Source organism: Stylophora pistillata, chromosome 11 (assembly GCF_964205215.1).
Source record: "Stylophora pistillata chromosome 11, jaStyPist1.2, whole genome shotgun sequence".
Taxonomy (NCBI): Eukaryota; Metazoa; Cnidaria; class Anthozoa; order Scleractinia; family Pocilloporidae; genus Stylophora; species Stylophora pistillata.
In genome coordinates this window covers 27,781,708-27,853,796 of record NC_142529.1, presented here as the reverse complement: position 1 = coordinate 27,853,796, position 72,089 = coordinate 27,781,708, and the positions used below count along the sequence as shown (strand labels likewise).

The window sequence follows — 72,089 nt, the reverse complement described above, 5'->3', positions numbered from 1 at the left end:
ATGCATAAAAACGCTGAATCTGTTGACTCCTTTAAACGCTTCTTGAAAAATTATCTTTTCAAAAATTAAGCCACCAGATTTTTTTATATCGTACGTTGTCAAATATATGTATAACACATAATACTTCGTTAGTTTAGATAGAGTAGCGATAATTGCATGTATAGGATTTTTATTAAATGGTAATTGTAAAGCGGATAGAGTTCAATTTTAATGCGCTGTATAAGAACTTATTATTAAATTAAAATAAATTGAATTTCCATTGATCAGCAGATGGTCAATTTGATTTCTATCCCTGCCATTCGGGGAGCACCATGTGCTTTTATGGATCTCTCGGTGTGAAAAAAGGCTGCCCCCTATCACCAAATTATTAGTTGTGCAAAACTCAACAAGCCGTTTTCCATTTTCATTGATGATACCACTCTCGTGTCTTCCTATCACTCTGTGCCTGGCTGAGTTATCGGCACCAACTTTGACATTTAGATCCCCCATGATGATGATAAGATCTTGCATTGGGACCTGCTCAATCTCTGCCTGGAGCCTGAGATAGAAATTGTCTTTCAGATCATCTTCACTATCATTGGTCGGAGCGTAACACTGAATCAGGGTCAAGTTGTTTTGGTTTCCTCTCAGCTTGGCCTTTATGAGACGACTATCAATAGGTTTCCATTCCAATACCGATCTATCTGCTCCTTTCTTCAGAATAATTTCCACACCTTCACGATGTAGCTCATCGTCCCGCCCAGAACACAATACTGTCTCGCATGACACCGTCTTTAATCTCCCTGTCCCAATCCATCAGCTTTCACTTACGCCCAATAAATGCAAGTTATACCATCTCATTTCTGTTGTAGCTTGTGCAAGCTTCCCAGTTACGCACATAATAAGTACATTCCAAAAACCAATCCTGGTCATGATTTTTGCACTCTTCACTTCCAACTTCATGCCAGTAGTTTCTTTCTGGCTTTCACCACTGGCAGTCATACGGTTCGAAGACCTTGGAAGGTCTGCTTGCAGGATATTGGTTGTCTTCGTTGCTGTTTCCGTAACACGTTCTTTTACAGGATAAGGTTGTTAGCCTTTAGTGTTCCTGTCTGAGAAAGTGTTCCAAGAGCCAAAAGTGGTGCTCAACCGATTTGGCTAAAACTTGGCACAAAAGTTGAGTGTGATAAGATATTTCACAAGCCACTTTGGCTCACTTCTCTGACTGTTCGTTCTGGAGTTTCCGGGGGGGTTCCATTCGTGGCCTATGGAGCACCAAAATTTCATCCATCTAAGGGGCACTTGAAAGTGCTATAAAACTCCATTGGTAAATTTTGCTGCCAAATGAATTTGACCATGGACTCTACTATAATGGAGCTTTTACTTCATAAATGTAACTTTGTTTTTAAGCAATTAGACAGAGAGGGGCCTGGGGCTAAAGTTAGGTCAAATTTTAGGTCAAAATCACCACCCAAAACTGCCATTTTTCAAAGAACCATAACATTCACCTGCTTTCTTGCATAGCTTTCATACCAAATCCAGTATGTACTTTAGTGACCCATTTATCAAAATCAGTTGAGAAAAATTTGGCTTATTAGGTTTGTTAAGTTTTTGGCACAAACTCTTCATGCCCCTCTAAGGCCAAGCGTAAATCATGCTATAAACCGACCAAAGTCTCGACATAAAGCCTTTATTTTGTATTTGGTGAGTGAAAGTGAAACATTAAAGCCAAATCAATGTCATTATCTAGAAATACCTCGTCTCATAACTTACTATTACTCTAAGAAGGCCTGTGATTAGCACTGCAAACACCCAGCGGTTTAGCAAAATAAAGGTAATTTTTTTTTCTTTGAAAACCTAGTACCCATCATAGAGCACAAATGATGATGTTCTGACCTAGATATGGCAATATTTGTTAAAGATGCTTGAATTTCCTTTGATTCATATTTTTCAGGTCATATCTCCCTACATACTACAGTAAAAAACCCGCAAGTAACAACCTAAATTTTTAGGACTTAGCCTAAACAGGTTCTTATATAAATGGTACTTAACAAAATTTTAGGCTATTTAGTTTCTTAAAACAGGTTCTTATTCTTGGAGAGAAACACACCTGCATAACAAGTTGGTAATTATCCTATATTTTGTAACTACATATTTTGCACTTATTTTTCTTAAGAAAATCATGTTTTACAGCAATGGCAATCTGGTTTTTCTTCGATTATGATTACGGTAAATAATATCAGTGTACCTGTAATGTACTATATGATTTTAAAATATAAGAACCTATTTTAATTTTCTTAGGCTAAATAGGTTCTTGTTTATAGGGGGTATAAATGGAAAATTTTCGGCTAACAGGTTCTTAACTTTTAGGTTCTTACTTGCGGGTTTTTACTGTATACTCAAAAGCATGCCAAGTCTCTATATTTGTCAGGCCCATTTTTTGATGCAATATTAAGAGAGCTTAATGAAAACGACCTTTAACAGAAGATCTTTGGTTAAACTTTCGATAACCTTGCTAGCTCTTGTAAATACGCATGATGACATCAGAAACAGAGCAGGATGGTTGTAGTGAGTATCGTCCAGGTGACCCGCCGGAGGCTGATATCCATCCCATTTCCCTACTACGTTAGAGCTGAATAAATCAAATCATCCGGAAGTAAATAAGAAATCCATAGTTAGGAGAGCTGGATAACAAATATTTTCTGTTGCAGTTCATATGAAACAGGCCCTGCCACACCTCAAGATGCGATTGTTGTATCGACCGACCCACCATATTGGACGTGAGAGTGAGAGGACTGGACCAAGTCAAGGAGTCACGTAACCTTCACTGAGGTTTGAGTAACGCGGGTCTGTTGATTATCACTTGCAGTAATCACAGAAATTTGCTTACTGTAGAAAAGGTTCACAATACGATGCCTTACGATTAGCACTACCTATTTTTTCAACGTCGAAAAATCTCGCACAATGACTGTAGTTGACTGAGTTTTTGCTTTTGCAACACCTTAGTTAATCTTCCCTTGGCAGAGAGTTCGCGAAAGTTGAAATCTTCAAACAAAAGAAAATTGGAAAACCATCGAACTATTTTGAAACATGTGTCCTAAACCCTTTTCATTGGAACAAAATTAAGGAAAATTTTTTTTTGACGGGAAGTTGAGAGGACCGCTCTTAGCGAGAGTGGCACTAGAAAAGCCATTCGCTACATTTATGCGCGTGTATGAGCCCTTTCGTATATTTTTAATTATCTGTACTTGAAACTTTCGTATCACCCGATCTTCCTCCCGCCCCGGACTCACCTGAACCCTTGTACTTGTGTTTTAATCAAATAGTCATGTCATTATCGCAAGACAACACAGGAGTCATTTCTGTTTCGGGCAGCGGAGCCCATGACGCGGCACCGCATTGATCATTTAATCCTGAAACTTCTTATTGCTATACTTTCAATACTTAATAAGGACACAAACATTTACACTTGAATAGTGGGGGGGATGGAAACTCGATCCAGTCTTAACACTCTCACGTCCAAAATGGCGGGCCCTATTGGCATCATCCCATGTCTCGTGTGGAATACTTCATTTAAACAGCAACATTAATTTTTGTCATCCAGCTCTTCTGACTGTGGATTCCATCTTTTTGGGATGGTTCCATTTATTCAGTTCTAAAGTACCAAAGATCTCTGATGGATCACAAGTCACCTGGACAGTGCTCACTGCGGAACGTAAGCTTATGGTCATGCTCGCTATAAGTGATGGGTATTTGCAAGAGCTATTCACAGACTATTCAAAGGTCAGGCGTAGATCATCTTTTAACGATCGTTTTATTCTGAGCTTAATGGTTAAGGCCGGCCGGGTTAAGGTCACCTTATTTTCAATTTAAAAAACGGCCTGACAAAATATGGAGACTTTGCACGCTTGGAGTATAATATGTATGGATATATGGCCTCACAAACATAGATCAGAGGAAATTCAATCATCTTTAGAAATATCGCCATATCTGAATCAAAACATCATCATTTGTAATCTATGATTGGAACAAGGTTTTCATGGGAAAAAAATTACCTTTATTTTGCTAAACCGCTGGGTGTTTGCAGTGCTAATCAGAGGCCTTCTTAGAGTAATTATAAGCTATGAGTCGAGGTATTTCAGGATAATGACATTTATTTGGCTTAAATATTTCATTTCCACTCACCAAATACAAAATAAAGGCTATATGTCAAGACTTTGGTCTGTTTATAGCATGAATTATGCTCAAAATTCCATTTTGCTTGGCCTTAGAGGGGCATGGAGAGTTTGTGCTAAAAACTTAACAGACCTTAATAAGCCCAGTTTTTCTCAACTGATTTTGATAAACTAAAGTACATACTGGATTTGGTATGAAAGTTATGCAAGAAGGCAGGTGAATGTTATGGTTTTTTGAAAAGTGGCAATTTTGGGTAGTGATTTTGACCTCAACTTTGACTTAACTTTAGCCCCAGGCCCCTCTCTGTCTAATTGCTTGAAAACAAAGTTACATTTATGAAGTAAAAGCTCCACCATAGTAAGGTCCATGGTCAAATTCATTTGGAGGCACAATTTACCAATAGAGTTTTATAGCACTTTCAAAGTGTCACTTAGGAGGATGAACTTTTAGTGCTCCATAGGCCACTAATGGGACCCCCCCTAAAACTGCAGAACGAAGAATCAGAGAAGTGAGCCAAAGTGGCTTGTGAAATATCTTATCACACTCAACTTTTGTGCCAAGTTTTAGCCAAATCGGTTGACCACCACTTTTGGCTCCTGGAACACTTTCTCAGACAGGGACACATAAGCCTAATCCCCAGGTCTGGAGGGCTGTGGGACTGTCTTTAGTCTGCACCCTACTCCTTGACCTGTCTGGCTTGGGAGGCCCTGTCAGGGGTGTAAACACCCCCGTCGGCATAGCTCCTGGAGTCACTGGGACGCACAAGCCACTCAGCCACGACAAGGCAACAGTCCTAGTGAGTGGACTAAAGTAATATACAGAATAGAAAATACCTCTTGGTTTGTAGATCCAAGCGTTCTGTAAACAATGCCTAAGATTTTATTAGCCTTGCTCACAGCACCATCAACTTGAACACTTCACGACAGGTCATAGGAATTCAGAACTTCTAGGTCTTTCACATGGTTTACTGGTTTGATTGCAACTCCCATAATATACTAAGGAAACGAGCTGTCGCGGTTATGGGTAATGCGCATTGTTTCGCACTTCTCCGGGTTAAATCTCAACTGTTATAAAGTTTCCCAGTTTGCTAAGTGATCAATGTCGGTTTGAAGGGCTTGAGTATCACTTATGCTGTCAGTGATCTCTCTGTACACTTTCGTGTCATTTGCAAAGAGTTTGATAGTTGACGATATGCTATAGGATATATCGTAAGCAACTGCCATCCTCCCCTTATTTGCTTGGAGGGCTTCATTAAGAATCAATTCCTTTCTTCGCAGTCCACATTCTCCTCTCCATCACAGCATTTATTGACTATTCTCTTATCCTCGTTGCCCTTCACAAAGAGTCTTCCTTACATCCACCGTCCAAACTCTTGTATCGTTGTCTGGCAACAACTGATCTGTTGGTTGGTCTTGTGGCCCAGACTTTCCGTGCAACTTCTTGGATGTTCAAGGTCCAAGAACAATGGAATCTCTGTCGATACGCATTTGAATCAGCCTACATCACAGCCCATGAAATATGTGGAGTGTCTTTGATGACGATAATACCCATTTACGTGGACAGACTTCTCTCCCTGATGTTGTGGCTAAGATACAGACAAATTGTAACTTTGAAGCGCATGCTACCAAACTTTGTCATGAATACATCAATTCACTCTTTTTCACAAATGAGTTTTATTAAAGCGTAAGTTCTGCCTTACTTATCGTCCAGACCTCGCTCTTCTTGTCACAAACTTCCCCACCCCACTCCCTTTAGATGTGTCTGGGCTGCAACAATCATTACCACACCCTCCCCAAAAAAGGCTGTGTTTGTAACACTAGTCACTTCCGAAGATATTTGAATTTCGCGCTCGGTGAGCTGGCTGCGCGCCGGTGCTTACTAACCTTTGTCTTGCGAATAATAGAAACCCTATCCTTCGAACAATAGATAAGGACAGATAAGGAGCGGAAGCTTGACTTACTGTCGGGCCAAAATCCTAAGCAAAAGTTTGATACGCACTCGTTGGGTTTGTCTCTCCGCTATTTCCGCGTTGGTGAATAAAAGAATAGATTAGTATAGGTAATCGTCTGGGGCCGAGTAAAATTAAGGATTAATATCACTTGTGTTTTCGGAAGTTGCTGAAACTGCCCGAGTCACTGCGCGACTCGGGTAATTTCTGCAACTTCCGAAAACACAAGTGATATTAATCCTTAATTTTACGAGGAACCATGTGATTACTTGGATATAATATAAGGGGCAAAATGTTTTCTTACTGATCTCGCGCAAAACGGGACGCCATTGTTACAAAACAAACAGAAATTTCTTTACCTTGGCAGCCGTTGCTAAGCGATTTTCAGCCAGTCATTTTCAAGTAATTTTGCCCGGGGCAATTACAAAAATTAAGAAAAAATCCCATCTGTCTTGACCAATCACAATTCAGTAATTTTGCCCCTTATATGATAAAAAGTTGAAATGAATGTAGAGTCGAAAGAAAAGTAGTTTGTATGTAACAAAGATGAAATTAATTATTTGGTACTTGATAAAACCTCGTACTCAAAACAAAGCCGAGTGTATCGTGGCTAGGTCAGTATGTGTTCATTAAAATATAAAGCACGCAGGAAGTCTGGAGAAAGAGAAAGGTGCGCAAGAGTTGCCAAAGACGTAACCAAGAGCCATCATAGTTTTATAAATGATAAACTTATCCCCTCCTTCATTTTCCTTCTCGATCGATAGAATATCATGTTCCCTTCAGCACTGTCATAAAGTTTTCATCATCGGAGGACAATTGCTAATCGCTCGAGGGACTTAGAACATAAAGAATTAAGTCACCTGCCGGGAAAATAAAAGCTTGTCTGATAACGTAACATTTACTTAGAATTTGTTGGTGAGAGGAGGAGAACAAATTAAGAATGTAAGAGAAACGACAGTAAACTGCTTTTTCCCCTAATATTTTGCTCTTCTCTTATTTTGTTCTACTCTTGGAGAAGAAACGGAGGTAAAAGAGCCCCAAAATGTTGCTAATCACGCGGTTGAATTCGAATATTTTAAAATAAGGTTGCATCAGTGGCCATACATCAATTTTAATCTATATATTTATTCGAATTCTTTGATTGATTGACATGGGTTTGATATCCCTAGCTTAGACCCTCTATATTTTAATGTTACTGAGGTTGATAATGAGCCAAAAATTAACTTTACATAAATGACATGGACATTTGATTGACACTCTATCGATGGAGCAAGGTCAGCTTGCGAGCTGGGTCCTCGTTAACAGCACTGCGGGAAGTTGCTCCTTCGCTCACCAGTTGTGTTGCTCGAGGCCTCAAACTTATTCGCCAGCAAGGTACAAAAAACTCATACTGAAGCGTTTATAATGAGTGCCTTTCCGTCGGCTAAGTAAGGAGGGATTGTTTATCTCACAGAGAAAACAATATTAATGTTACAGGTGTTTTTATATATTTGGCAAATTAAAGTGACGATTTCTCTGAAGTTTTCCAAACGATTAAACAATGATGAGGAAGTCTCTATATGATCATTAAGTGGGAAGTAAGGTTTTAATGATCGTCGTCGTTGTGAAGCTGTTTAGATGAAATATTTCTCGTTGCAATCACAGATAACTTCAATCTAAGAAAAAAGGAAACTAATACAGAATAATGTCGACAACAAATTTTTCACTGGAGGTGGAACACAGACCAAGATATTTCAAGATCTGTACTGTTCCCCCCCTCTGGTTGGTGGGCTTCCGCAAAAATTTAAAATTTCTTTTCTACCAATCTACATTCTCCTCTCCATCACAGCATTTCTTGGCAATTCTCTTATCCTCGTTGCCCTTCACATAGAATCTTCCCTGCATCCTCCGTCCAAACTCTTGTATCGCTGTTTGGCAACAACTGATCTGTTGGTTGGTCTTGTTTGCCAGCCTCTCAGTGCTACTTATTGGATGTCCGTGGCTGACGAGCAATGGAATCTTTGTCGATACGTATTTGTCGCCGCTTTCCTTACAGACATTGCATTATGTGGAGTGTCACTGCTGACGATGACGGCCATAAGCGTGGACAGACTTCTCGCACTGATGTTGGGGTTAAGATACAGACAAATTGCAACTTTGAAGCGCACATACATCACTGTAGCTACCTTTTGGATTTTATCTAGTGTTGCTGCTTTACGCTACATATTAGATTACCGTATACTCATTTTATATGATAGTATAATTACACCATCTTGCCTTGTTATTTCAGTCGCCTCGTGTACGAAAATTTTTCGGGTTCTGAGTCATCATCAGGCTCAAGTACAAGATCATCTCCAACAACAGCCGGGCCAACCAAATGCACCGAACGTGGCGCGGTACAAAAAGGCTGTGAACAGTGCACTGTGGGTGCAGTTAGCGTTAGTAGTTTGTTATGCATCATTCTTCATAGTAACAATTGTAATCGCTGACAGTAAAACATATTCATCACACTTAGTAGTATTAAGGGAAGTAGCAGCTGTCTTAGTTTACTTTAACTCGACGTTAAACCCGTTTTCTTTACTGCTGGAAGATTGGTGAAGTAAGACAAGCAGTAAAGCAAACCATCAGAAAAGCACTTTGCTGTCCATGGAGCTAGATCCTCATCAAATTGATACTTATATTATTTTAAATTTCAAAGCTGAGTCATTAAGTCACGATTTTTCTTTGAGAACGTTCGTAAGATCTGTCCTTGGATAAGCAAGAAATAAGAACTTCAGCAAAGTGTAAGGGAAAACTGGACTGTCTGATTTATGAAATGTTATTCATAACAAAGAAAAGGCCATGCTTGAACACACAATCAGACTCCATACGCGCAAAACTATTTATTTAATTTTATTTAAATTTGTCACTTTTTACACGCATATTTTACGTTTTATCGCCTTGCGCGGTATATATTAAGTTGTCAAATGTTATTCTCTTCTCACTTGAAAATGATGACATGGTGTCATCGAAACGTAGTGTAAAACTTCTTTCACTTATTTTTATCATTAGATCATGTTCGATTAATTCTAATCCTATTCGAATTCTAACTTTGTCATGAAAACAGAGTTATATGCATTTTACTCTCATGTTTAATTCCTTTAACAAAATGTAACGGAATTGGGTTAAACTTTAAAGAGTAGTTACAGCGGAGAGTTCTCGATATATTTTTATCTTAGGTTAAACAATTTCCACCTTTGTTTGCTTCCCTAGGGAAATTGCTTGATTTTGACGCTTTATTGCTCAACGCACTGGTTAATATTTACTCTCGTCGTCTTGGGGTAAATGAAATTCAATAATCGTGTGGCGCTTTAACAATTCGTAATTCAAACCGTCGTGATCAAAGGAGAATTTAGAGAAATGCACCATTAAAATATTATAAACGACGTTCATTTTGAATATTCTAACCAAGATTGTAAAATTGCAAAAAGTATATGGTTTGGTAGGTTAACATCCTGTCGCGGTTTTGTTTAAGATTTTAGTCAGGGGATACAAAAAGGAGAAAAATAGGCTCCAAAACTTTGTTTATTGCAAATTTAATTCAAAGTTGACATCTGTGACAAAAATTTGAATTTCAGTTATTTGATGCAGTTATTTGATGTTTCGAACTGAAAATAAAAAGTAGGGTGACAAGAAAGAGTTCCCTTATGGTATTGTCAAACAGAAATATAGCCGATGTCTTCGTTTTTGCCAACGATAATTATTTTTAGCTAAACTCTACTAATTGAAAAGAAAAAGCTGGTCGCGGCCCACTCGTAACTGTTTAGAAGTTCAGCTGCAGTTGCTATTCGGAATAATCAAAGAGAATTTAAAAGAAGTTAAAATTTCCTGGATAAACTCCTAAACCGTATTGAAGAATTGCATGATATACTGCACCTTTTAAGCAACAGATTCACGCACTCGTTTGGTTTGTCCATCAGCTAGTTCCCCGTCGATTAATATAATAACAGATTTAAAGTAAAAAAAAAATTATAGGCTTGAAAGAAAAGTAACTATAGAACGAGTACAAAATGAATAAATTGGTATTCGATAAAGCCTAGACTCAAAACGAGGTCGGGTCTGTCATGACTGATGTCTCCTAAATTTTGAGTTTACAAGAATTATTCATTGGTCTGTGTGCGATATGAAGCATGCGGTAATTTTACAGTCGAGCTTGAAAGACTGGTAAGAGTTGGTAATAGGCGGATTAGTGCGCAACTTTTATTCACAAGTGATGATAAAATTAAAAAAACTAGAATGAAAAAAATTGTTTATCGAGTCTTGATAGGTTATGACCACACATCCCTTTATTTCCATCTCCATCAATAAACTACCATGTTTAATTCAATATTGGATAACAACTTTTACTACGAAAAGAGAATTGTCAATCGCTCAAGAGAATCGCAACAAGACTTCAATCTCTTGCCACATAAAAGAAAACTTGCTTCATACCAAAATATTCGCTTCAAATTATCCGGATGAAATGATCCAGGTAAAGAAAGACTCTAGGGAGAATACTTTCAAAAGTAATTGGTGTCATCCTCTTAAAATAAAGGTTATTATTATTATTATTATTATTATTATTATTATCTGTTCAGTGCATTGTAAAAACTGAAGCAGGTGTCTATAATCTCCTTTTATTGCTATTTCATACGTGAGGCACCTGATGGGTTCCGGAAAAAAAATAATCAGTTTTTGAAAGAAAATTTCCGAACACATTTTGCATGAATAAAGGCTGGTGAAGTGGTCTTTATGTGGCTAAATTTAAAGAAGTGAGGTTTAAGCGATCGCGGCTTGGTGTCTGCAGTTTACACAAATATTTCTCCTTGCAATCACAAATACACGACAAGAAAAAGAAAACAGATAATGTTGACAACAAATTTCACTAGAGGTGGAAAGTAGACGAAAACAACACAAGAACTCCTATGCTGCCCCCCCCCCCCCCCCTTTAGAAGCTGGACTTAAACAAGAATCAGTTTTTATCACAGCAGTTAACATTCTCCTCTTCCCAACAGCATTTCTTGGAAATTCTCTTATCATTGTTGCCGTTCACAAGGTATCTTCCCTCCATTAGCCGTCCAAACTCTTAGCGACGAGACAGTAGTTAGAACGTACCGGTTCTAGGACAATAGCGTATCCACACTTGAAAATTAGAAGGAAATGTATGGGAAAATGTGCAAAACTGTGTTCACTAGAAATTGAAATGAAGTATTTTAAATATAAGCTGGCATCTCTGATTACAATTTCAATAGTGTGATGCTTTCGAGTTTCCAGTTTTTTTCTCAGACCAAGTGAAATCGTCAGCTTTTATTTTTCTTTATTTCTATTTTACCGAGGTTGATAATGATCAGTCAAGTTTAAAGTTCATGCAGATGATATGGACATTTCAAAAGCACCCTATCAAATTAAGAGAGATGGTTTGTGGCTCTTCTAAATATGATACGATAGATGTCTCTATATCTGGCTTGCCTTTTATTGCTAATTCATACCATTTAGGGTATGAAAAAAGTAACTTTTTTAACACGGTACACAGTTTCCAAAGACATTTTAAATGCCAATTTTACAATCGAGCTCGAAAGACAAAAAAAAAAATGATAATAAACTAGTAAAAAAAAATTGTTCATTGAGTCAGCGATACGATTGGAAAACGCATCCCTTTATTTTCCATCTCTATCAATTAATTGTCATGTTTACCTCCATATTGGGAAATAACTGTCAGCATTACCCAGCGAGAATCATTTATCGCTGAAGGCAATCAAAGGAAGAAAAGTTCAGTAAATTTCCTTTTGCATGGAAGTTTACCTGATACGAAAGTATTTTCTTGGTCTTATATATTGTGTTCAAGACATTGGAACTGAGAAAACAAATTTGATCTAGGGTCTAGTTGGCTACCTTAGGCTTGTCATTATCAGGGATAATCACTATGAGTTCACTGGCAAAAGGAGGAGGATAAACAAAGAATGACAAAATAATTGTAGAAAATGGTTTGCTGGCGTAATATTTTGCTTTTGTGGCAATTTCGTCTAAGGTACTGGTCGGATAGGTAAAGATGACTGAAAAGCTGCAAAGCGCAATTAACTACACGGGTAAATTCGAATATTTTAATTAAATTCGCAGCTACGACCACAATTTGAATTAAAACATTTTGATCCATTCGTGAAACTCAATTTATTATAAAACCGCGAAAAATCGCTAGTTTAAGTTATCTGTCAAACTTGCCGAGGCTGATAATGATTAAAGTTTCAATTCCGAAAAAATAATATGAACATTTGATTAGCATCCTGTCCGTGGAGGTTAATAACAGATGTCTCCATATTTTAGTATTTTTTCTCAAATGAGGTACCTCGCATGTTCCGGGCATTATTTAACACAACAGAGAATTTTCTGACGCATGTTAAATGCTTAAACGCAGGTGAGGATTTTAATTGTGGACATTGTTTAGGAAGTAGGGTTTCAGTGATCGTTGGTAGGCGTGTGCTGTTTGGACCTCATTTCTCGTTGCAATCATAGATAACTTGCCAGAAAAAACGAATCGAACACAGAGCAATGTCCCCAACGAATTTCACAAGAGGTGGAACACTGACCAAAACATTTGGAGAACTGCGATGCTCCCTTTTATTGGTTAGTGGGCCTAAGAAAGAATCAGTTTTTTTCGCAGCAGTTCACATTCTCCTCTCCATCTCAGCATTTCTTGGCAATTCCCTTATCCTTGTTGCCCTTCACAAAGAATCTTCCCTTCATCCGCCGTCTAAACTCTTGTATCGTTGTCTGGCAACAACTGATCTGTTGGTTGGTCTTGTTACCCAGCCTCTCGTTGTTGCGACTTGGATTTCCGTGGTCCACGAACAATGGAATCTTTGTCGATACGCACATGACGCCGCCTCCCTCACAACCGCAGCATTATGTGGAGTGTCGTTGTTGACGATAACGGCCATAAGCGTGGACAGACTTCTCGCCCTGTTGTTGGGGCTGAGATACAGACAAATTGTAACTTTGAAGCGCACATACATCATCTTAGCTACCTTTTGGATTGTTTCTAGCGTCGCTGCTTTATGCTCCATATTAGATTACCGAATAACCATTTGGTTTGGCTATATAACTATACCATCTTGTCTTGTTATTTCATTCCTCTCGTATTTAAACATTTTTCGGGGTCTCAGTCATCATCAGGCTCAAGAACAAGATCATGGCCCACAACAGCCGAGCCAACCAAATGCACTGAACATGGCGCTATACAAAAAGGCAGTGTACAGTTCACTGTTGGTGCAGTTAGCACTAGTAGTTTGCTACGCACCATACTTAATCATAGTGGCAGTAGTAATCGGTGACGGTAAAACGTATTCATTAGACTCAGTAGGCATAATGGGAGTAGCAGGTGTCTTGCTTTACTTTAACTCGACGTTAAACCCGTTTATTTACTGCTGGAAGATAAGTGAAGTGAGACAAGTAGTGAAACAGACAATCAGAGTAGCGCTTTGCTGTCCATGGTTTTAGAGTTAGATCCCAGGTTTGTTAGGGTACACTCTAATGGACAGTTTTCATAGCTTTGTAAAAACGTCACGATCAGTACCACCCAGAGAGAACTCTCGTCAGATATGTTGTATGTTGGATATATAGGAAGAAATTAGAAACTTATCATTAAATTGGAAGTCTGTACATAGTGCATAATGCTTATGAATTTTAGAGATGTATAATATTGCTTGACTAATGCTAGCAATGTGTAAATTAACATATGGAATAAAATTGAAGTTACTGGTTCTTAGAGTTCTTTTCACCGGATTTTTCTTTTTTTTCCCCACACTGATGATATTCATTAATCCTCCTTACTCAGCTCTGCATGAATTTCTACATAAGAAGACTGAGCTTTTAATAAGTTGTAGAATAATAATACTATCACATTTGTCCATGTGTTTGACTCTTGATACTAATTCATTCCTAGCTTAAGGTGGCTGAACACAGTTTTTGATACCTTTGTTTCTTTCACCATTTTCTCTAAAAGCCTTGATCTCTCGGTCACCAAAATTGGCAGCAAGCAAGTTAACAACACAAACTTTGTTTTTTCGATCAAATTTATCCCAATTCGTTCATTTTACTTCTCGATCAATGGATTATCATGTTAACTTTAGCATTATAATAAAAACTTCATTATCAGAGGACAATTGCTAATATAATCGCTTGAGAGAATTACGACATGAAGAATTCAGTGACCTGCCTTATACGTCAAAGCTTGTTTGATGCCAAAATAATTTACTTGTCTTTTCGCGAACAAGACGTTGGAAGCGAAGAAATTGTATAACTACGATATAATAGGCAAACTTTGGCTTATCAATATCCAGGAAAATCACTAAGAATATTAATTTGTTGGCGAAAGGAGGAAAACAAATAAATAATGCAAACGAAAGCGGCAGAAAATTGTATGTTCGCGTCATTTTTTAGCTCTTCTTTTGTTTTGTTCTAGTTTTGTCGGAGACGAAACGGAGGTAAAAGAGCCACAAAATGTTACTAATTACACTGTTGAATTCGAATATGTTAAAGTAAATTTGCATGTGTCCTTGTTATTAGTTTTGCGTCGCTCTTTTGTCCACGAGTCGTGTTGCTCAAAGCCTCTAACTTATCATTCACGAGCGAAGTAACTCTTACTGAAGCCTCGATAATGGGCCCGTAGGCTAACTTAAGAGGGATTTTAGGTCGTACAGAGAAAACAGTAATTATGTTACAGGTGTTTTTATGTATTTGCTTCCTTTTCCAATTTTATACGGGGTGTACCTGACAAGTTAAAGCGACAATTTCTCTGACATTTTTCAAACGAATAAGCAATGATGGGGAAGTTATATGACTCAGTACGTAGGGAGCTCCTTTTTTTAGTCGTCGTCGTTGTGTAGCTGTTTAGATCGAATATTTCTCAAAAAAGGAAAAAAAAAAAAGAGGAATACAGAATAATGTCGATGGCAAATTTTACTGGGGTGGAACACAGACCAAGACATTTCAAGAACTGTATTGTTCCCCCTCTCTGGTTGGTGGGCTTCGACAAGAATTTTTTTAAATTCCTTCTTGACAGTCAACATTCTCCTCTCCATCACAGCATTTCTTGGCAATTCTCTTATTCTTGTTGCCCTTCACAAAGAATCTTCCCGTCATCCGCCGTCCAAACTCTTATATCGTTATCTAGCAACAACTGATCTGTTGGTTGGTCTTGTTAACAGCATATCAAAGAAAGTTCCCTTATTCATATTGTATTTTCAAACAGTATTAGAGCTGACGTGTTTTGTGCTTACCAAGGGATTTGACTGAAGTGCTAATTCGTATTTAAATTCAGCTTTGGTAATTGATTGATATAAACAGTTGAGAGCCGTCCACATATAATTGCTTAGTAGTTTAGCTGAGGTCGCTATTTGGAATAAAGAATTAAACAAATTTCGATTCCACGTTGGTTTAACATGAAGTTGAGAACTTTTTCCATTTTCAGCTTGCCGAGTCTGATAATTATTAGTGTCAACTTACCACACAAACGATATGGCACTTAATAAGATTCCTATCAACTTAAGTTGATCCAAGTAAAGAGGGTTTGTTTGTCGCACTGTGCAATGGGAGGAGAAATATTAAAAGATGTCTCTACAATTGCCCCTTATTGTTATTCCATACCTGGTGTAATTGACAAGTTCAATAGGCTAAATTTATATCTCATATCTAAGATAATCACTTACAATTTGTTGGCGAAAGGAGAAGAACAAATAGAAAATGTAAAAGAATGAAACGGCAGCAATTCTTTGTTCTTTTGTTTTCACGCAACGTGCGAAATTTCCAAGAAGGTATCGCGCTTCATACATTCCTCATACAACACACCTAGTCGGCATATTTCGAACAATATCGACGACAACCTTCCCAAACAAGTGAAAATGTGTCAAATGCAGACTTTCGTGTTCTCGATTTGACGCCACATTACCCGCTAGAGCCATTCCTCTTTAAACTCGGCCGTAGGGCAAGATGGCGGCCGATTTTCCGTATTTTGACTGGGCACAGAAAATTAAAGATTTGAGCAAATTAAAAAATTTTTGCACAGAAATACTCCAAAAAATACGCTTATTTCGTTAAGCGAAAAACAAATTTCTGAGTTTAGGTGCACTTTAAAGTACCGGTGGGTATATACACAAGCAACGAAACCACTCTGCATATTCAAAAGCATTACGGACATTTTTCTGATGACAAAACAAGCTCGAGACTAAAGGTGAACCAATACAACTCGATAAGAAGTACCTCGAAACACTCTCACAAACTACTCTTCGAAGTTTTATCCAATACTTTTATATTGCTAAAAGAAGATTAATTAAACATGTATGCTTATCTTTCTTCAAATATGCCTTGTCGTATTCTTGATCATTGGTAGCTAATTCTCTTTAAATTCTACCTTACTTTTAGTTTTCTTCGTTAAAAAAGGCTTTCTAGTTTACACAACAAGCCATTTTGTGTTAATGATTACCCGATTAGAAGCGAGAGTCTCAGAGGGCCTGATTGTCTGCCTCACTGCTTGTCTTACTTCACTGATCTTTCAGCAGTAAAGAAATGGATTTAACGTCGAGTTAATGTAAACGAAGAAAACTGCTACTTCCCTAATGACCACGCCCACCAACGACTACTGAAGCCCTACTTCCTTAGGAAAGTTCACGATTAGAATTCCCCACCAGCGTTTACGCAGTTAAAATGCGTCGGAAGTTCTTTTTTGTGTCAGAAAACGCCCTCAACCTGCGAGATACCTTAGTTACGAAATAAACTATAGGGTAGATATGGAGACATCTGTCATTAAAATTTCATTGGCTGGATGCTTATCGAGTGTTAATATCATTTTTTAGGAGTCAGTTGAAATTTGAATCATTGCGGCCTTAGCAAGCAAAATAAATTATTTAAGCTGGCGATTGCACTCAGTCTCGGAAAAGTTGAACTTTTTGACAATTTCCGAACTCATCAAACTATTTAAATTCAAATTTTCGTAACAGCTACGAACTTGTTTTAAAATATTTGAATTTACCTGATTATTTAATTTACGCTTTCGAGCTTTTCTCTCTCGGCTATGTTTCTGACTAGTACTTGAAACGAAATAGTTAACAAAAACATCGATTACGCCAGTAAACCATTTTCTGTTTCTACAATTTGTTTTTTCATTCTCTGGTTTTTCTCCTCCTTTCGCCGGCGAACTCACCAGTAGTGATTACCCCGGATAATGACAAGCCAAAGGTAGCCTAGTAGACCCTAGATCCGATTTGTTCTCAATCAGACGAGTAAAATACCTTCGTGTTAGGTAAACTTTCATGTAAAAGGAAAGTTATTGAATTTTCTTCCTGTGATTGTCTACAGTGATGAGCGATTCTCGTTTGGTAATTTTGACAGTTATTTTCCATTATTGCAATAAACACAACTATTTATTGATCGAGGTGGTAAATAAAAGCCCGGGATAGGTTGTCAAAATTTATTACTGACTTGAAGAACAATTTATTACTTACTACTTTTTACCATTATTATCATAATTTATAAACCTTTGGTTTTGGTAAGCTCCGACTTTAGCAACTCTTAGCCACCTTTCAAGCTCGACTGTAAAATTACTGCATGCTTCATATTATGCACTGAAGAACGAATCAGTTCAGAAGCGCGAACAAAAGATGGTGTATTGTATTCAAGGTCATCCCTTCTTGGATTGCGAAACGCAATTGAAAGATACCTCAACAACCCGCCATTTAACAGGATAATTTCTATTTCAAAAGGTACAGATTTCCAAGTGTAAAACAAGCTCTTCCGGAGTCAAATAAAGCGAAACAAGCGCGAGAACAAAGGAAACACAGTACACGAAACACAAACCTCCAATTCAAGTACCTGACCTCCAAAACTTGCAGTCGTCAAATCCAGTCTGGGGAGACAATCCTTGGGGTCTTGTACGGAATATCTGGCTTCATATAACCTTGTACTGGTGTCGTTGAGGACGCGAAGGTCTACTACAGTTGACGAAGCAAAGCTTCCAGTTCTTGTTAGACGACAACGGACGGGAATACGTGTCAATGACCCATGACGAGGCTACTAGCCGCTTCTTACGGGCTTTACTACAGAACAGAGCATAGTCAAGGCTTCTCTATTTGTTAAATTTAACGAGTGTTTTCATACAATAATTGTGTAATCACTTTCAGCTTTAAAAGTATTATATATGAGTCGAGGAAGACCTAACTCCATGGACAGCAAAGTGCTTGTCTGATTGTCTGCTTCACTGCTTGTCTTACTTCACTTATCTCATCGCAATAAAGGAATGGGTTTAAAGTCGAGTTAAAGTAAACTAAGTCACCTGCTGCTCCCCTTAATACTAATAAGTGTGATGAATATGTTTTACTGTCAGCGATTACAATTGCCGCTATAAAGGATGGTGCATAGCAAACTACCAATGCTATCTGCACCCACAGTGCACTGAACACTGCTTTTTTGGCTCGGCTGTTGTTCAACAAGATCTTGTAATTGAGCCTGGTGATAACTGAGACCCCGAAAAATCTTCATACACCAGGCGACTAAAATAGCAAGGCGAGATGGCATAACTATATGTCCATAAGAAATGAGTATAGGCAATCTGATGTGTAGCATAAAGCAGTAACATTAGACACAATCCAAAAGGTAGCTACAAGGATATATGTGCCTTTCAAAGTTACAATTTATCTGGCACCCGCCCTAACAGCAGGGCGACACGTCTGTCTACGCTTATGGCCGTTATCGTCATCAACGACACTCCACATAATGCACGGCTTGTGAGGAAGGTGGCGTCAAATGCGCATCGACAGAGATTCCATTGTTCGTGAACCAGAGGCACCCAAGCAGTAGCGTTGAGAGTGGGTGCCTCATGGATGAGATAGCAATAACAGGAAAAAATAGAGACAACAGTATTCAGTATTCAGTATATCAGTATTTTAACAGTGCGAAAGATACCCAACTCTTTTAAGATATTCGAATTGATTTACCTCTAAATAGCTTGATAAATTTGGATAAAGGCTGATAGTTTCTAAAGAAACTGTTAGGGGCTGCGCCAAGCCTGCATGTCTAGTATATGCTTTACTTAGCACTGATTTAAGATGTATCAAATACTGCTGTCATAATTTTACTATGGGATAAAAAAACCTCTCTCTTCTGAGGCGAAATGTCTCAAACAGTGTAGATAGTACGCGTAAATATGAATAATTTCTTCCTTTGTTTATATTTTGCTTCCGAAAATCAATTTCGAGCGAGCGATCGAGCATGAAAAGAGAAATAATAACTTACCGTTTTCTGAAAAGGAGATTTTAAATGAAATTCTACCCAACACTATCACATTTCTTGAAGTTGAGAGGCAGTATTTAGGCTAGAAAATATTCTTCAGCGTTTCGTGACTTCACAAACAGTTGTTTTGTTTTTTTTTCGTAATGTCTTTTTGTAATTGCATCTGAAGACAGATATTGTTACCTTGACAGCACCTGCTAGGTCACGATCACGTAAAGCTGACTTTGTTTAATTACACTTACCCAGAAACTTGAATATTCGACGTGAAACGTTATTAAGTCGGAAACTATTTGAACGCAGACTTCGTAAATGACAGCCCATTACCGGCTTTTTTTCTTTGCGCCTCACATCCGACCAAAATTGGAAACGGAGTCAATCACTCGACAGGTAGGAAATACCACATAACCAAATAAATGCTTTCGGCAATTCCACTTATTTTCCTTCAAAACTCAACCATGCCCTCCCATCAAGCTATTAAAATTTGTTAGGATTATCCCTCTAACAAATCATTCAGTCACGTGTATGAGGGCGTGATGGCACTTTTGTAATTATTTCCTCAATTTGACAGTACTTGGGATGAGGTAAAAGCTTGCTTGTTACATGTACACAAGCTTTCATGCATGCGGCAGGTACTTGTACCCTAACATTCTTCCTGTGCCGTAGAATCTTCACAAACATTCTGTTTTAATAACAAAATCAAGAAGCTAGAGTCGCTCTCGGCTATCGCCTCGCGCGACTCTTACACTTCTTACGTGCTTAGCAACCTCCCGCATGAATCATAACTTAATAGTGTACGCTGTGGTGTTTACCATTTGTTAAATATGTGCGCTTCAAAGCTACGATATGTTTGTATTTCAGCTCCAACAGCAAGGTAAGAGGTCTGTCCACGCTTAGCTTATGGCCGTCATAGTCAATAAATACACCAAACATACGCTTGTTATGAAAGTTGCCTCTGATGTGTATCGACAAAAAACCCATCGTTCACGAACCACAGACATCCCATACGTAGCAGCAAGAGACTGGCTAACAAGGTCAAACAACAGATCAGTCGCTGCCAGACAACGGTACAATATAACTCTATTGAAATGAAGAAAAAAAGGAGTATTTTTAGATGATAATGATGATGATGATGATGAACTTTATTCATGTGTCAATGTATTTAGCTGAAGCTAATTGGGGACACAACGTTGATGAATAACGTAATTAATGATAAGAAATAAGCTATAGATTATATAACGTAAGGGATACAAATTACGCACGCGGAGCAACGTAGATGAATAACCTAGTTAATTATAAGAAATAAGCTATAGATTATATCACGTAAGGTACAAATTACGCACGCGGAGCAATTGTTACCATTTATCAGTTCGGTAGGATCCTTACGTCTAATATGGAACTTAAACCTAGAGAGGCTACTAATTTCAGTGATTTTTTTTTTAGTTTGTTCCATAGAAATGGTCCAAGATATCTAAGAGAGTGTTTACCATACAATACAGAATTAAACCTAGGCATATAAACATTTTGATTTCTTAAATTATATTTACAAGACTTAGGACTATAAATGTCACAAATGAAATCAGGAACTAGCCTATATTTAACCTTATACATAAGTATAACTATATCTTGCAATCTCCTATTAAGAAGGGTAGGTAGTTTAGCACGATCTAATAAGCTCATTTACGTTTCTGAATGTGAATTATAAACTATCCTCAGTGCTCGCTCTTGAATTCTTTCAACTTTCCTTGCATCCGACGCCCTACAGAAATGCCATATGAGATATGGCATAATAGCAGTTTTATATAGTAATAGTTTAGTCTCCGTAGTAACCAAGTTTCTCAACCTGGCGAGAACGCCCACCTTTTGACTGGCCTTCTTGCATAATTCGCTAATATGTTTGCTAAAAATTAGATTCTCGTCGAAGTTCACGCCCTCGTGTAATGCCTAACTGCGTGCCTGCGGTATTCTGAACCGAAGATCTACATGTCATTATGCGCACTTCATTATTTTGCGATTGAGTGATTGTAATGTGATCGTTATTTCGATTTATTTTTTCTTTTATGCGTTATCTTGAAACGCTACACTCGGATTAAAGGTGAAAGCTACAAGAACCTTTTCATCATAATGGTCTCCTGTAGCGACGGCATTCTGATCCCGGTCGAAACCCGATCAAAATAAGAGAATAAATTTGATTTTCTCCGGCTGTAATTTAAGTAAATTTGTCTTTGGCTAGAGATTGTTACTTTAAAGACAACTCTATGAGAAACAGTGATAATCATGGTTAAGTTTGATTTTTAAAAAAAGTAAATTGATTTAAGGATTACTACATGATAAAAATGTTGATCTCGCTTACCGGCTGACTTGTAAACCGGCTCTTACAGCAAACTGCCTACTTTTTGAAGCTGAAGTCTCTCCTAAATCTTTATTTGACTAACGCTGTTTTTAAAAAGAAAAGAAAAAAATCCCATCTCCTATCTACCTCTCAAGAACATGTTTCTATCCGTTTGCAATACGTTGTTTATCATCAGGAATGCCAACCAGAGACTCTCCTCTACTTTAATACATTCAGTAAAATGAGTTTTTTTTACTCGACTTCTCTTTAGCTGTTCTCGATGGAACTGAAACAAGTACATTGAACTTTTCTATGCGCGATAACTGCTCGTGCAATCACATATTATTATTTCTAACTTCAGCATAGTGCTTCTCTAATAGTCTGTTTTACCGCTTGTCTTATTTCACTAATCTTCCAGCAGTAAAGAAACGGGTTTAATGTCGAGTTGAAGTAAACAAAGATACCTGCTGCTCCCCTTAATACCACTGAGTGTGATGAATATCTTTTACTTTCAGCGATGACAATTGCCACTATAAAGTATGGTGCATAACAAACAATTAATGCTAACTGCACCCACAGTGCACTGTACACTGCCTTTTTGTATCGCGCCATATTCAGTGCATTTGTTTGGCTCGGCTGTTGTTGAACACGACCTTGCACTTCTGCCTGATGACGATTGAGAGTGCGGAAAATCTTTGTGTACGAGATGATTGTGATAACTAGGCAAGATGGTATAACTATATATTCATACCAATTCGTTATACGATGATATAAATTGATGAATAAAGCAGCGACAGTGGGTATCACCCACAGGGTAGCTGCAATGATGTATGTGCGTTTTAACGTTACAATTTGTCTGTATCTCATCCCCAACAACAGGGCGAGAAGTCTGTCCACGCTTATGGCCGTCATCGTCATCAAAGACGCTCCGCATAATGCATAGCTTGTTATGTGGTATGCGTCCCTTGCGTATTGACAAAGACTCCAGTTTTCCTGAGCCAAGAATATCCAATAGGTAACATAGAGAGGCTCACTAACAAGACCAACCAAAAGGTCAGTTATGGCCAGACTACGATACAACAGTTTGGACGGCGGATGAAGGGAAGATTCCTTTCGAAGGGCAACAAGGATAAGGGAATTGCCAAGAAAAGCAGTCACCGAGAGGAGAATATGCACCGCTGATAACGAAACTGATTCTTGTTGAAGCCCACCTACCAAAGAGGGGGAGCAATGCTCTTCTTGAAATGTTTGAGTATGTGATCCACCTCCTTTTAAATCTTTTGTCCTCATTATACGTTTTCCCTTGAAGTTATCTAAAAATTGCAACGAGCAAAATTTTCTTTAGACCACTCCTACGAAAAAAAAAAAACCCTATACCTTGCTTTGATTTTAAAACCTAGAATATTGACTTCAAAAACATAGTTACCAGATTTCAAATGTAGGTGAAAACTGTCTGTTTGATTAAGATACATGTCACTTTTTATCCGATCGCATCGCTGTGTTTTGCATTTACTGTCACCCGTGAGAGGAACCAGTTTCTGCGTAACGAGCAGCTTATTAGATCCCTTCTAATTTCTCTGGACTTTTTCGCCATAATTTACATTTTACTTAAAAATCTTTATTAAAAAGAACAGAACGTAACCATAAGTAATATCAATAATTGTAAGTCTTGAATGGTGCGATCTTTTCGGTTGTTGTTGTTGTTTTGTTTTTTTTCTATATGAAAGAGTGCGACGAACGTTCTACACCTGGAAAGCTTCTCCGCAAATTGTCTTCACATGAAAAAAACAAGAAGTTTTATTCCCAAATAAAGGTGTTTGCCAAACCTGCATGTCTAGTGCAGGTCTTACTTAGTATTTAAGACATACCAGGCATTTTTGGCACTGGTGTCATAATTTGACTATGGCATAAGCAAAAACTCTCTCTTCTGAAGCAAAATGTCTCAAACAATGCAGATAGTACGCGTAAATATAAAATATTTCTTCCTTTGTTTATAGCTTGCTTCCGAAAATCAATTTCTAGCGAGCGACCGAGCATGAAAAGAAAAATAATAACTTACCGTTTTCTGAAAAGGAGATTTTAAATGAAATTCTGCCTAAGACTACTACATTTGTTGAAGTCGAGAGACAATATTTAGGCTAGAAAATATTCTCCAGCATTTCATAAACAATTGTTTTTTTTTTTTTTTTTTTAATGCCTTTTTGCAATTGAATCTGAAGAGAGATATTTTTTCCTTGACAGCACCTGCCAGGCCACGATCACGTAAACCTCACTCTGTTTAATTACACTTACCCAGAAACGTCCTCAGCAACTTTCACTCATGTATTAAATAATGCTTATTCTGTTACAAGAGATACCAATTTCTTCCCAGTAGCTTTAAATATCACCATTTATGAATTTCAACAGGTAATGCTATGTCATATTATCCCGTCTATAAACTCTAAAAGATCCCTCCATAGATCCACTGAATATCTTTATTTTGCAGCATCATGAACGATAGAAATATTCTTTCCCGCAAGGAAGATTTTCTTGCAATTTATCTTTCATAATTGGTAAGGCAGGGATCTTTATCACCTAAAATTGTTCTGCGTCAAAACTACGTGTCTATCCCACTGGTTAACTTTAATTTTCGAATGAATTTGCACTACCAGGTAGAAATATAAAACTTTGTGCTTTTACACCATAGTGCAAAAGCTACCAATACTAAGAAAAAGTGTCCTTGGTAGGATAAATAATAAATTTTTGGTATCAGCTTTCATTTATAAAGACCTTTAAAATGATGATCAGCTTCAGGAAGCTGAACTTGAATATTCGACATGAAACGTTAATAAATCGGAAACTATTTGAACGCAGACTTCGTAAATGACAGCCCCTTACTGGGTTTTTTCTTTGCGCCTCATATCCGACGAAAATTGGAAACGGAGACAATTACTCGACAGGTACGAAATGCTACATAACCAAATTAATGCTTTAGGCTATTTCACTTATTTTCCTTTAAAATTCAACCATGCACTCCCGTGAAGCTATTGTTATCCCGTGAAGCTATTGTACATTGTTTAGGATTATCCCTCTAAAAAGTCATTTCAGTCACGTGGGAGAGGGCATGATGGTACGAATCAAACATATAGGTGGTTTCAAAAAGGTTGTCTGCGGACAATCTCTGGTTGAATCTCTAAAAATTAGATAACAAATGTCAAAAGTCCTTTAACTCCTGGACAATGTGATTGTCCATTTGTTTGCTTTGCTGTTTGTCTTATCACCTATCTTCCAGCAGTAAAGAAACGGGTTTAGTGTCAAGTTAAAGAAAACTAAGCAACTTGCTATTTTCCCTAAGTGTCCCTGTCTGAGAAAGTGTTCCAGGGGCCAAAAGTGGTAGTCAACCGATTTGGCTGAAACTTAGCACAGAAGTTGAGTGTGACAAGATATTTCAAAAGTCTCTCGCTCACTTCTCTGACTGTTTGTTCTGGAGTTTCAGGAGGGGGTCCCATCTGTGGCCTATGGTGCACCAAGCATTCACCCTGCTAGGTTGCATTTTCAAAGTGCTGTAAAACTTCATTGGTAAATTGTGCTGCCAAATGAATTTCACCATGGACTCTGCTATAGTGGGGCTTTTACTTCATAAGTGTAACTTTGTTCTCAAACGATTAGACAGAGAGGGGCTGGGGCTAAAGTTAGGTCAAATTTGAGGTCTCCTTCTCCGTTCCCCTAACGAGTTTCGAGCCTGCAATGCAGTCGGCCGCTCAAGCTGAAAGTAGCACCTTGTACGCACGGACGCACAGTCATAACCTATCAAATTTTGGTAATTCCACCAACTTTTTTCTGCTTGATGGGTTACTGTTTTTACTACCTTTTTCTATGAGTATGGGCTCCGCTAAAAATTGCAGCAAGGAATGTTTAATTTAGACTTCACCCACACTTCCAAACCTTAATTTGGTACCAAGATCCAAATAAACTGAAGGCAGTGTTTCTTGTTTTGAAATGCAGATGAAAAGTGTCTGTTTTGTAAAGATACATGTTACTTTTTATCTAATTGTATGGCTGGATTTTGCTTTTATTTTAGAGAATCCAATTTCTCAGTAATTTGCAGCTTATAGGATTCAGTAAAATTACCTAGACTGCTCCACCATAATGTATGTTTGTCTTAAAAATGAAAAAAAAAAAAAACAATAATAAATAAGGGAAACAAAATGCGATCGTTATTGCGATTTCCCATTCTTTTGTATGTTATCTTATAACGCTACACACGGATTTAAGGCAAAAGCTACAAGAACATTCCCATCATAATGGTCTCTTGTGACAACAGCATTGTGATCCTGGTCGAAACTTGATCGTTATAAGGGAATAAATTTGATTTTCTTCTGTTATAATTTCTCAGTAACATGTTTCTATCCGTTTGTAAGACGTTTGCAAGACGTTTTTTATCATAAGAATGCCAGCCAGAGACGTTTCTCTACTATAGTACAGTCAGTAAAATGATTTTTTTATTTTCTCGACTTTTCCTTGGCTGTTCTCAATGGAGCTGAAACAAGTACATTGAATTTTTCAATGCACGATTACTGCTCATGCAATCACATATTATCATTTCTAACCTCAGCATAGTACATCTCTTATTGTCTGCTTTACCGCTTGTCTTACTTCACTAATCTTCCAGCAGTAAAGAAACGGGTTTAATGTCGAGTTAAAGTAAACTAAGACAACAGCTAGTTTCCATATTACTACTAAGTGTGACGAATGTGTTTTACTGTCTGCGATTACAACTACCATCATTGAGTATGGTGCATAACAAATTACTAATGCTAACTGCACCGACAAAGCACTGTACACTGCCTTTTTGTATCGGGCTATGTTCAGTGCATTCAGTTGGCCCGGCTGTTGTTGAAAACGACCTTCTACTTGTGCCTGATTACGATTAAGAGTGCGGAAAATCTTTGTATACGAGATGATTGTGATACCTAGGCAAAATGGTATAGATATATATACAGACCAATGCGTTATACGATGATCTAACTTGAAGCATGTAGCAGCGACAGTGGACATAACCCAGATAACAGCTCTAATGATGTATGTGCGTTTCAACGTTACAATTTGTCTGTATCTCAGCCCCAACAACAGGGCGAGAAGTCTGTCCACGCTTATGGCTGTCATCGTCATCAAAGACACTCCACATAATGCATAGCTTGCTATGTACGCTGCGTTGCTTGCGTATTGACAAAGACTCCAGTTTTCCTGAACCAAGAATATCCAATAAGTAACATAGAGAGGCTCACTAACAAGACCAACCAACAGATCAGTTATGGCCAGACTACGATACAACAGTTTGGACGGCGGATGAAGGGAAGATTCCTTTTGAAGGGCAACAAGGATAAGGGAATTGCCAAGAAAAGCGGTCACCGAGAGGAGAATGTGCACCGCTAAGAACGAAACTGATTTTTGTTCAAGCCCATCCACCAAAGACGGGGAGCATTGCTCTTCTTGAAATATTTGAAGTTGTGATCCACCTCCTTTTAAATCTATTGTCGTCATTATAGCGAAGCTTAGTAAACGTTCGTTTCCTTTTTCCTTGAATTTATCTAAAAATTGCAACATGCAACATTTCTTTTAGAATACTCCTACGCACCAAAACCACCTATAACTTCTTTTGATTTTAAGATCCAGAATATTGACTTCAAAAGCAGTTACCACATTTTAAATGTGGGTGAAAACTGTCTTTTTTCTGAAGATGCATATCACTTTTTATCCCATTGTATCGCTGTGTTTTGCATTTTTTTGTCATCCTTGAGAGGAACCAGTTTCTGCGTAACTAGCAGCTTATGAGATTCCTTATAATTTCTCTGGACTTTTTTGCCATAAGTTACATTTTACTTAAAAGTCTTTATTAAAAAGAACAGAACGTAACCATAAGTGATATCATTAATTTTAAGCCTTAAATGGTGCGATCTTTTCCTTTGTTTGTTTTTTCTATATGAAAGAGTGCTACCAAACTTCTACACCGGGAAAGCTTCTCAGCAAAGTGCCTTCACATGAAAAAAACAGGAAGTTTTATCATCTAATAAAGGTTTTTGCCAAACCTACATGTCTAGTGTAGGTCTTACTTAGCATTTAAGTCATACCAGACGTTTGTGAAACTGTGTCAGTTCTTATGGCATAAAAAAAGTATCTCCTTTGAAGCAAAATGTCTCAAATAATGTAGATAATACGCGTAAATTTAAAATATTTCTTCCTTTATTTATATTCTGCTTCCGAAAATCAATTTCAAGCGAACGATCGAGCTTAAAAAGAGAAATAATAACTTACCGTTTTCTGAAAAGGATATTTTAAATGAAATTCTACCCAACGCTATCACATTTCTTGAAGTTGAGAGACAGTATTTAGGCTAGAAAATGTTTTTTTTAGCATTCCGTGACTTCATAAACAGTTGTTTTGTTTTGTTTTGTCTTTTTTTTTCTATGCCTTTTTGTAATTGCATCTGAAGAGAGACATTTTTTTCTTGACAGCACCCGCCAAGCCACGATCACGTAACTGACCTGCTTTGCTCAATTACACTTTCTCAGAAACTTGAATATTCGACATGAAAGGTTAATAGTTAGTCGGAAACTATTTGAAGGCAGACTTCGTAAATAACAGCCCATTACCGGTTTTTTTCTTTGCACCCAACATCCGACTAAAATTGGAAACAGAAACAATTACTCGACAGGTGCGAAATGCCACAGAACCAAATTAATACTTTGGGCTATTTCACCTATTTTCCTTCAAAATTCAACCATGCCCTCGCTTCAAGCTATTAAAATTATTTAGGATTATCCCTCTAACAAATCATTTCAGTCGCGTACGAGAGAGCGTGGTGACACTTTTGTAATTATTTCCCCAGTTTGACAGTAGTTGGGATAAGGTAAAAGCTTGGTTGTTACATGTACACAAGGCGTCATGTATGCGGCAGGTGCTTGTACCCTAACATTCTTCCTGTGCCGTAGAAACTTCACGAACATTCTGTTTTAATAACAAATTAGTCTGGGGGCGAGGTCGGAAATCGATCCCGACTCAGTGTTACGACTGACATTAACAGTGATGATGTCAACAATATTATTTAAAATGATAATATTATAGCGAATAAAAAAATTATAACAAAAATAATACTGCAGTAAATGGTTTGAACCCGGGGGTAACATGTGAAAGTGTAGTGTGATCGTCCGGGTGAGTGGAGTCCTGAGAAGGACTGTTGTCGGTGGTAGTGACTGACGTTTCGGCAACCTGTGCGGAAGTCATCATCAGAGTCAAGTGAATAGTTGTTGTCAGTAGAATGTTCTTATTTCAGTTCGTGTAAAATGATTGCTCAGTTTTACCGTGATGCTATTGGCGGTAAGACTCAAGTGGCGTAAGTCGGTCGTAATTGGTCTGTTTCGATCTGTCAGTAAAGTTAGGTCGTTCTGTTCAGTTCGTTTGTAATGTTTATGTCGTGAATGAGTCGTTTGTATGGAGTCGGTAGTAGTTGAAACCTCTTAAGGGGAGTTTGTTCTAAGTTACAAATAAGAACTAATTAATATGATAACATTATTGAAAATAATGATGAAAATAATAATAATGATAATAATAAATATAATAAGAAAAAGAATAACAATGTTAATTATAAACTAAAAACCATCGTACCGTTCAGTTTTACTTTGGACCTTTAATTTAATATCAAGTACTGTAATTTTAGTTTGTTATTTATAACTGACTATGGCAAAATTGATTGATTGATTGATTGATGTTAGAAGGTTGGCATCAATAGAATACGGTATACAGAAATTACAGAGCAATGATTATGACAAATCATACAACTCATCACACTTTACTGAGGGTTTTTACTCTGTCAATTTGAAAAAAATGTAAAGTGAGAACAATTTTGAATAAATATATACGGTATATCATATCCTTTTGTATCCTGGTAGTAAACATCGGACTAAATTAATAACCCCCCCCCCCCTCTATTCAGGCCCGCCTCTTATAAGCCAAGCCCCCAAAGTACCTGAAAGAAGACGGGGGGGGGGTGGCTTGATAGAGGAGTTACGGTATGTAGGACGTCAGCGTTTCGATTTTTCTGTTTTACAGTGCTTGATACATTAAAGTAGAGCACGATGTACTTTGAGTTAAGAAAATACGAAGATAACGCTTTCACCCTTACCTTTCAACCCGTCAACTCCATGGACAAAGTGATTGTCTAATTGTTTGCTTTGCTGCTTGTCTTACCTCAATTGTCTTCCAGCAGTAAAAAAATGGGTTTAACGTCAAGTTAAAGAAAACTAAGCAACTTGCTATTTGCCTTAAGACCACTAAATATGGTGGATATCGTTTGCTATGAGCGATCACAATTTCCACTAAATTGATCGGTGCAGAGCAAACAACTGCACCCACAGTGTACTGTACACTGTCTTTTTGTATTGCGCCATGTTTAGTGCATTTGGTCTGCTCGGCTGTTGTTGAACAAGTTCTTGTACTTGAGCCTGATGACGATTGAGGACGCTGAAAATCTTTCTGTACGAAGCGATTGAGACAATTATGCAAGATGGTCCAACTACACGGCCATACCAAATAGTTATACGATAATCTAAAATGTATAATAGAGCAGTGACACTGGATAGAACCCAAAAGGCAGCTAGAGTAACATATGTGCACTTCAAAGTTACAGTATGTTTGTATCTCAGCCCCAACAACAAGGCGAGAAATCTGTCCACGCTTATGGCCGTCATAGTCAATAAAGACACCAAACATACAATTACAATTACAATTACAATTACAATTAATCACTTATAGAGCGCTATTTACAATGACAGATCAACAGCGCTTTACAATCAATCCTAACCCGCCCATCCCACCCCAGGGGAGGACATCCATCACACGGTAATCTCGTGCGTGGGAAATTAACGTCTCCTACCCCTAACCCTGTAGGACACGGGACCTCCATTTATTCGTCCCTATCCGAGAAGACCAGAATATCTAACCATTTCTTGATGTTATGGAAAGGTAGCATATTCTTCTCAATTATTTTAAGACCTTGAGTGTTGGTCCGGCCGGGGCTCGAACCCTCGACCTCCCGCACAACAGTCCAGCGCTCTATCCATTGAGCTAACCGGGAGGCGGTTAGCTAAATGCGTAGCTCGTTATGAAAGTTGCCCCAGAAGCGTATCGACAAAAAATCCATCGTTCACGAGCCACAGACATCCCATAAGTAGCAGCAAGAGGCTGGCTAACAAGACCAACCAATAGATCAGTTGTTGCCAGACAACGGTACAAGAGGGAAGATTCCTTGCGAAGAACAACAAGGATGAGACAATTGCCCAGAAATGCTGTGATGGACAGGAGAATGTTGACGGCTGAGAGAGAAATAAATTGTTGTTGTAATCCACCCACCAAAGAGGGAGAACATGCCAGTTCTTTGAATGTGTTCGTTTGTTTCCCACTTCCTGTTAGATTTGTTAAAGATATCATTTTGTAGCTTAGACTGAAGGACGTTTGCTTTGTTTGCAGGTTATTTATTTATTTATTACAAATTCACTCCACAAGAATACACAAACAATGAGTATTAATTACAATTAAGGTTAATAAAAACCATAAAAGGAAAAATTGTGGAGAAGGAGACAACCAAAAGCGCTGACTCACCATACAAGGGATGCCCCCTCTAATTAAAAAAAATTTAATATAGCAAAACTATATAGAAATAGAAAAATAGATGCCCTAATTATCCTTATCCTTAATAAAACTTAAAACATTCCTTTTAAAAGTTTCAATACTATCTGATTCTCTAATGTGATTAGGTAAGCTATTCCATTCACCAACGATACGGTTAAAAAAGCTATATTTGAGACCGTTAGTTCTTCTAAAATTTGGGACAAGGTCCTGTGTGTCATTGTTCCTCAAATTATAAGCCATGCTTCTGTCCTTACAAAATATGAGCCTATTGGAAATGTCTATGTTATAATGGCCATTAATTACATTGAACAAAAACGTAACATCCCTAATGAACCGCCTATCAGATAATAGCTACAATTTCAATTTAGATAGTCTAGTACCATAATCATCATCAGACCTAGTGAACCATCTGGTAGCTCTTCGCTGAACAGCCTCCAATTTGTCAATGTTATGTTTAGTATAAGGGTTCCAAGTTTCACATGAATATTCCAATAAGGGTCTCACAAGACTACAATAAAGTGTTCTCATGGTTTCAACATCATTTAAGTCCCTACAAGTCCTTTTTACCAACCTTAAAACCCTATTGGTCTTAGCAGTTATTCTATCTATATGCTGGTTCCATGAGAGACCACTAGCAGTAAACAATCCTAAATCTTTATAAACATTAACACATTCCAAAGGTTGACCCTCAATGTTATACTCCCCAAGTAAGGGTGCCTTTTTCCTGGTTATTTGCAGGATCTTACATTTCTTAGTATTAATTGTCATCTTGTTCATCCCACACCAATCTGATATTTTATCTATGTCACTTTGAAAAGAGGACAGATCTTCTTGAGTATTAATAACCCTATACATTTTGCTATCATCAGCATATAATGCAATTGAGCTGTTCTTACTAATTACGCCTGGTAAATCATTGATGCATATTGTGAAGAATTTATGGTCCCAACAAAGAACCCTATAGGACACCAGAGGTTACGGTTAACATATCGGAAGCCTCTCCTTTGACTACTATACGCTGCTGACGTTCTGTCAAATAATGCCTACACCAGTTGAGCAAGTCCCCGTGGACACCATATTTGTAAAGCTTGGCTGAAAGAATGTCATGACAGACAAGGTCAAAGGCCTTTGAAAAGTCTATAAACACTACATTGACTTGGCCACTCTCATCCAAAACCTTGAACCAATCATAATGTACCAAGAGTAGTTGAGTAGTGCAGCTACGATCGGTGAGGAATCCGTGATAGGAATTGTGCACAAAACTGATAACTTGATTGTAAATAGCATTGTACACAATTCTTTCCTGGCATTTCCCAATGATGGATAGAAGCAAAATGCCTCTATAATTTTCTACAGGCTCATGATCACCATCTTCATGAATAGGTGTGATATTAGCTGATTTCCATAATTTAGTAGACAGCACTGTTTGAAAGATAAATTGAAAAGCATACTCAGAGGAACTGCAGATGTATCAGCGGTCTCTTTAAGTAAACGAGCAGGTATATTGTCAATCTCAAAAGACTTATTAGCATTAAGACCTTTGAGAAGTTTTCCAACCCCTTTAGTGTCACAAGCCACATAGTTGGTAATGAAATCAGTACTTGGATCTTACGGTAAGTCAGTTTGTATTGGGGCTGGTATCCCAGTACTCTGTTTACAAAAAACTGAGTGAAAGTGAATATTAAATAAGTGAGCTTGCTCTTGAGCTTTTGTCGCAGATCTTCTGTTGTAAGTGTTTACATCTGGAAGCCGTTTTGATCTTGACTTGATTGAGTAGTAGCTCCAAAATCGTTTCGGGTTTATCTTAAGTTGACTGGGGCCCGTTTCTCGAAAGTCCCGGTAAATTATCGGGTCCGGTAAGTCACCCAGTAAATCCCCGTAAACTTTTCGGGTGTTTCTCGAAACTCCCGTTAGTTTCGATCCCGTTAATTTTACCGATATCTTGCCCGGTAATTTACGGGAGGTCGTAACCTCCCGTAAAGTTATCGGAGAGTCGCAAATGTTGAAAAACCAAACAAAATGGCGGCTGGGGGCGGACTTTCCTGTTTAGCGCGAAGACCAAGATTATATCAAAGACGCTCCTTTCTAGCCGATATGGCTGACTGTGAAGTCATTGAACGTTTTCGGCTCTCGCGAGGAAGGATAGAGTGGCTCGTTGAGCAGCTTAAGGAGGAACTACAGAGAAACACGACAAGAAGCTGCCCACTGTCTCCGGAAACCCAGGTAAAGATCATAAGTAGTTGCTGTTGTTTTATTGTATACCGTTTGAAGGCGTTTGCATGGAAACACTATATTTAACTGTGAAGTTCTATTTAAATGTTTCTTTTTTTTAACTAACAAACGGTAATGGAGAAAATTATTGAGTAGATAAACACTTTGTCATGTTAACGCTAATCACTCGCCGCGAGTAATGACTTTAAAATGGCTTCCTTGTATGAACGTTGAAATGGGTTCCTGTCACGCAAACCTGATCTTACTGCAAGGCAAACCTGTTTCCCGTGTTTTAATTGCAGATGTTTTCCTTTTTTTTTTTGGGGGGGGGGGGGGGAAATCAGTTAACTGACATTATACAGATAGAAATGAACATCATACAGTACAGCGATCGCGGAGACTTGCATTAAACGCGGCCGGGTTGCACAAATGGTGACAATTGTTGCTTATAGCATTAGCTGAGTGATACACGAACAAGTGTACTGTACTTATGATGGATAAACGAAAAAAATAAACTTTAAAATTCTTCTCCCTAATCACATAATTGTTTCGGTCGCATTGTTAATGATATTAGTTTGCTTTATGCTAGAAAAGTCGATTGGAGATCGGAGAAAATTACCCATGACATTCGCAGTACATTGCAATTCTGGCTATTTCGTGACTGGGCTTCCGCATCACATGTGCAATCCACCTCCATCTTTCCCTTGCGACAAGTGTACGAATATCCTCCTGCTTGGTTTTTCTCAGTAGCTGGTCGTTTGATATTTTCCAAGGCCAGAAGATTCTCAGAATCTTCCTGAGGCTAGCTGTGTGGAAGGATGCTAGTCTTGAGAGGTCTTGTTCCGTCATTCTCCAGCTTTCCGAGCCGTAAAGCCACAGCACGAAAACGCAAATTTACGTCTTAAACGCGACTTAAATGCAGCGTAAGTTTGCATTTACGCGACTTTACGCTCACGTAAACCGTAAAGTTAACCTTTACGCTACCTTTAATCAATGGCGTAAATGAACACTAAAACGCTTGACGTAAAGTTGGCGGAATTGTGGCGTAAAGCCGCTATTAAACAGCAGCGTGAAGGCAGTTTAATGGTTCTGTAAATGTAAATTTACGCTTCTTTATAGGAAATTATATTTAGCATTAAGTTGGCGGTATAGTGACGCACGGTCAAATTACTCATACATCATTAGTCGTGAATGATCACTTCGGCCTATTTAAAGCAATTCAGCACAGTGTAGCCAGCTAGCTCTCGTCTGCGCTCTAAGGTTGAATTCTAAGTTAAGAGATGGCGTGAAAGAGGTAAGCATCCGATATATTCGCTAGCTCAACATTAAACATGTGGTGGCTGTTAAGAACTATAAAACCGCTCTCCCACGGCGTGCGTATGGAGAGAAGATCATTTGTAACCTCTGTGCTCAAAAAATAGTAAACAACACTAATGACAACACTAAAGCACACTTATACAACAATCTCCTGGTACGGCTAATATTGTACGCATGCGCACAATCATATCACCCGTAGAGTGGCAGCCATGGACAGCTGTTTCGCCCTTGTTATGGCTCATTATCATGGCATAGCGAGCAGGGTCTATATTTGCATACGCAAGCTTTTGTACGAATCGATTGCATAGTCTTCATCAAGTTTTAGTGATGGAGTTGAATGTTACTGACATTCAATAATATATATATATATACATACCGACCTTTAATGTGCCTTTACGCGGGTAGTATAAAGTTGATCTTTAAGAGCACTTAAGGCGGCGAGGTAAACAAGCGTAAAGCTGATTCGACACCTTTACGCTAGCTTTACGTCAACTTTACGTACCGACCGTCTAAATTGAACTTTAATCGCCTTTAAACAACTTTAAGTACTAGCATAAAGTTGGTCATACAGCTTTAAGCAAATTTACGCCACATTTACGCTTCCGTAAAGCTGCTTCTTAAAAATCTCTACGCAGATTTACGCAACATTTAAGTCTTCGTAAATCTTGATTTTCATGCTGTGAAGGAGAGTTGACAATCCGCAGCTCTGATAGATTCTAAGCTGCGCCTTTCTGCTGTAGTTTTCTGACCTCCACACTGATCTTAAGCTCATAAAGGCATAATTTGAATATATCAACAAGGTTGAAATGGTAAATTGGCCACCATTACGATTATAAGAGCTGACGTTTCGAGCGTTAGCCCTTCGTCGGAGCGAATAGGGGAATTGTGGGTTGTGTGTGCTTTTAAAGGAAGAAAAAGGAGCTACGTGATTGGTGGGAACAAAGCAACGAGAAAAACACGAATAAATTAGTGGAATGAAAAGCGTTCGTTGATACCTTATAATAGTCTTATAATCGTAACGGTGGCCAATTTACCATTTCAACTTTGTTGATATATTTAAATTATTTCGTTACCCCCACCGATGCAGCCCCAAACAGTTTCTTTAGAAACTATCAGCCTTTATTCAGAAAGGCATATCCTGCTTTGTTCAATCTGCTTTGTATATCTAGAGTGGTACCTCCATCTTGGCAGAGCACGCTTCCAAGTTATGTAAACTTGTTGGTGTTTGGAATGTCCTGTCCTCTTACCCAGATCTTTGTTGGGGTAGGGGCATTAACACACATGGCCTCCGTCTTCTTCAAGCTAATTCTCAAGCCGACCTGGCTGCTGAACATGCTGAGCCGGTCTGTCTTCCCCTGAATGTGCTGTCGAGTGTGGGACAATAGGGCTAAATCGTCTGCGAAGTCGAGGTCTTCGAGCGTAGTAATAGGGGTCCATCTCATGCCTCTTTGCTGATCTTCCATTGTTCGACAAAGGAACCAGTCGATAGCAATATTGAATAGCATGGACGACATGACACATCCCTGCCGTACACCAGTTTTAACTTCAAACCTTAGATCCCCCTGACTGATGCAACATGAGTAGAGGCATTTGATGATATTACCAATGCTTTGTGGAATGCCATATGCTCTCAGAATCTGCCAAAGACTGTCCCTACGAATGCTGTCAAACGCTTTCTCATAGTCGATGAAATTTACATACAACTCCCTCTTCCACTCAGTACATTGCTCAAGTATGTTCCACAGTGTAAAAATAAAATCCGTACATCCACGCCCCTCGCGAAATCCAGATTGCTCGTTCCGCAGGATGTCGTTAACAGCTTTGGTGATGCGCTGCTTAATGACCTTGCAAAAGATTTTACTCGACACAGAGAAAAGGGTAATTTCTCGACAGTTGCTACAATCACCTTGAGACCCTTTCTTTGGTATCCTGATTATCACTCCTCTGCTCCAGTCTGTCGGAATTTCTTCCTGTTCCCAGATCTTTGTAAACAAGGGGGTCAGAATGGTGCTGCAAGCTCAGGGGCTGCTTTAAACAGTTCGGCATTTAGATTATCATGGCCAGGAGCTTTTCCATTCTACAGGGAATTAATGGCTTGGATGATTTCCCTCCTAGTTGGAACGTCTGTGTTGATGTCAAGGTCAGTTGCGGCTTCCTAGATGTTTAGCATTACTGTTGGCGGGGGTCTGTTTCAAAGCTCTCTAAAGTGCTCCGTCCATCGCCGTTGTTGCTCTCCCTCTGATGTTAATAGGATACCGTTCATATCCCTTACAAGCACGTTTGTTGTGTGGCACTTACTTGTTATTATCTTGATGATCTTTTATACTGTTGCTTGTTCATTGCGCGCAGCTGCCTCTTCCGCCTGGGATTCAAGGTTCTTCATGTATTTCGTTTATCTGCTCTTGCTCGGCGTTTTACCTCCTTGTTCGCTGCCCCGTACATCTCTTGATTCCTTTCTTTAAGCCGTTGGGATTTCGAATCTATAACTTTCAACGGGCTTTTTTAATCCCCGTCTACTTTGAATTGCTTTCCAGGTATCAGATGACATCCATTCCTTTGGCCTCCGCTGCCTGCAGCCTAGACATGCCTTGCTGCTATCATTGTAAGCAGTAACATTTTCTCCCAGTTCTTATTCACCCCTTCATCGTTAATATCCTCCCATCCGCCTAGTTCCACAAGAGCCTCCAATCTGTTGTGCACCTCCAGGATAAAAGATTTTCGCACATTTGGGTGTTTCAGTTGGCTCACATCGAAACGGCTGCGCCCCTTGGTTAGACGCCCTGCACTCTTTAATTTCAGTTTCAGGTAGGCTGTTACGAGATGATGGTCACTTCCAATGTCAGATCCTCTCCTCACCTTGACATCCGGAAGGGATCTCCGCCATTTTCCATATGAAACTTCATTGGCTCCCGGTCACAAAACGAATTCAATTCAAGATACTGTTGATAACATACAAAGCACTAAATGACATGGCTCCAACCTATCTTGTTGAACTTCTTAGTCGATATATTCCAGCACGAAGACTCTTTTCATCAAATATGAATCTACTTGAGGTCCCAACAATTCGAAGTATAACGTATGGGCAAAGAGCATTCTCCTACGCTGCACCGTATAGAGTCCTAAAGTGTGACGTCACGTTGCCATGACAGCATTTTTTTCTGGTCTAAACAGTTTAAACTCATACTTCAAACATGGCGTCTTTATCGATATGCTCACTCGTTTCTTTCTTTTCTGGAGAGCGGAAATCGCTTGATCGCGGAGAAAACCACTTCAAATCCGACCATGTCCAAAGCTTTATTTATTCCAGGGGAGTCATCAAAGGTGAAGTCCAAGCAAGCATGAAAAATAAGGACTACAAAGTCACAGTAAGTTGCCAATTTGGGATCACAACACGTATGTTCAATTCGAAGAACTCCCAACCCCGATTTCACCTCCAATTTAATGTTTATATTGCGGAATATATATTGCAACTTACGTGTCTGTTTCGAATTATCTTTTTATCAGATTTATCTCGATGAAAACCTTGAAATAAAAAACACAGAATGCGAGTGTCCTCGCGGCGAGTTCAAGTGCAGTCACGCGGCAGCCATATTTATTTATGGCATCCATAACCTTAGCAGGACGGACCTGGAATGCCAATGGAAACGAAAGCGAAAGGCAGAAAGCGTACAGTCTGCAAGCCAGATGTTTCCAGCGCCACCGAAGAAGAAGGATTACAGCCCTTTGGCGCGCGATCCTAGCCGAGAAGATCGGATGTGGCTGTACAGCGAACTAAAGCGCTATGGCAAATTTACAGGGACCTGCTGGATCTTGAGTCCCGAACCACAACCTGCTACCCCTCTCCCGATCAAGACGATTGAGGATATCATTTACTCAGAAGGTTTCCTTATGGCATCTACGAAGGAAAAACAATTAGAGTACTTGATTGAGAATGCCAAAGTAGAGGAGAGAACCATAAATGTTGTGAGCACCCTCACGGCTGGCCAGCGAAAAAGCCCTGCATGGCACCAAGCTCGTAGAGGCCGCCTGACTGCCAGTAATTTTGGCTCCGTCCTCCAGGCAAAAAGAGTTACACCGTCTCTTATCAAGCGACTACTTGGGGAATACAACTTGAGTTGAGTTAAAGCAATTGCATGGGGACAGGACAATGAGACTGAGGCCCTGAAATCCTTCACCAACATCACAAACTTTACACCTGTACAGACCGGCCTTTGGCTACACGAGTCGGGAGTTCTGGGTGCTTCCCCTGATGGACTTGTGGGAGACGACTCGGTGATTGAGTGTAAGTGCCCCTACACACATCGAAATGCGACAATCAAGGAAGCTTGTGGGCACAAAGACTTTTACTTGGAGGAGAAGGAAGGGAATTATACGCTGTCTACCACACATGTTTACTGGCATCAGTGTCAAGGCCAGATGTTCCTGACAAAGCGCAAATTCTGCTACTTTGTTGTATGGACCACAAAGGATAGTGTAGTTATCAAGATTGAACGAGATGAATCTTGGGAGCACAATATTACTATCTTGAGTGATTTTTACTTTCATCAACTATTCCCAAAGATTACCGAGGGAGAACTTTGAAAAGTGGTACACAGATGCTGGACATAATCAGAGTGGGGGGGAGGGGGGGGGGAGTGGGAGCTAATGTAAATAGGCAGTAGCTAATGTTAAAAGGTATTTTTTTAAATTTCATACATTAATTTCTTAATATAACATTACATATTCTACACTCAGATAGAGACACAAGATAAAGAACCCACATTTTTCCATTTAGCATAGTAACTTAATAATAAATTACATTCTTCCTGAAAGCAAGCTTAAACAATTTTTTTTTTGCAACCAATGGCTACTGGTAGCTGGTAACACTTATCCTGGTTACTCAACAGGGCCCAGGTACATAAAACTTATGCCACACTTAAGTAGGCTTGCATAGCAATGCAAAGGGAAGGGGAGAGAGCCAAAACAAAATCCATGCAGCACAGGTTATTTTTTCTGACTACCTCTCACCATCCCTTAAGCTAATTGAAGTGTGGCTTTAGTTTTATACACCTGGACTCAGGCTCCCAGCTTCACAGACACAAAAGTAAAACCTTTAAGCCAGCACGACTTTCACACTTGGAACTACTGGACGAAAGAATTCCATACTGGTCACATGCCCCTGACCTGGATTTAGTTGAAATGACAATTTAAGAATGTCACTGGTTTTCATTATAATCTATTTTCACAGAACACATAGTAGTTTGTATTAATGAACATAAAGGAGATGAATATCAGAAAAATGTAAAACTGACCACATCATATTTTTGACCAAAGCTATGTCAATACCATTTGATCTGTTACAGTAGGGCTTCTAGTAATACAAAAATAATATTAAAAACTCATTGTACTATAATTTAGTTGAAAAAAAGTTCTATTCAGTCAAATTCAAAGTCTTCGCAGCCATCCTTGATCAATGGATACTGCAAATTAACAAGAGCTGAGCACAGTTGGCATAGCTTGTCAGCATGGCACCTCAAAAATGCTGGGATGAAGCCAAGGATGCGAAAACTCTTAAGTCTTGCATTTGCACGCTCTACGTGGATGCGACATCGAGCTATTGATTTTGTCGCCCTTGCCTCACTCTCTGTAAACTTTCCATTGTTGAGAAATGGTGGTATGTTCACTGAAACACCTCTTGGAACTACATCGCTGATGAGAAAACCTTTGTCTGCCAGAACAAGATCACCAGCACTCAAATGTTTACAAAACCCAGACTCTTTAACCATGACCTTGTCACTGACTGAGCCAGGAAAAAGATCACTAACATAGGTTATAACTCCATTTGGGGCAACCCCTATAATGACTTTGAAAGAGTTCATTCCCCTGTAGCTGGAATATGTAGCATTCTGCTGGGACATGAGCTTAGGTGCAGCAATTTCAATGTCTGTACAATCAATCACAATGCGGCAACTGCTGTACTCAGTGAAAGAAGATGGCAAACACATCTTGTTCTTTTCTCTAGATGGCACAGTTGTCATGATGTCTTTGAACAGGAGAGAATGCAGAACATGGACAAAAGTTAGTACTATGTTAGCAACAGTTGCAACACTGCATGAAAACAACTGGGCTAAATGTAGATTGGTATAATTTTGTTTCAGTTTCATCAGAGTGATAAATATCTGGTCCTCAAGTGTGATCGCCTCAACCTTCCATCCAGCATAATAGTTTATTTCACCCTTGAATCTTGAAACATATCCCACAACAATATCAAAAACATCCTTAGTGGGTAGACCTGTCTCCATCCGTATCACCTCAGGGCTCAAGCTCTTAGCAGAGTAGTGTGCACTATAGTAACTTGACACTTCCTTGTGTTTAGCAAGTTCTGTTGAAGTCATATCAAGCTCTATTGACAGCAGAGCTTCTTTGGAACTTGTCTTTTCCTCTTGTGAGCATTCAGTGGAACATGGTTCAGAGTTCTCTTTAATCTCCTCAAGCACAGATGCTACAGTTGGTAATTTCGTGGGCTCGGCAGACACTTTCCGTTTTTTCTTGGGGGTAGGTGTACTGGGAGGTGTTGGTCCTGTACCTGGCAGCAAGTCCAAACTATCAAACAGCTTGTGCCTGTTTCTGTCACTGATGGTTGGCATATTTTCTTTTCGCCCATCTTTAAAGTGACAACTGCAAAGTCGCGAATGTTTGCTGGGCTTTCTATCTCCTCTCCTATAACAGAAAAAGACAGAAGCAGTTACTATACTTGCGCTTAAAAAACCCAAAGTTTAGTTGGTCACATGCTTAACCTTGTAGTCTAAGACGTGAATGCGAAGCGAGTATTTCTCTGAGCTTGTTACTTAATACTAGTTAGTGTAAAAGCTTTGATACTCACAACTATCATATAGTTTTTTAGTAACTAAATAATCTTAGATCAAGACTGAAGACAAGGAAAGGCAAAGCCGCGAGAAAAGAAATAAGACAAGAAAGAGAAACAGCTAATCGTGAATCAGTTTGAGATAAAAAAAAAAACAGCTATTTCTAATCGATGGTACAGCATCGAAATATAAATTTTTCGAAAAATACTCACCTTACAAATGATATCCACTTATCATAGAGTGTTTTATGTTTTTTCTGGTCTGGAAACGAAAAGAATCGGCAGCAGTGGCTTTCAGATGTGTGATTGCAATCTGGATGAAAACACTGGCCCATCGCAAACTTCGTCTCCGTGGCGTTTTGACTCGAATTATTGCTCACCAGGTGCTTTTGTCCGCTTATTATACTCTTCAAAAGGCCAAAGGTTATCTTGATTCTCTTTATCTTATTTCTATTATTGGAGGATAAAATGCGCTATCATAGCTCTTGAAGTGTTCGAGGTCAACGACAATGTGTCACGCTAGGGACGCCATATTGGTTTGTCTAGACCACAGAATTCCGGTGCTATGGAAACGTGACGTAAGCACTTTAGGACTCTATTTGTGGAATCAACTACCTAAATGCATAAAAAACGCTGAATCTGTTGACTCCTTTAAACGCTTCTTGAAAACTTATCTTTTCAAAAATTAAGCCACCAGATTTTTTTATATCGTACGTTGTCAAATATATGTATAACACATAATACTTCGTTAGTTTAGATAGAATAGCGATAATTGCATGTATAGGATTTTTATTGAATTGTCATTGTAAAGCGGATAGAGTTCAATTTTAATGCGCTGTATAAGAACTTATTATTAAATTAAAATAAATTGAATTTCCATTGATCAGCAGATGGTCAATTTGATTTCTATCCCTGCCATTCGGGGAGCACCATGTGCTTTTATGGATCTCTCGGTGTGAAAAAAGGCTGCCCCCTATCACCAAATTATTAGTTGTGCAAAACTCAACAAGCCGTTTTCCATTTTCATTGATGATACCACTCTCGTGTCTTCCTATCACTCTGTGCCTGGCTGAGTTATCGGCACCAACTTTGACATTTAGATCCCCCATGATGATGATAAGATCTTGCATTGGGACCTGCTCAATCTCTGCCTGGAGCCTGAGATAGAAATTGTCTTTCAGATCATCTTCACTATCATTGGTCGGAGCGTAACACTGAATCAGGGTCAAGTTGTTTTGGTTTCCTCTCAGCTTGGCCTTTATGAGACGACTATTAATAGGTTTCCATTCCAATACCGATCTATCTGCTCCTTTCTTCAGAATAATTTCCACACCTTCACGATGTAGCTCATCGTCCCGCTCAGAACACAATACTGTCTCGCATGACACCGTCCTTAATCTCCCTGTCCCAATCCATCAGCTTTCACTTACGCCCAATACATGCAAGTTATACCATCTCATTTCTGTTGTAGCTTGTGCAAGCTTCCCAGTTTCGCACATAATAAGTACATTCCAAAAACCAATCCTGGTCATGATTTTTGCACTCTTCACTTCCAACTTCATGCCAGTAGTTTCTTTCTGGCTTTCACCACTGGCAGTCATACGGTTCGAAGACCTTGGAAGGTCTGCTTGCAGGATATTGGTTGTCTTCGTTGCTGTTTCCGTAACACGTTCTTTTACAGGATAAGGTTGTTAGCCTTAAGTGTTCCTGTCTGAGAAAGTGTTCCAAGAGCCAAAAGTGGTGCTGAACCGATTTGGCTGAAACTTGGCACAAAAGTTGAGTGTGATAAGATATTTCACAAGCCACTTTGGCTCACTTCTCTGAATGTTCGTTCTGGAGTTTCAGGGGGGGGTTCCATTCGTGGCCTATGGAGCACCAAAATTTCATCCATCTAAGGGGCACTTGAAAGTGCTATAAAACTCCATTGGTAAATTTTGCTGCCAAATGAATTTTACCATGGACTCTACTACAATGGAGCTTTTACTTCATAAATGTAACTTTGTTTTTAAGCAATTAGACAGAGAGGGGCCTGGGGCTAAAGTTAGGTCAAATTTTAGGTCAAAATCACTACCCAAAACTGCCATTTTTCAAAGAACCATAACATTCACCTGCTTCCTTGCATAGCTTTCATACCAAATCCAGTATGTACTTTAGTGACCCATTTATCAAAATCAGTTGAGAAAAATTTGGCTTATTAGGTTTGTTAACTTTTTGGCACAAACTCTTCATGCCCCTCTAAGGCCAAGCATAATTCATGCTATAAACAGACCAAAGTCTCGACATAAAGCCTTTATTTTGTATTTGGTGAGTGAAAGTGAAACATTAAAGCCAAATCAATGTCATTATCTAGAAATACCTCGTCTCATAACTTACTATTACTCTAAGAAGGCCTGTGATTAGCACTGCAAACACCCAGCGGTTTAGCAAAATAAAGGTAATTTTTTTTCTTTGAAAACCTAGTACCCATCATAGAGCACAAATGATGATGTTCTGACCTAGATATGACAATATTTGTTAAAGATGCTTGAATTTCCTTTGATTCATATTTTTCAGGTCATATCTCCCTACATACTACAGTAAAAACCCGCAAGTAACAACCTACATTTTTAGGACTTAGCCTAAACAGGTTCTTATATAAATGGTACTTAACAAAATTTTAGGCTATTTAGTTTCTTAAAACAGGTTCTTATTCTTGGAGAGAAACACACCTGCATAACAAGTTGGTAATTATCCTATATTTTGTAACTACATATTTTGCACTCATTTTTCTTAAGAAAATCATGTTTTACAGCAATGGCAATCTGGTTTTTCTTCGATTATGATTACGGTAAATAATATCAGTGTACCTGTAATGTACTATATGATTTTAAAATATAAGAACCTATTTTAATTTTCTTAGGCTAAATAGGTTCTTGTTTATAGGGGGTATAAATGGAAAATTTTAAGCTAACAGGTTCTTAACTTTTAGGTTCTTACTTGCGGGTTTTTACTGTATACTCAAAAGCATGCAAAGTCTCTATATTTGTCAGGCCCATTTTTTGATGCAATACTAAGAGAGCTTAATGAAAACGACCTTTAACAGAAGATCTTTGGTTAAACTTTCGATAACCTTGCTAGCTCTTGTAAATACGCATGCTGACATCAGAAACAGAGCAGGATGGTTGTAGTGAGTATCGTCCAGGTGACCCGCCGGAGGCTGAGATCCATCCCATTTCCCTACTACGTTAGAGCTGAATAAATCAAATCATCCGGAAGTAAATAAGAAATCCATAGTTAGGAGAGCTGGATAACAAATAGTTTCTGTTGCAGTTCATATGAAACATGCCATGCCACACCTCAAGATGCGATTGTTGTATCGACCGACCCACCATATTGGACATGAGAGTGAGAGGACTGGACCAAGTCAAGGAGTCACGTAACCTTCACTGAGGTTTGAGTAACGCGGGTCTGTTGATCATCACTTGCAGTAATCACAGAAATTTGCTTACTGTAGAAAAGGTTCATAATACGATGCCTTACGATTAGCACTACCTATTTTTTCAACGTCGAAAAATCTCGCACAATGACTGTAGTTGACTGAGTTTTTGCTTTTGCAACACCTTAGTTAATGTTCCCTTGGCAGAGAGTTCGCGAAAGTTGAAATCTTCAAACAAAAGAAAATTGGAAAACCATCGAACTATTTTGAAACATGTGTCCTAAACCCTTTTCATAGGAAAAAAAATTAAGGAAAAATTTTTTTTGACGGGAAGTTGAGAGGACCGCTCTTAGCGAGAGTGGCACTAGAAAAGCCATTCGCTACATTTATGCGCGTGTATGAGCCCTTTGGTATATTTTTAATTATCTGTACTTGAAACTTTCGTATCACCCGATCTTCCTCCCGCCCCGGACTCACCTGAACCCTTGTACTTGTGTTTTAATCAAATAGTCATGTCATTATCACAAGACAACACAGGAGTCATTTCTGTTTCGCGCAGCGGAGCCCATGACGCGGCACCGCATTGATCATTTACCCCTCCAAAGGAATAAAGTGCCATCGCAAAATTATCCTGAAACTTCTTATTGCTATACTTTCAATACTTAATAAGGACACAAACATTTACACTTGAATAGTGGGAGGGATGGAAACTCGATCCAGTCTTAATACTCTCACGTCCAAAATGGCGGGCCCTATTGGCATCATCCCATGTCTCGTGTGGAATACTTCATTTAAACAGCAACATTAATTTTTGTCATCCAGCTCTTCTGACTGTGGATTCCATCTTTTTGGGATGGTTCCATTTATTCAGTTCTAAAGTACCAAAGATCTCTCATGGATCACAAGTCACCTGGACAGTGCTCACTGCGGCACGTAACCTTATGGTCATGCTCGCTATAAGTGATGGGTATTTGCAAGAGCTATTCACAGACTATTCAAAGGTCAGGCGTAGATCATCTTTTAGCGATCGTTTTATTCTGAGCTTAATGGTTAAGGCCGGCCGGGTTAAGGTCACCTTATTTTCAATTAAAAAAAAACGGCCTGACAAAGTATGGAGACTTTGCATGCTTGGAGTATAATATGTACGGATATATGGCCTCACATACATAGATCAGAGAAAATTCAATCATCTTTAGAAATATCGCCATATCTAGATCAAAATATCATCATTTGTACTCCATGATTGGAACAAAGTTTTCATAGTAAAAAAAAATTACCTTTATTTTGCTAAACCGCTGGGTGTTTGCAGTACTAATCAGAAGCCTTCTTAGAGTAATTATAAGCTATGAGTCGAGGTATTTCAGGATAATGGCTTAAATGTTTCATTTTCACTCACCAAATACAAAATAGAGGCTATATGCCAAGACTTTGGTCTGTTTATAGCATGAATTATGCTCAAAATTCTATTTTGCTTGGCCTTAGAGGGGCATGGAGAGTTTGTGCCAATTACTTAACAGACCTTAGTAAGACTAATAAGCCCAATTTTTCTCAACTGATTTTGATAAACGGGTCACTAAAGTACATACTGGATTTTGTATGAAAGTTATGCAAGAAGGCAGGTGAATGTTATGGTTTTTTGAAAAATGGCAATTTTGGGTAGTGATTTTGACCTCAAATTTGACTTAACTTTAGCCCTAGGCCCCTCTCTGTCTAATTGCTTGAGAACAAAGTTACATTTATGAAGTAAAAGCTCCACTTATAGTAGAGTCCATGGTCAAATTAATTTGGCAGCACAATTTACCAATGGAATTTTATAGCACTTTCAAAATGCCACTTAGGAGGATGAATTTTTGGTGCTCCATAGGCCACTAATGGGACCCCCCTAAAACTTCAGAACGAACAATCAGAGAAGTGAGCCAAAGTGGCTTTTGAAATATCTTATCACACTCAACTTTTGTGCCAAGTTTTAGCCAAATCGGTTGACCACCACTTTTGGCTCCTGGAACACTTTCTCAGACAGGGACACATAAGCCTAATCCCCAGGTCTGGAGGGCTGTGGGACTGTCTTTAGTCTGGACCCTACTCCTTGACCTGTCTGGCTTGTGAGGCCCTGCCAGGGGTGTAAACAACCCCGTCGGCATAGCTCCTGGAGTCACTGGGACGCACAAGCCACTCAGCCACGACAAGGCAACCGTCCTAGTGAGTGGACTAAGGTAATATACAGAATAGCAAATACTTCTTGGTTTGTAGATCCAAGCGTTCTGTAAACAATATCTAAGATTTTATTAGCCTTGCTCACAGCACCATCAACTTGAGCACCCCACGACAGGTCATAGGAATTCAGAACTCCTAGGTCTTTCCCATGCTTTACTGGTTTGATTGCAACTCCCATAATATACGAAGGAGACGAGCTGTCGCGGTTACGGGTAATGCGTATTGTTTCGCACTTCTCCGGGTTAAATCTCAACTGTTATAAAGTTGCCCAGTTTGCTAAGTGATCAATGTCGCTTTGAAGGGCTTCAGTATTATTTATGCTGTCAGCGATCTCTCTGAACACTTTCGTGTCATTTGCAAAGAGTTTGATAGTTGACGATATGCTATACGATATATCGTAAACAACTGCCATCCTCCCCTTATTTGGTTGGAGGGCTTCATTAAGAATCAATTTCTTTCTTCGCAGTCCACATTCTCCTCTCCATCACAGCATTTCTTGACTATTCTCTTATCCTCGTTGCCCTTCACAAAGAGTCTTCCTTACATCCACCGTCCAAACTCTTGTATCGTTGTCTGGCAACAACTGATCTGTTGGTTGGTCTTGTGGCCCAGACTTTCCGTTCAACTTCTTGGATGTTCAAGGTCCACGAACAATGGAATCTCTGTCGATACGCATTTGAATCAGCCTACATCACAGCCCATGAAATATGTGGAGTGTCTTTGATGACGATAATACCCATTTACGTGGACAGACTTCTCTCCCTGATGTTGTGGCTAAGATACAGACAAATTGTAACTTTGAAGCGCATGCTAACAAACTTTGTCATGAATACATCAATTCACTCTTTTTCACAAATGAGTTTTATTAAAGCGTAAGTTTTCGCTTACTTATCGTCCAGACCTCGCTATTCTTGTCACAAACTTCCCCACCCCACTCCCTTTAGATGTGTCTAGGCTGCAACAATCATTACCACACCCTCCCCAACAAAGGCTGTGTTTGTGACACTAATCACTTCCGAAGAAATTTGAATTTCGCGCTCGGTGAGCTGGCTACGCACCGGTGATTACAAACCTTTGTCTTGCGAATAATAGAAACCCTTTCCTGCGAACAATAGATAAGGACATATAAGGAGCGAAAGCTTGACTTATTGTCGGGCCAAAATCCTAACCAAAAGTTTGATACGCACTCGTTGGGTTTGTCTCTCCACTAGTTCCGCGTTGGTGAATAAAAGAATAGATTAGTATAGGTAATCGCATGGGGCCGAGTAAAATTAAGGACTAATATCACTTGTGTTTTCGGAAGTTGCTGAAATTGCCCGTTTCTGAAACTTCCGAAAACACAAGTGATATTAATCCTTAATTTTACGAGGAACCATGTGATTACTTGTATATAATATAAGGGGCAATATGTTTTCTTACTGATCTCGCGCAAAACGGGACGCCATTGTTACAAAACAAACAGAAATTTCTTTACCTTGGCAGCCGTTGCTAAGCGATTTTCAGCCAATCATTTTCAAGTAATTTTGCCCGGGGCAATTACAAAATTAAGAAAAAATTCCCTCTGTCTTGACCAATCCCAATTCAGTAATTTTGCCCCTTATATGATAAAAAGTTGAAATTAATGTAGAGTCGAAAGAAAAGCAGTTTGTATGTAACAAAGATGAAATTAATTATTTGGTACTTGATAAAACCTCGTACTCAAAACAACGCCGACTGTATCGTGGCTAGGTCAGTATGTGTTCATTAAAATATGAAGCACGCAGGAAGTCTGGAGAAAGAGAAAGGTACACAAGAGTTGCCAAAGACGTAACCAAGAGCCATCATAGTTTTATAAATGATAAACTTATCCCCTCCTTCATTTTCCTTCTCGATCGATAGAATATCATGTTCCCTTTAGCACTGTCATAAAGTTGTCATCATCGGAGGACAATTGGTAATCGCTCGAGGGAATTAGAACATAAATAATTAAGTCACCTGCCGGGAAAATAAAAGCTTGTCTCATAACGTAACATTTACTTAGAATTTGTTGGTGAGAGGAGGAGAACAAGTTAAGAATGTAAGAGAAACGACAGTAAACTGCTTTTTCCCCTAATATTTTGCTCTTCTCTTATTTTGTTCTACACTTGGAGAAGAAACGGAGGTAAAAGAGCCCCAGAATGTTGCTAATCACGCGGTTGAATTCGAATATTTTAAAATAAGGTTGCATCAGTGGCCATACATCAATTTTAATCTATATATTTATTCGAATTCTTTGATTGATTGACATGGGTTTGATATCCCTAGCTTAGACCCTCTATATTTTAATGTTACTGAGGTTGATAATGAGCCAAAAGTTAACTTTACATAAATGATATGGACATTTGATTGACACTCTATCGATGGAGCAAGGTAGCTTGCGAGCTGGGTCCTCGTTAACAGCACTGCGGGAAGTTGCTCCTTCGCTCACCAGTTGTGTTGCTCGAGGCCTCAAACTTCGCCAGCAAGGTACAAAAAACTCATACTGAAGCGTTTATAATGAGTGCCTTTCCGTCGGCTAAGTAAGGAGGGATTTTTTATCTCACAGAGAAAACAATATTAATGTTACAGGTGTTTTTATATATTTGACAAATTAAAGTGACGATTTCTCTGAAGTTTTCCAAACGATTAAACAAGGATGAGGAAGTCTCTATATGATCATTAAGTGGGAAGTAAGGTTTTAATGATCGTCGTCGTTGTGAAGCTGTTTAGATGAAATATTTCTCGTTGCAATCACAGATAACTTCAATCTAAGAAAAAAGGAAACTAATACTGAATAATGTCGACAACAAATTTTTCACTGGAGGTGGAACACAGACCAAAATATTTCAAGATCTGTACTGTTCCCCCCCTCTGGTTGGTGGGCTTCCGCAAAAATTTAAAATTTCTTTTCTACCAATCTACATTCTCCTCTCCATCACAGCATTTCTTGGCAATTCTCTTATCCTCGTTGCCCTTCACATAGAATCTTCCCTGCATCCTCCGTCCAAACTCTTGTATCGCTGTTTGGCAACAACTGATCTGTTGGTTGGTCTTGTTTGCCAGCCTCTCAGTGCTACTTATTGGATGTCCGTGGCTGACGAGCAATGGAATCTTTGTCGATACGTATTTGTCGCCGCTTTCCTTACAGACATTGCATTATGTGGAGTGTCATTGCTGACGATGACGGCCATAAGCGTAGACAGACTTCTCGCCCTGTTGTTGGGGTTAAGATACAGACAAATTGTAACTTTGAAGCGCACATACATCACTGTAGCTACCTTTTGGATTGTATCCAGTGTTGCTGCCTTACGCTACATATTAGATTACCGTATACTCATTTTATATGATAGTATAATTACACCATCTTGCCTTGTTATTTCAGTCGCCTCGTATACGAAAATATTTCGGGTTCTGAGTCATCATCAGGCTCAAGTACAAGATCATCTCCAACAACAGCCGGGCCAACCAAATGCACCGAACGTGGCGCGGTACAAAAAGGCTGTGAACAGTGCACTGTGGGTGCAGTTAGCGTTAGTAGTTTGTTATGCATCATCCTTCATAGTAACAATTGTAATCGCTGACAGTAAAACATATTCATCACACTTAGTAGTATTAAGGGAAGTAGCAGCTGTCTTAGTTTACTTTAACTCGACGTTAAACCCGTTTTCTTTACTGCTGGAAGATTGCTGAAGTAAGACAAGCAGTAAAGCAAACCATCAGAAAAGCACTTTGCTGTCCATGGAGCTAGATCCTCATCAAATTGATACTTATATTATTTTAAATTTCAAAGCTGAGTCATTAAGTCACGATTTTTTTTTGAGAACGTTCGTAAGATCTGTCCTTGGATAAGCAAGAAATAAGAACTTCAGCAAAGTGTAAGGGAAAACTGGACTGTCTGATTTATGAAATGTTAGTCATAACAAAGAAAAGGCCATGCTTGAACACACAATCAGACTCCATACGCGCAAAACTATTTATTTAATTTTATTTCAATTTGTCACTTTTTACACGCATATTTTACGTTTTATCGCCTTGCGCGGTATATATTAAGTTGTCAAATGTTATTCTCTTCTCACTTGAAAATGATGACATGGTGTCACCGAAACGTAGTGTAAAACTTCTTTCACTTATTTTTATCATTAGATCATGTTCGATTAATTCTAATCCTATTCGAATTCTAACTTTGTCATGAAAACAGAGTTATATGCATTTTACTCTCATGTTTAATTTCTTTAACAAAATGTAACGGCATTGGGTTAAACTTTAAAGAGTAGTTACAGCGGAGAGTTCTCGATATATTTTTATCTTAGGTTAAACAATTTCCACCTTTGTTTGCTTCCCTAGGGAAATTGCTTGATTTTGACGCTTTATTGCTCAACGCACTGGTTAATATTTACTCTCGTCGTCTTGGGGTAAATGAAATTCAATAATCGTGTGGCGCTTTAACAATTCGTAATTCAAACCGTCGTGATCAAAGGAGAATTTAGAGAAATGCACCATTAAAATATTATAAACGACGTTCATTTTGAATATTCTAACCAAGATTGTAAAATTGCAAAAAGTATATGGTTTAGTAGGTTAACATCCTGTCACGGTTTTGTTTAAGATTTTAGTCAGGGGATACAAAAAGGAGAAAAATAGGCTCCAAAAATTTGTTCATTGCAAATTTAATTCAAAGTTGACATCTGTGACAAAAATTTGAATTTCAGTTATTTGATGCATTCGGAGATTGTCACGAAATTAATGTTTCCTCAGACGATCTCTTGCTTTGACCAAGTAAAGTACCCAGCTTGAACTTTTTATTTTCAGTTCGCTGAGGCTGATTATGTGTCAAGTCTGAACTTCACACAGATCTTTAGTTTAGTATTGACTGCAATAAAGGAAGAACATCTCCACTTAATAATCGGTCCTTAAATGACAATTTATCCTAATGTACCACGTAATTCATCTCTTATAAAGGGTGACAAGAAAGAGTTCCCTTATGGTATTGTCAAACAGAAATATAGCCGATGTCTTCGTTTTTGCCAACGATAATTATTTTTAGCTAAACTCTACTAATTGAAAAGAAAAAGCTGGTCGCGGCCCACTCGTAACTGTTTAGAAGTTCAGCTGCAGTTGCTATTCGGAATAATCAAAGAGAATTTAAAAGAAGTTAAAATTTCCTGGATAAACTCCTAAACCGTATTGAAGAATTGCATGATATACTGCACCTTTTAAGCAACAGACTCACGCCCTCGTTTGGTTTGTCCATCAGCTAGTTCCCCGTCGATTAATATAATAACAGATTTAAAGTAAAAAAAAAAATTATAGGCTTGCAAGAAAAGTAACTATAGAACGAGTACAAAATGAATAATTTGGTATTCGATAAAGCCTAGACTCAAAACGAGGTCGGGTCTGTCATGACTGATGTCTCCTAAATTTTGAGTTTACAACAATTATTCATTGGTCTGTGCGCGATATGAAGCATGCGGTAATTTTACAGTCGAGCTTGAAAGACTGGTAAGAGTTGGTAATAGGCGGAGCAGTACGCAACTTAATATTCACAAGTGATGATAAAATTAAAAAAACTAGAATGAAAAGAATTGTTCATCGAGTCTTGATAGGTTATGACCACACATCCCTTTACTTCCATCTCCATCAATAAACTACCATGTTTAATTCAATATTGGATAACAACTTTCACTGCGAAAAGAGAATTGTCAATCGCTCAAGAGAATCGCAACAAGACTTCAATCTCTTGCCACATAAAAGAAAACTTGCTTCATACCAAAATATTCGCTTCAAATTATCCGGATGAAATGATCCAGGTAAAGAGGGACTCTAGGGAGAATACTTTCAAAAGTAATTGGTGTCATCCTCTTATAATAAAGGTTATTATTATTATTATTATTATTATTATTATTATTATCTGTTCAGTGCATTGTAAAAACTGAAGCAGGTGTCTATAATCTCCTTTTATTGCTATTTCATACGTGAGGCACCTGATGGGTTCCGGAAAAAATTAATCAGTTTTTGAAAGAACAGAAAATTTCCGAACACATTTTGAATGAATAAAGGCTGGTGAAGTGGTCTTTATGTGGCTAAATTTAAAGAAGTGAGGTTTAAGCGATCGCGGCTTGGTGTCTGCAGTTTACACAAATATTTCTCCTTGCAATCACAAATACACGACAAGAAAAAGAAAACAGATAATGTTGACAACAAATTTCACTAGAGGTGGAAAGTAGACGAAAACAACACAAGAACTCCTATGCTGCCCCCCCCCCCCCCCCCTCCTTTAGAAGCTGGACTTAAACAAGAATCAGTTTTTATCACAGCAGTTAACATTCTCCTCTTCCCAACAGCATTTCTTGGAAATTCTCTTATCATTGTTGCCGTTCACAAGGTATCTTCCCTCCATTAGCCGTCCAAACTCTTAGCGACGAGACAGTAGTTAGAACGTACCGGTTCTAGGACAATAGCGTATCCACACTTGAAAATTAGAAGGAAATGTATGGGAAAATGTGCAAAACTGTGTTCGCTAGAAATTGAAATGAAGTATTTTAAATATAAGCTGGCATCTCTGATTACAATTTCAATAGTGTGATGCTTTCGAGTTTCCAGTTTTTTTCTCAGACCAAGTGAAATCGTCAGCTTTTATTTTTCTTTATTTCTATTTTACCGAGGTTGATAATGATCAGTCAAGTTTAAAGTTCATGCAGATGATATGGACATTTCAAAAGCACCCTATCAAATTAAGAGAGATGGTTTGTGGCTCTTCTAAATATGATACGATAGATGTCTCTATATCTGGCTTGCCTTTTATTGCTAATTCATACCATTTAGGGTATGAAAAAAGTAACTTTTTTAACACGGTACTCAGTTTCCAGAGACATTTTAAATGCCAATTTTACAATCGAGCTCGAAAGACAAAAAAAAAAATGATAATAAACTAGTAAAAAAAATTGTTCATCGAGTCAGCGATACGATTGGAAAACGCATCCCTTTATTTTCCATCTCTATCAATTAATTGTCATGTTTACCTCCATATTGGGAAATAACTGTCAGCATTACCCAGCGAGAATCATTTATCGCTGAAGGCAATCAAAGGAAGAAAAGTTCAGTAAATTTCCTTTTGCATGGAAGTTTACCTGATACGAAAGTATTTTCTTGGTCTTATATATTGTGTTCAAGACATTGGAACTGAGAAAACAAATTTGATCTAGGGTCTAGTTGGCTACCTTAGCCTTGTCATTGTCAGGGATAATCACTATGAGTTCACTGGCAAAAGGAGGAGGGTAAACAAAGAATGACAAAATAATTGTAGAAAATGGTTTGCTGGCGTAATATTTTGCTTTTGTGGCAATTTCGTCTAAGGTACTGGTCGGATAGGTAAAGATGACTGAAAAGCTGCAAAGCGCAATTAACTACACGGGTAAATTCGAATATTTTAATTAAATTCGCAGCTACGACCACAATTTGAATTAAAACATTTTGATCCATTCGTGAAACTCAATTTATTATAAAACCGCGAAAAATCGCTAGTTTAAGTTATCTGTCAAACTTGCCGAGGCTGATAATGATTAAAGTTTCAATTCCGAAAAAATAATATGAACATTTGATTAGCATCCTGTCCGTGGAGGTTAATAACAGATGTCTCCATATTTTAGTATTTTTTCTCAAATGAGGTACCTCGCATGTTCCGGGCATTTTTTAACACAACAGAGAATTTTCTGACGCATGTTAAATGCTTAAACGCAGGTGAGGATTTTTAATTGTGGACATTGTTTAGGAAGTAGGGTTTCAGTGATCGTTGGTAGGCGTGTGCTGTTTGGACCTCATTTCTAGTTGCAATCAGAGATAACTTGCCAGAAAAAAACGAATCGAACACAGAGCAATGTCCCCAACGAATTTCACAAGAGGTGGAACACTGACCAAAACATTTGGAGAACTGCGATGCTCCCTTTTATTGGTTAGTGGGCCTAAGAAAGAATCAGTTTTTTTCGCAGCAGTTCACATTCTCCTCTCCATCTCAGCATTTCTTGGCAATTCCCTTATCCTTGTTTCCCTTCACAAAGAATCTTCCCTTCATCCGCCGTCTAAACTCTTGTATCGTTGTCTGGCAACAACTGATCTGTTGGTTGGTCTTGTTACCCAGCCTCTCGTTGCTGCGACTTGGATTTCCGTGGTCCACGAACAATGGAATCTTTGTCGATACGCACATGACGCCGCCTCCCTCACAACCGCAGCATTATGTGGAGTGTCGTTGTTGACGATAACGGCCATAAGCGTGGACAGACTTCTCGCCCTGTTGTTGGGGCTGAGATACAGACAAATTGTAACTTTGAAGCGCACATACATCATCTTAGCTACCTTTTGGATTGTATCTAGCGTCGCCGCTTTATGCTTAATATTAGATTTCCGTATAACCATTTGGTATACCTATATAACTATACCATCTTGCCTTGTTATTTCATTCCTCTCGTATATAAACATTTTTCGGGGTCTCAGTCATCATCGGGCTCAAGAACAAGATCATGGCCCACAACAGCCGAGCCAACCAAATGCACTGAGCATGGCGCTATACAAAAAGGCAGTGTACAATGCTCTGTGGGTGCAGTTAGCTCTACTAGTTTGCTACGCACCACACTTAATCATAGTGGCAGTAGTAATCGGTGACGATAAAATGTATTCATTCGACTCAGTAGTAATTGGAGTAGCAGATGTCTTCCTTTTCTTTAACTCGACGTTAAACCCGTTCCTTTACTGCTGGAAGATAAGTGAAGTAAGACAAGCAGTGAAGCAGACAGTCAGACAAGCACTTTGCTGTCCATGGTTTTAGAGTTAGGTCCCCGGTTTCTTAGGGTACACTCCAATGGACAGTTTTCATAGCTTAGTAAAAACGTCACGATTAGTACCAGCCAGAGAGAACGCTCGTCTGGTATGTTGTATGTTGGATATATAGGAAGAAATTAGAAACTTATCAAAAAATTGGAAGTCTGTACATAGTGCATAATGCTTAGGAATTTTAGAGATGTATAATATTGCTTGACCAATGCTAGCAATGTGTAAATTAGCATATGGAATAAAATGGAAGTTACTGGTTCTTATAGAGTTCTTTTCACCGGATTTTTCTGTTTTTTTCCCCACACTGATGATATTTATTAATCCTCCTTACTCAGCTCTGAATGAATTTCTACATAAGAAGACTGAGCTTTTAATAAGTTGTAGCATAACAATACTATCACATTTGTCCATGTGTTTGACTCTTGATACTAATTCATTCCTAGATTAAGTTGGCTGAACAGAGTTTTTGATACCTTTGTTTCTTTCACCATTTTCTCTAAAACCCTTGATCTCTCGGTCACCAAAATTGGCAGCAAGCAAGGTAGCAACACAAACTTTGTTTTTTCGATCAAATTTATCCCAATTCGTTCATTTTACTTCTCGATCAATGGATTATCATGTTAACTTTAGCATTATAATAAAAACTTCATTATCAGAGGACAATTGCTAATAGAATCGCTTGAGAGAATTACGACATGAAGAATTCAGTGAGCTGCCTTATACGTCAAAGCTTGTTTGATACCAAAATAATTTACTTGTCTTTTCGCGAACAAGACGTTGGAAGCGAAGAAATTGTATAACTACGATATAATAGGCAAACTTTGGCTTATCAATATCCAGGAAAAACACTAAGAATATTAATTTATTGGCGAAAGGAGGAAAACAAATAAAGAATGCAAACGAAAGCGGCAGAAAATTGTATGTTCGCGTCATTTTTTAGCTCTTCTTTTGTTTTGTTCTAGTTTTGTCGGAGACGAAACGGAGGTAAAAGAGCCACAAAATGTTACTAATTACACTGTTGAATTCGAATATGTTAAAGTAAATTTGCATGTGTGGCTATACATCAATTTCAATTCGTTATAGGCATTTGAATTTCCTTGACTGATTGATATGGGTTGGAAATCCTTAACTTGAATCTTCTTTACTTTTAGCCTGCTTAGGCTGATAATGATTCAAGCCTCAACTTTACACAGATGATATGGACATTTGATTGACACCCCATCAATGAAACTAGGTCAGCTTGCGAGCAGTTCCTTGTTATTAGTTTTGCGTCGCTCTTTTGTCCATGAGTCGTGTTGCTCAAGGCCTCAAACTTATCATTCACGAGCGAAGTAACTCTTACTGAAACGTCGATAATGGGCCCGTAGGCTAATTTAAGAGGGATTTTAGGTCGTACAGAGAAAACAGTAATTATGTTACAGGTGTTTTTATGTATTTGCTTCCTTTTCCAATTTTATACGGGGTGTGCCTGACAAGTTAAAGCGACAATTTCTCTGACATTTTTCAAACGAATAAGCAATGATGGGGAAGTCATATGACTCAGTACGTAGGGAGCTCTTTTTTTAGTGATCGTCGTCGTTGTGTAGCTGTTTAGATCGAAATTTTCTCAAAAAAGGAAAAAAAGAGAGGAATACAGAATAATGTCGACGACAAATTTTACTGGGGTGGAACACAGACCAAGACATTTCAAGAACTGTATTGTTCCCCCTCTCTGGTTGGTGGGCTTCAACAAGAATTTTTTTAAATTCTTTCTTGACAGTCAACATTCTCCTCTCCATCACAGCATTTCTTGGCAATTCTCTTATTCTTGTTGCCCTTCACAAAGAATCTCCCCTTCATCCGCCGTCCAAACTCTTGTATCGTTATCTAGCAACAACTGATCTGTTGGTTGGTCCTGTTACCCAGCCTAGTTGTCGTTACTAGTTTTTGGCTTTCTCTGACTCACGAACAATGAAATCTTTGTCGATATGCATTTGAAGCCTCCTTCCTCACAGGCTATACCTTATGTGGAGTGTCTTTGACGACGATGACGGCCATAAGCGTGGATAGACTTCTCGCCCTGCTGTTGGGGCTGAAATACAGACAAATTGTAACTTTGGAACGCACATACATCATTGCAGCTGAAGTTTGGATTTTATCTAGTGTCGCTGCTTTATGCTACACGTTGGATTACCGTATACCCATTCTGTATTTTTCTATATTAATACCATCTTGCCTTGTTATTTCAGTCACCTCCTATATAAAAATTTTTCGGAGTCTCAGTCGTCATCAGGCCCAAGTACAAGATCATTTCCAACAACAGCCGAGCCAACCAAGTGCATTTAACACGGCACGATACAAAAAGGCAGTGTACAGTGCACTGTGGGTACAGTTCGCATTAGTACTTTGTTAGGCACCATACTTTATAGTCACAATTGTAGTCGCTTGTAGTAAAACGTATTCATCACACTTTGTAGTCCTAAGGGGAGTAGCAGGTGTCTTACTTTACTTTAACTTGACGTTAAACCCTTTCCTTTACGAGGGGGGCACTGGGGCCTCTGGGAAACCGCAAAACCGGAGGAAAAAACCTCCAAAACCGAAAAACCGACCAAAAAGGCAGCAAAACCGAAAACCGCATGCAAACCTCACAAAACCGCTACCTTTTCACCTTTAAAGGGGTCAAAAAGCAAAAACCGAAAACCGCATCAGAGTTTGCGTGAAAACCGAAAACCGAATGCAAAAACACGTAAAATCCGCAAACCACTCTGAATATCAAAACCGAACCTTTTAGGCCCAAAAACCGCAAAACCGAAAATCCCAAAGCCCCGCTCCTTTACTGCTGGAAGATAACTGAAGTAAGACGAGCAGTGAAGCAAACAATCAGACAAGCACTTTGCTGTCCATGGAGTTAGGTCCTCCTCGAGTTATATATAGTGCTTTTAAAGCTGAAAGTGATAACACAATTATTGTATGAAAACACCCGTCAAATATGTTATTAGATAGGAAGAAATCAAAAGCTCAAATAATATTTTTGTTCGAGGTCTGTACGCAGTCTGTTGGGAATAGTGTATCCGTTGATCTATGTTCTTTTGTGTTGTGAATATTTTTCACGCTAATTTATGTTTTTTATGTTGATTAATGTCAATCATTGAACAATACTATTGATTTCTGTAACGCAAGGCCCTGTGAGGCTCCCACTTTTAATCGAGTATTCGTTAAAACAAAATGGCTTGTGTGCACTAAATAGGTTTTTTTTTACAGAAACAGCTGAAAGAAATGCATTGAAACACCAACCATATCTCTTCAAGAGTAGTTTTTCGTGTTAGCTAGCTACCAATGTTCATGAATACAGTAAGGTATGATCGAAGAAAGATATGGGTGCATTTTACTTTCGTGTTTAATCTTATTTTTTAGCAGTAGAAAATTGTTAGATAAAACTTCAAAGAGAAGTTTAAAGAGTTTTTTTAAATTCAACGTTTTTTCTTAACTCAAAGAGAGAGGCTTGTTATCGACGCCATATTGCCAAACGATTTGCATTTGTCGATGTTTAGTCTCGAATTTGTTTTATTGTCTCAGAAAAATTTCCGTAATGCTTATGAATATGTATTCCGTTACTTGTGTATGTTAACAAACTTTAATAATGCGTGTGAAATGAAATTGACCATAACCGGTTGTTTTAGTTTCTTTATTTCTAGCCTGCTGATGCTGATAACGATTCAAGCCTCAACTTTACACAAATGATATGGACATTTGATTGACACCCTGTCAATAAAGTAGGTCAGCTTACAAGCTAGTCCTCGTTATTAGCATAGCGGCACGTCACTCCTTTGCCCACGAGTCGCGTTGCTCAAGGGTTAAACTTATTCACGAGCAAAGTAACTCATACTGAACCGTTGATAATGAGTGACTTCCCGTGGGCGAAGTAAAGAAAAATTGTTTGTCGCACAGAGAAAACAATGATGATGTTCCAGGTGTTTTAATATATTTTCCTCTTATTCCAATTTCATACGGGGTGTACCTGACAAGTTAAAGCGACAAAAATAAGCTTTTTGCCACAACAGACAATTTTCTGAGTCTTTGTCGATTCGCAAGTGACGCAGCCACCATCACAGCCTATGCGTTATGTGGAGTGTCTTTCATGGCGATGACAGCCATAAGCGTGGACAGACTTCTCACCTTGCTGTTGGGGCTGAGATAGAGACAAATCGTAACTTTGAAGCGCACATACATCATCGTAGCTACCTTTTGGATTGTATCTAATGTCATTCTTTTATGCTACACATTAGATTACCATATAGCCAGTTGGTATGGTCATATAGTTATACAATCTTGCCATGTTATTTCAATCGCCTCGTATATAAAAATTTCTCGGGGTCTCAGTCATCACCAACAACAGCCGAGCCAATCAAATACACTAAACATAGCGCGATACAAAAGGGTAGTGTTCAGTGCACTGGGCATGTGGGTATAGTTAGCATTGGTACTTTGTTATGTACCATACTTTATTGCACATAACACGGGAATTTTATTCCATAAAGCTCATTTGTAGAAATCTATACGCTTTATTTTCACATGTGAAAAAAGCCTAGAATCATTGATTGCTGATGGCAATCACAGGAAGAAAAGTTCCGAGTAAATTTCCTTTTGCACGGAGGGTCACCTGATACGAAAGTATTTTCTCGGTCTTACATATTGTGTTCAAGACATTGGAACTGAGAAAACAAATTTGATCTAGGGTCTAGTTGGCTACCTTAGGCTTGTCATCATCAGGGATACTCACTATGAGTTCGCTGACAAAAGGAGGAGAATAAACAAAGAATGACAAAATAATTGTAGAAAATGGTTTGCTGGCGTAATACTTTGCTTTTGTGGCAATTTCGTCTAAGGTACTGGTCGGATACGTAAAGATGACTGGAAAGCTGCAAAGCACAATTAACTACACGGGTAAATTCGAATATTTTGAATAAATTCGCAGCTGCGACCACAATTTGAATTAAAACATTTTGATCCGTTTGTCAAACTCAGTTTATTCTAAGACCGAGAAAAATCGCCAGTTTAAATTATCCGTCAAACTTGCTGAGGCTGATAATGATTAATTTTCAATTCCGAAAAAATAATATCAACATTTGATTAGCATCCTGTCAGTGGAGGTTAATAACAGATGTCTCCATATTTTAGTATTTTTTCTCAACTGAGGTACCTCGCATGTTCCGGCCATGTTTTTAACACAACAGAGAATTTTCTGACGCATTTTAAATGCTTAAACGCAGGTGAGGATTTTTAATTGTGGACATTGTTTAGGAAGTAGGGTTTCAGTGAACGTTGGTAGGCGTGTGCTGTTTGGACCTCATTTCTCGTTGCAATCATAGATAACTTGCCAGAAAAAACGAAGTACCTTTTGGATTGTATCTAGCGTCGCTGCTTTATGCTCCATATTAGATTACCGTATAACCATTTAGTATACCTGTATAATTATACCATCTTGCATTGTTATTTCATTCCTCTCGTATATAAACATTTTTCGGAGTCTCAGTCATCATCGGGCTCAAGAACAAGATCATGGCCCACAACAGCCGAGCCAACCAAATGCACTGAACATGGCGCGATACAAAAAGGCAGTGTACAGTGGCAATTTCGTCTAAGGTACTGGTCGGATACGTAAAGATGACTGAAAAGCTGCAAAGCGCACTTAACTACACGGGTAAATTCAAATATTTGAAACAAATTCGCAGCTGCGACCAAAATTTGAATTAAAACAGTTTGATCCGTTCGTGAAACTCAATTTATTCTGAGACCGCGAAAAATCGCTAGTTTAAATTATCTGTCAAACTTGCTGAGGCTGATAATGATTTAAGTTTCAATTCCGAAAAAATAATATGAACATTTGATTAGCATCCTGTCAGTGGAGGTTAATAACAGATGTCTCCATATTTTAGTATTTTTTCTCAGATGAGTTACCTCGCATGTTCCGGGCATTTTTTAACACAACAGAGAATTTTCTGACGCATGTTAAATGCTTAAACGCAGATGAGGATTTTTAATTGTGGACATTGTTTAAGAAGTAGGGCTTCAGTGATCGTTGGTAGGCGTGTGCTGTTTGGACCCCATTTCTCGTTGCAATCATAGATAACTTGCCAGAAAAAACGAATCGAACACAGAACAATGTCCCCAACGAATTTCACAAGAGGTGGAACACTGACCAAAACATTTGGAGAACTGCGATGCTCCCTTTCATTGGTGAGTGGGCCTAAGCAAGAATCAGTTTCTTTCGCAGCAGTTCACATTCTCCTCTCCATCTCAGCATTTCTTGGCAATTCCCTTATCCTTGTTGCCCTTCACAAAGAATCTTCCCTTCACCTGCCGTCTAAACTCTTGTATCGTTGTCTGGCAACAACTGATCTGTTGGTTGGTCTTGTTCCCCAGCCTCTCGTTGCTGCGACTTTGATTTCCCTGGTCCATGAACAATGGAATCTTTGTCGATACGCATATGACGCCGCCTTCCTCACATCCGGAGCATTATGTGGAGTGTCGTTACTGACGATAACGGCCATAAGCGTGGATAGACTATTCGCCTTGTTGTTGGGGCTGAGATACAGACAAATTGTAACTTTGAAGCGCACATACATCATCTTAGCTACCTTTTGGATTGTATCTAGCGTCGCTGCTTTATGCTACATATTAGATTACCGTATAACCTTTTGGTGTACCTTTATAACTATACCATCTTGCCTTGTTATTTCATTCCTCTCGTATATAAACATTTTTCGGGGTCTCAGTCATCATCGGGCTCAAGTACAAGATCATGGCCCACAACAGCCGAGCCAACCAAATGCACTGAACATGGCGCGATACAAAAAGGCAGTGTACAATGCTCTGTGGGTGCAGTTAGCACTAGTAGTTTGCTACGCACCATACTTAATCATGATGACAGTAGTAATCGGTGACGATAAAACGTATTCATTTGGCTCAGTAGTCATAAGGGAAGTAGCAGTTGTCTTTCTTTACTTTAACTCGACGTTAAACCCGTTCCTTTACTGCTGGAAGATAAGTGAAGTAAGACAAGCAGTGAAACAGACAATCAGACAAGCACTTTGCTGTCCATGGTTTTAGAGTTAGGTCCCCGGTTTCTTAAGGTACACTCCAATGGACAGTTTTCATAGCTTAGTAAAAACGTCACGATTAGTACCAGCCAGAGAGAACGCTCGTCAGATATGTTGTATGTTGGATATATAGGAAGAAATTAGAAACTTATCAAAAAATTGGAAGTCTGTGCATAGTACATAATGCTTATGAATTTTAGAGATGTATAATATTGCTTGACTAATGCTAGCAATGTGTAAATTAGCATATGGAATAAAATGGAAGTTACTGGTTCTTATAGAGTTCTTTTCACCGGATTTTTCTTTTTTTTCCCCACACTGATGATATTTATTAATCCTCCTTACTCAGCTCCGAATGAATTTCTACATAAGAAGACTGAGCTTTTAATAAGTTGTAGCATAACAATACTATCACATTTGTCCATGTGTTTGACTCTTGATACTAATTCATTCCTAGATTAAGTTGGCTGAACAGAGTTTTTGATACCTTTGTTTCTTTCACCATTTTCTCTAAAACCCTTGATCTCTCGGTCACCAAAATTGGCAGCAAGCAAGGTAGCAACACAAACTTTGTTTTTTCGATCAAATTTATCCCAATTCGTTCATTTTACTTCTCGATCAATGGATTATCTTGTTAACTTTAGCATTATAATAAAAACTTCATTATCAGAGGACAATTGCTAATAGAATCGCTTGAGATAATTACGACATGAAGAATTCAGTGAGCTGCCTTATACGTCAAAGCTTGTTTGATACCAAAATAATTTACTTGTCTTTTCGCGAACAAGACGTTGGAAGCGAAGAAATTGTATAACTACGATATAACAGGCAAACTTTGGCTTATCAATATCCAGGAAAATCACTAAGAATATTAATTTGTTGGCGAAAGGAGGAAAACAAATAAATAATGCAAACGAAAGCGGCAGAAAATTGTATGTTCGCGTCATTTTTTAGCTCTTCTTTTGTTTTGTTCTAGTTTTGTCGGAGACGAAACGGAGGTAAAAGAGCCACAAAATGTTACTAATTACACTGTTGAATTCGAATATGTTAAAGTAAATTTGCATGTGTCCTTGTTATTGTAATATATTAAGTACCCTCTAAGGTTACTGTGTATGTACCAGAATACATTGCTGGAATAAAGTTGTGTTGAAGCGGCCATGTTGTTTGACCTCGTGGGTTTATATCACTAGCAATATATTACATTTTGGCGACGAGGATCGGTCGTTTTTCCACGTCATTCAAAAGTGCAAGGTCTTTGGACAACGCTGTGTGTGTTGTGGCATAGAAGATGGCCAGCACTAGTGCGAGTGGATTATTTGGACGTGTTGGCGAGTTCAACGTCGCACGTGAAACGTTTAGTGCCTACGTTGAGAGGATGGAAATGTTCTTTACAGCCAACAACATTGTAACGACAACAGGAGAGGGAAGCGCTGCCACCAACCTTGTGGTAGCGAACAGGAAACGTGCCATTTTCCTGACAGAAGTGGGGCCAGAGGTATACACAACCCTCAGCAACTTATTGGCGCCCACTAAACCGAAGGATGTGTCATTCACTAACATTGTGGAAGTCTTGGAGAAACACTACAACCCGAAGCCCCTGGAAATCGCACAAAGTTTTCACTTTGGCACGCGAAATCAAAAATCCGAAGAATCAGTTAGCGATTATGTGCTGGCTTTGAAGAGATTGGCGGTCCACTGTAATTATGGTGAATTCCTCAATCGGGCGTTACGTGACCGATTCGTATGCGGACTGAACAATCCGAAGATACAAAACAAACTACTGAACACAGATGACCTCACATTCGAAAAGGCTTGCAGTATTGCCAAGACCATGGAGATGGCAGACAGGAACACCCAAGAATTTCACCCTTCACGCAGTGAAACTGTTCAAGTCAACAAGTTGACAGAACAAGGAAGTAAAAACACTGAAAAGAAGAACACTGAACAATTGTCATGTCCTAGGTGTGGGGGTAATCATTCAGGTCAGTCTTGTAAATTTAAGTCAGCAAAATGCTACAAGTGCTCCAAGATTGGGCATTTAGCTTCTGTTTGTCGCAGTAAGGATGGAAAGAGAAAGGGTAAAATTCATAGTGTACAGGCTTCAGAATCAGGCAATGATGAGTGTGAGGATGAGGAATTAGGAATTTATTCTCTGAATTCGCTTGACCAAAACAAGCCTAACTGCAATAGGTACACTGTAGAAATGGAAATCAATGGTAAACTGTGTATGATGGAGTTAGACACAGCTGCAGATTTCTCAATAATGAGTAGAAGTGAATATCTAGAGAGGTTTGCAGACAAGCCTCTGTCTCCTTCTAAAGTAACACTTAAGACATACACGGGTGAATTACTTGATGTGTCAGGGGAAATGCAGTGTGACATAGTGTATAAGGGTAAACAATACTCTCTACCCATTCTTGTAGCCAATTATGATGCAAAACCTACTTTACTTGGTAAAAACTGGCTGCGGCACATTAAGTTTGAGTGGGGTGAGATATTTTGTATTCCCAAGGGAGACCCTAGGAGTGCTGATAGTCAACTGAATGAGTTGCTATCTAAACATAGCGAATTGTTTACTGAGAGTTACAAAGGTATGACGGGCCTTGAGGCCCATATTACTATGAGAGGCGATGCAAAACCTGTATTCGTGAAAGCGCGTAGGGTTCCATACGCTTTAAAAGAGCAAGTCGAAAAAGAGTTAGACAAACTAGAAAAGCATGGTGTTATTAAGAAAGTTGACAGGTCACTTTGGGCTAGCCCAATTGTGGTAGTGCCAAAGGCTGATAACACTGTCAGAATATGTGGAGACTACAAATCCACTATCAATCAGTCAGTTGAAGATGAGCAATATGTTTTACCTACTACTCAGGATTTGTATGCTGCTCTGGTTGGCTCTAAGGTATTTAGTAAGCTTGATCTATCACATGCCTATGCCCAGCTGAATGTTGACAAAGAAAGTCAAGAGTACTTGACAATTACCACTCATAAAGGCCTTTATTCCTACCAGAAATTGCCCTATGGGGTCAAGTCATCCCCAAAAATCTTTCAAGCAAAAATGGATCAAATTCTTCAGGGAATTGAAAAATGTGTTTGTAAACAAGATGACATCTTGATAGGGGGCAATGACTGGCAAGAGAATCTCAAGATACTTGCTGATGTGTTGGACAGGCTACACCAATACAATTTGCATTTAAAACTGGCAAAATGCGAGTTTTTGAAACCTGAAGTGGTTTATCTAGGTCTGAGAATAAGTGCCGAAGGCCTGCAACCGGTGGAGGAGAAGATCAGTGGAGTGAAAAGAGCCCCAGCCCCAAAGAATGTGAGTGAATTAAGGTCCTTCCTGGGCATGGTTCAGTATTATCATTCCTTTTTGCCAGGGCTGGCTACAACCTTAGCACCTCTGCATAGGCTTTTGCAGAAAACTATTCAATGGGAATGGACAGATGACTGCCAGAAAGCTTTCGAGGCATGCAAGGAGGGCCTCACCAGTGAGTCGCTGTTGGTCCACTATGATCTAAATCGTGAGCTTAAGTTAGCTTGTGACGCATCGAGTTATGGTTTGGGGGCAGTGCTTAGTCATGTAATGGAGGATGGTCAAGAAAGGCCAATAGCATATGCATCACGTACCCTCAGCTCAAGTGAGAAAAATTATGCTCAAATTGAACGGGAGGCCTTGTCTATTATTTTCGGGGTAAAAAAATTTAATCAGTTTCTATATGGACGAAAGTTCACTTTAGTAACTGACCACCAGCCATTGTTGGCTATTTTGGGCCCAAAAGCTGCTATACCCACACTTGCAGCTGCCCGTATGCAGCGCTGGGCACTTGTCCTTTCAGCATATGACTATAACATTGAGCACAGGAGCTCCGAGAAGCACAGCAACTGTGATGCCCTTTCTAGATTACCCCATGAAGAGTCTAAGATTGGCAGTGAGAGTGAGATTTACAATGTAAGTGCCATTGACAAAGATTTCCCCATAACTGCAAAAGAGATTGGGAAAGCTACATTGATGGATCCAGGGTTAAGCAAGGTACTTGATTGGGTCATGGTGGGGTGGCCAGAGGTTTGTGATGAAGATTTAAAACCCTATTACACCCGTCGACATGAACTTTCTTGCGAACAAAATTGCATTCTCTGGGGTTCCAGGGTGATCATTCCCCCAGTATTTAGGGAAAAGATGTTGGAGGAGTTGCATTGGGAGCACCCAGGCATTTGTGCAATGAAAGCAATAGCACGCACCTGTGTTTGGTGGCCCAAGATGGATGAGGAAATTGAACAAAAGATTAAACTATGCTCAGTGTGTCAGGATGTGCGGACCTCTCCACCTTGTGCCCCATTGATACCCTGGAAATGGGCCACGCGACCCTTTCAGCGTATTCATGTTGATTTTTGTCAGAAAGGGAGTGATTTTTTTTTTGTGGTGGTTGATAGTTTTTCAAAATGGATAGAGGTTAAGCACATGACCTCAATCACCTCAGAGAAAACCATAAATGAGTTGCGTCTTATATTTGCCCAACATGGTTTGCCCGAGGAGTTGGTATCAGATAATGGGCCACAATTTGTTTCAAGTGAGTTTGCTGAGTTTATGTATAAAAATGGCATTAAACATACCCTAACTCCTCCTTATCACCCACAATCAAATGGTGCTGCTGAGAGATCAGTCAGGGTGGTAAAGGAGGCGCTTGTCAAACAAGTTCTAGAGGGAAACAAGGGAAGGTCTATCAAACATAGACTAGCAGACTTCCTCTTGAGATACCGTACCACCCCACACAGCACCACAGGTGCTACGCCAGCAGAACTGCTGATGAGACGTAGACTGCGTACTCGTTTAACTCTAGTGAAACCTGATCTAGCCAAAACCGTAGAGAGTAAACAAAATAAGCAGAAGGAATATAAGGATTTAAAGGGTCATCAAGATAGGCTGTTTGCAGAGAATGACATAGTTCGAGTGAGAAATACTCAAGCCCGTAGCAATACTGAGAGGTGGATTCTGGGAAGGGTAGTTAAGGTCTGTGGACCCAGAACATATTTAGTTAAGACTGGCTATAAGACCAGATATGTTCATGTTGATCATTTAATTAAAGCATATGATCAGGTGCCATATGAAACTAGAGAGTTGGACATACCTGTCCCAGAACCGTGTGAGCAACCCACTCTAAGTGTAGATAATAGCCAAGTTTCATCCGGGGTGCCGCAGCCACCAGTCAATTTTTCAGATAAAGATGATGAGCCTAATTCTAGTATTAGTGAAGAGAATTTAAACACACCATCGCCGGTTGTTCTGAGGCGATCAGAGAGAATTAGGAAACCTGTTGACCGACTGAACCTGTAGTGAATGTTATGGCTACTATTGTGTTACTGGTAAGGATATCTTATTTGTAAGGGGAAAGCAGTGTAATATATTAAGTACCCTCTAAGGTTACTGTGTATGTACCAGAATACATTGCTGGAATAAAGTTGTGTTGAAGCGGCCATGTTGTTTGACCTCGTGGGTTTATATCACTAGCAATATATTACAGTTATTAGTTTTGCGTCGCTCTTTTGTCCACGAGTCGTGTTGCTCAAAGCCTCTAACTTATCATTCACGAGCGAAGTAACTCTTACTGAAGCCTCGATAATGGGCCCGTAGGCTAACTTAAGAGGGATTTTAGGTCGTACAGAGAAAACAGTAATTATGTTACAGGTGTTTTTATGTATTTGCTTCCTTTTCCAATTTTATACGGGGTGTACCTGACAAGTTAAAGCGACAATTTCTGACATTTTTCAAACGAATAAGCAATGATGGGGAAGTTATATGACTCCGTACGTAGGGAGCTCTTTTTTTAGTCGTCGTCGTTGTGTAGCTGTTTAGATCGAATATTTCTCAAAAAAGGAAAAAAAAAGAGGAATACAGAATAATGTCGGCGGCAAATTTTACTGGGGTGGAACACAGACCAAGACATTTCAAGAACTGTATTGTTCCCCCTCTCTGGTTGGTGAGCTTCGACAATAATTTTTTTAAATTCTTTCTTGACAGTCAACATTGTCCTCTCCATCACAGCATTTCTTGGCAATTCTCTTATTCTTGTTGCCTGTCACAAAGAATCTTCCCTTCATCCGCCGTCCAAACTCTTATATCGTTATCTAGCAACAACTGATCTGTTGGTTGGTCTTGTTAACAGCATATCAAAGAAAGTTCCCTTATTCATATTGTATTTTCAAACAGTATTATAGCTGACGTGTTTTGTGCTTACCAAGGGATTTGACTTAAGTGCTAATTCGTATTTAAATTCAGCTTTGGTAATTGATTGATATATACAGTTGAGAGCCGTCCACATATAATTGCTTAGTAGTTTAGCTGAGGTCGCTATTTGGAATAAAGAATTAAACAAATTTCGATTCCACGTTGGTTTAACATTAAGTTGAGAACTTTTTCCATTTTCAGCTTGCCGAGTCTGATAATTATTAGTGTCAACTTACCACACAAACAATATGGCACTTAATAAGATTCCTATCAACTTAAGTTGATCCAAGTAAAGAGGGTCTGTTTGTCGCACTGTGCAATGGGAGGAGAAATATTAAAAGATGTCTCTACAATTGCCCCTTATTGTTATTTCATACCTGGTGTAATTGACAAGTTCAATAGGCTAAATTTATATCTCATATCTAAGATAATTACTTATAATTTGTTGGCGAAAGGAGAAGAACAAATAGAAAATGTAAAAGAATGAAACGGCAGCAATTCTTTGTTCTTTTGTTTTCACGCCACGTGCGAAATTTGCAAGAAGGTATCGCGCTTCATACATTCCTCATACAACACACCTAGTCGGCATATTTCGAACAATATCGACGACAACCTTCCCAAACAAGTGAAAATGTGTCAAATGCAGACTTTCGTGTTCTCGATTTGACACCACATTACCCGCTAGAGCCATTCCTCTTTAAACTCGGCCGTAGGGCAAGATGGCGGCCGATTTTCCGTATTTTGACTGGGCACAGAAAATTAAAGATTTGAGCAAATTAAAAAATTTTTGCACAGAAATACTCCAAAAAATACGCTTATTTCGTTAAGCGAAAAAAAAAAAAATTCTGAGTTTAGGTGCACTTTAAAGTACCGGTGGGTATATACACAAGCAACGAAACCACTCTGCATATTCAAAAGCATTACGGACATTTTTCTGATGACAAAACAAGCTCGAGACTAAAGGTGAACCAATACAACTCGATAAGAAGTACCTCGAAACACTCTCACAAACTACTCTTCGAAGTTTTATCCAATACTTTTATATTGCTAAAAGAAGATTAATTAAACATGTATGCTTATCTTTCTTCAAATATGCCTTGTCGTATTCTTGATCATTGGTAGCTAATTCTCTTTAAATTCTACCTTACTTTTAGTTTTCTTCGTTAAAAAAGGCTTTCTAGTTTACACAACAAACCATTTTGTGTTAATGATTACCCGATTAGAAGCAAGAGCCTCAGAGGGCTTTGCGTCACGTAAATCAACGTAAGGAAACATAAACTAAGGAAAATATTCACAACGTAACAAAACATAAATTAACGAGTAAAATATTCACAACAGACTATGTAAAAACCTTGAACAACAATATTTCTAATAACATACTTGACGTGACTTCATCACTCTCAGCATTGAGAGCACGAATAAAAATACAACTCGAGAAAGATCTAACTCCGCGCCGTGGACAGCAAAGTGCTTGTCTGATTGTCTGCCTCACTGCTTGTCTTACTTCACTGATCTTTCAGCAGTAAAGAAATGGATTTAACGTCGAGTTAATGTAAACGAAGAAAACTGCTACTTCCCTAATGACCACGCCCACTAACGACTACTGAAGCCCTACTTCCTTAGGAGAGTTCACGATTAGAATTCCCCACCAGCGTTTACGCAGTTAAAATGCGTCGGAAGTTCTTTTTTGTGTCAGGAAACGCCCTCAACCTGCGAGATACCTTAGTTAAGAAATAAACTATAGGGTAGAAATGGAGACATCTGTCATTAAAATTTCATTGGCTGGATGCTTATCAAGTGTTCATATCATTTTTTAGGAGTCAGTTGAAATTTGAATCATTGCAGCCTTAGCAAGCAAAATAAACTATTTAAGCTGGCGATTGCACTCAGTCTCGGAAAAGTTGACTTTTTTTACAATTTCCGAACTCATCAAACTATTTAAATTGAAATTTTCGTCACAGCTACGAACTTGTTTTAAAATATTTGAATTTACCTGAGTATTTCAGTAATTGCGCTTTCGAGCTTTTCTCTCTCGGCTATGTTTCTGACTAGTACTTGAAACGAAATAGTTAACAAAAACATCGATTACGCCAGTAAACCATTTCTGTTTCTACAATTTGTTTTTTCGTTCTCTGGTTTTTCTCCCCTTTCGCCGGCGAACTCACCAGTAGTGATTACCCCGGATAATGACAAGCCAAAGGAAGTCTAGTAGACCCTAGATCCGATTTGTTCACAATCAGACGAGTAAAATACCTTCGTGTTAGGTAAACTTTCATGTAAAAGGAAAGTTATTGAATTTTCTTCCTGTGATTGTCTACAGTGATGAGCGATTCTCGTTTGGTAATTTTGACAGTTATTTTCCATTATTGAAATAAACACAACTATTTATTGATCGAGGTGGTAAATAAAAGCCCGGGATAGGTTGTCAAAATTTATTACTGACTTGAAGAACAATTTATTACTTACTACTTTTTACCATTATTATCATAACTTATAAACCTTTGGTTTTGGTAAGTTTCGACTTTAGCAACTCTTAGCCACCTTTCAAGCTCGACTGCAAAATTACTGCATGCTTCATATTATGCACTGAAGA

General features: G+C 38.8%; 6 protein-coding genes across 6 annotated transcripts; 3 read left to right on the top strand and 3 right to left on the bottom strand.

Annotated features, from left to right (window-relative positions):
• The first annotated feature begins 12,362 nt into the window (after positions 1–12,362).
• On the top strand, positions 12,363–13,862 carry LOC148720967 (melanocyte-stimulating hormone receptor-like). The gene has a single exon (XM_088739489.1). It carries the CDS (start codon positions 12,647–12,649, stop codon positions 13,592–13,594), a length of 948 nt encoding a protein of 315 aa, XP_088595615.1. The 5' UTR covers positions 12,363–12,646; the 3' UTR covers positions 13,595–13,862.
• Positions 13,863–21,856: 7,994 nt separating this feature from the next.
• LOC148720966 (melanocortin receptor 5-like) lies at positions 21,857–22,997 on the bottom strand. Its single transcript, XM_088738846.1, has one exon. It carries the CDS (start codon positions 22,995–22,997, stop codon positions 22,065–22,067), a length of 933 nt encoding a protein of 310 aa, XP_088594972.1. The 3' UTR covers positions 21,857–22,064.
• Positions 22,998–26,297: 3,300 nt separating this feature from the next.
• Positions 26,298–27,230, bottom strand: LOC148720965 (adenosine receptor A2a-like). The gene has a single exon (XM_088737711.1). The coding sequence runs from the start codon at positions 27,228–27,230 to the stop codon at positions 26,298–26,300; it is 933 nt and encodes a 310-aa protein (XP_088593837.1).
• Positions 27,231–38,014: 10,784 nt separating this feature from the next.
• Positions 38,015–40,293, top strand: LOC148720964 (uncharacterized). Its single transcript, XM_088739388.1, has 2 exons — positions 38,015–38,266; positions 38,406–40,293. The coding sequence occupies exons 1-2, from the start codon at positions 38,093–38,095 to the stop codon at positions 39,018–39,020; spliced, it is 789 nt and encodes a 262-aa protein (XP_088595514.1). The 5' UTR covers positions 38,015–38,092; the 3' UTR covers positions 39,021–40,293.
• On the bottom strand, positions 39,564–42,106 carry LOC148720963 (uncharacterized). Its single transcript, XM_088739387.1, has 2 exons — positions 41,959–42,106; positions 39,564–41,600 (listed from the first exon to the last, which is right to left on the bottom strand). Exons 1-2 carry the CDS (start codon positions 42,078–42,080, stop codon positions 40,316–40,318), a joined length of 1,407 nt encoding a protein of 468 aa, XP_088595513.1. The 5' UTR covers positions 42,081–42,106; the 3' UTR covers positions 39,564–40,315.
• Positions 42,107–61,477: 19,371 nt separating this feature from the next.
• Positions 61,478–63,547, top strand: LOC148720962 (melanocyte-stimulating hormone receptor-like). The gene has a single exon (XM_088739378.1). It carries the CDS (start codon positions 62,336–62,338, stop codon positions 63,281–63,283), a length of 948 nt encoding a protein of 315 aa, XP_088595504.1. The 5' UTR covers positions 61,478–62,335; the 3' UTR covers positions 63,284–63,547.
• The last annotated feature ends 8,542 nt before the right edge of the window (positions 63,548–72,089 follow it).

Bases quoted from the DNA above. Each gene is read 5' to 3' on its own strand.
- LOC148720966 (XM_088738846.1), bottom strand. From the start codon at position 22,997: ATGAGGACAAAAGATTTAAAAGGAGGTGGATCACATACTCAAACATTT.
- LOC148720964 (XM_088739388.1), top strand. From the start codon at position 38,093: ATGGCGTCTTTATCGATATGCTCACTCGTTTCTTTCTTTTCTGGAGAG. The intron at 38,267-38,405 runs GTAAGTTGCCAA...TCTTTTTATCAG, and splicing joins ATAAGGACTACAAAGTCACA to ATTTATCTCGATGAAAACCT.
- LOC148720967 (XM_088739489.1), top strand. From the start codon at position 12,647: ATGTCCCCAACGAATTTCACAAGAGGTGGAACACTGACCAAAACATTT.
- LOC148720962 (XM_088739378.1), top strand. From the start codon at position 62,336: ATGTCCCCAACGAATTTCACAAGAGGTGGAACACTGACCAAAACATTT.
- LOC148720963 (XM_088739387.1), bottom strand. From the start codon at position 42,080: ATGGGCCAGTGTTTTCATCCAGATTGCAATCACACATCTGAAAGCCAC. The intron at 41,601-41,958 runs GTGAGTATTTTT...TTTCTGTTATAG, and splicing joins AAGTGGATATCATTTGTAAG to GAGAGGAGATAGAAAGCCCA.
- LOC148720965 (XM_088737711.1), bottom strand. From the start codon at position 27,230: ATGACGACAATAGATTTAAAAGGAGGTGGATCACAACTTCAAATATTT.